The sequence below is a fragment of the Argopecten irradians genome, chromosome 16, assembly GCF_041381155.1.
Source record: "Argopecten irradians isolate NY chromosome 16, Ai_NY, whole genome shotgun sequence".
Taxonomy (NCBI): domain Eukaryota; kingdom Metazoa; phylum Mollusca; class Bivalvia; order Pectinida; family Pectinidae; genus Argopecten; species Argopecten irradians.
This window is the reverse complement of record NC_091149.1, coordinates 31953244-32022507: the sequence shown is the minus strand read 5'-3', so window position 1 is coordinate 32022507 and position 69264 is coordinate 31953244. Positions and strand designations below refer to the sequence as shown.

General features: G+C 34.2%; 1 protein-coding gene and 2 long non-coding RNA genes across 4 annotated transcripts; 2 read left to right on the top strand and 1 right to left on the bottom strand.

Annotated features, from left to right (window-relative positions):
- Window positions 1–30694: 30694 nt before the first annotated feature.
- Window positions 30695–32078, top strand: LOC138310331 (uncharacterized). The gene is made up of 2 exons (XR_011206406.1): window positions 30695–30837; window positions 31834–32078. It is a non-coding gene; the product is annotated as an uncharacterized lncRNA (long non-coding RNA).
- A 2048-nt stretch (window positions 32079–34126) lies between these two features.
- LOC138310324 (WD repeat-containing protein 70-like) lies at window positions 34127–58184 on the top strand. Of its 2 annotated transcripts, none has more exons than XM_069251493.1 (16): window positions 34127–34304; window positions 42874–42954; window positions 43132–43490; window positions 44058–44117; window positions 44660–44793; window positions 45444–45597; window positions 49720–49796; window positions 50819–50999; window positions 53760–53859; window positions 53994–54078; window positions 54393–54531; window positions 54872–54972; window positions 56185–56264; window positions 56597–56713; window positions 57126–57294; window positions 57841–58184. In XM_069251493.1, exons 2-16 carry the CDS (start codon window positions 42906–42908, stop codon window positions 57872–57874), a joined length of 1839 nt encoding a protein of 612 aa, XP_069107594.1. In that variant the 5' UTR covers window positions 34127–34304; window positions 42874–42905; the 3' UTR covers window positions 57875–58184. The 2 variants fall into 2 exon arrangements, with proteins under 2 accessions (XP_069107594.1, XP_069107593.1); XM_069251492.1 differs by lacking the exon at window positions 34127–34304 and adding an exon at window positions 39422–39649.
- Window positions 37106–38635, bottom strand: LOC138310330 (uncharacterized). Its single transcript, XR_011206405.1, has 2 exons — window positions 38174–38635; window positions 37106–37511 (listed from the first exon to the last, which is right to left on the bottom strand). It is a non-coding gene; the product is annotated as an uncharacterized lncRNA (long non-coding RNA).
- Window positions 58185–69264: the final 11080 nt, after the last annotated feature.

Genomic DNA, 69264 nt, shown 5'->3' with positions numbered 1-69264 from the left:
TAATGTATTGTGATTGTTATTTTCCAGGCTTTGTATTAAAGTAATTTTAGAATAACAAATTATTCAAAACTATTCAGTTTTGATTTTGAGCAGTAACCAATTCTTAAATCGAACATTTGACCCTTAGTTTTTGACATTTCATTTCTTCTTTTGATAAATTTTCTAATTATCTTGCCTTTTGGCCCTTTCCTCCTGTAATAGATCTGTACCACACATAGTTTCATCGAAAATAAATACTTGTATATTATATTGCATTGCACTTTGTTCCTTATAAATGAGGTTCTGTAATCAAACTTTTGCAGCATAAGCTATGAAACTTTGTATAAAATGCCATCAAGGGATATCATTGTGTCAGGATTATTTCTTTTTCTTAATGGAGTCATAATGTTTCCTTGTTGTCATTTAATGCTAGATTGTATATTCGCTGTAGGTTCCATGGCCTCTGTACCTCAAGATCAATTATCAAATAATCATAACTACAATTTTTTTCTTTATTTTGTTATTTAGACAATTATATTCAAACATTAGAGAAAAGGTCACATGACACTGACTGTAAATATTCTAGCATTTTCTTAAAATCTTTTCATAATTTTTAGATTCATCTTTTGATATGAGGAGGAATGGTTGTCTGCAATCTTAACAATTTATCCAAAATTAATTAAATGAATACTTGGAAGATAAATAACCCAACTAGATAATGACATGAGACTTGCAAGAAAATACACACCCTAAAATGTTACTAATGACATATTTGCCTTCTTTGAACTAAAATTTTTGTAACATCAATGCTTTTTCAGTTCAGTACTTACAGTACTTTGATTTTTGAGAGGCTGCTAATCTACAAAACTGAGGGTATAACAATTTTTTTCTATATGTTTTTTTGTTGTTGTTGTTTTTTTTACTGATTGATAGGAGTTTAAATAACTGATAACGAGTAATAATTTGTTGTGGGGAAACATTTTTGCTGCGTCAAGCCAAGTATGAAAAATTTGCTGAAAAATCACCATTTTTTAGCTGAAAATCTTATGCTTTTCATTTCTTGCGTACAAATCACTATATATTGGATTATTTGGTCCTGATATATATTTGCCGTTCTATTGTGGTCATTTTGATACCACATTTGTCTACTTTAGTTGAAAAATATCAGTGTTACGACTATTCTTATTTTTTTAGTGAAATTAGAGATGGTGGCCATCTTAATGACGTCATAACCGAAACTTATTTTTGTTTAAGCTGATTGATAAGTGGTCAAAAAGCTTATTGGAAATAATGGTTTGCTGTTGGGAAACATTTTTGCTGCGCCAAGCCAAATATTTGCTGAAAAATCACCATTTTTGACCGTAAAATCAGATGTTTTCATTTCCTGCGTAGAAATCACTACATATATTGGATTTTTTGGTCCTGATATGTATTTCTTGTTCTACCCTTTTGATACCTCATTTGTCTACTTCGGTTGAAAAATGTTAATGTTATGACTATTTTTCAATTTTTAGTGAAATTCGAGATTGCGGCCATCTTGATGACGTCATAACCGGAAGTTCATCCCAACTTATGCAATGCTAACATTTTGGTGCATGTGGGACCCTCCTAGCCCATGGCCTATGTCTAAAAAGTGTCGTAAGTCAAATATTTTAGGATTTGGACGTTAAATGGGAAATTTTAGCTTAATTTACCGAATATGATTATAAGACTACATATAATTGATCTTTTACTGGTTTCTTAGACGTATCATTAACGTATTATCACAAAGGAGACAAATACGTTTTTATAACTTATTTGTTATTCAGTTTTTCATATGCAATACACATTACATAATCATTTCCTGATTTTCATTTTCACTATTACTATCTTCAACCTCCTCTTAATTATCAACCATACATACAAAATATTATCTTCATCATTGAAATTTCATACATCCTAAATCATTATCACAATCACCATTTGAATTCATTCACTCAGCACTCATTATATATCTTCATCCATGTAATAACTCGGCACTAATAATCTTCACATCCAATCACCATACGTCATAAGTAATATAACTCAAATCTTCATTTAATCTTTACTAAATGAAAAATAATTTTGGAAATGGAAGAAAGTATTTAAGGCAGATGAAACTAATGATTGAATGTCGAGAAACAATTAAGTTATGGTTGTCAGATATTGAGTAAGTAATATAAACAAACACTGATAAATATGTCAGAAATTATAAGGTATTGTTAGGAAGATGTTAGTACGTGTACGGTACTTTTAATCACGTGACTTCCACATAGTGTTATTTGCAGAAGAATAGTAACCTATGGTAGTAAGAAATATTGAGAATTGATGAACGAAATTTTGGCTAAAATTGTGTGAAGTATAAGATACATAGGTGGGATATACTAAAATCACTATAAACTACACTGTAAATCTGAGTTTAAATAGCTGGACGAGGACAGAATTCTTATTGAATTTCTTTGGTTTTTTTTTCAATTCCTTACACATTCGAGTTGTAAACCAGAAAAGATGAATAATTGCATTAAAACCCAAAGAATTCATTCAAACAATATGAACTCTATGAACCACCGACTTATACAGACAATGAGAATAAAAAAACAAAGTAAAGTTCAACAAGATCAATAACACAGCTAAAGCGACGCTCCGCGTGCAGGTCCTATATCATTATTTTCAACTTTTCTTTCATCCTTGTAGGTATTGAAATCTATGTTTAGCTCACACTACTCAACCATACATCCTATATAATGATTATCCGGGCCAAAGAATACATGCATTTTGTAAAAGATCCTATCATGTGAGAGTTGAGTTCAACAAATACCAATATACTATACAAAAGTAATTACAAGTATATCAACGCAAAATATAATATCTCTACATAGTTAAATGTTGTCCCTCTCTAGTACGTTTTCATTCATTAAATCGGCCTCGGTTCAGGTGATAGAAAATTGATTAGCTCCGTTTCATGAATAAAAGATCCAACGAAACTAGATTATGGGATTATTGCAAAAGATGATTTCTCTGCTGTCGTTCAACGTGGTACTTTCTGTAGGAGTAGTCTCAACAAACAGTCAGCTCAAATCATGAGATAGAAACATTTTGTAACAGAATTTCATGGGATGAACAAGATGATTCCTGACTTGTCTAAAACAACATTGGTGATTCTATTATCTCTCCTGTTGACAGACTCCGCAAATTACTACATGGGTGATAGCAGGTTTGGTATTCCAAGTTATCGCGTCTGTATAGAAGAATACTCGAGCAGCAGTTCTTCCTCCCAGGAGACCCCTGGATCTGCTGTGTTTACCAGGGATACCCTGGATACTACAGTAGACAGAGCCGAGTACACTCTCTATAGTGTCATGTTCAGCATAGATAAAACGCTGAGGTATTGTGTGACGAAAACTATGCAGATGACGCCATTCCCTGTGTTGAAGAGACTAAGTCTGTATGATTCTGTGACGGAAACACAACAGAATATGTTGGAGCAGCTAGCATTTCTTCATTTAGAGGCCTCGTCACTAACCGAAGCATGTATATCATTCGTACTTAATGTAATATAAAGTTGATGATTCGTTTGCGATAAAACATCGCCAAGGATAGTAAGAGAAACACATCATAATATTATAAAAGCATATCATCTCTTCAGTAGAAAAGAAATGTATTTCAGGGTTTAGACAGACATGACGAGTGCCTGAGAAATTCAGTGTTTTGATAGACATAACGAGTGCCTGTGCAATGTAAATTTCACTCGATCATATAGCTACCTGTTACCTACTCGGTTCGATGGGTAAAGTGTGACATTTGTTTAAATGAGACAGTGGATTTATTATGGAATTTTATATGGGAATTTAATGTCTTTTTGAAGTAACATTAATTAAAATGTAAGTAACTACTCAATGAACCTTTTAATACTCACCATGCCTCTAGATCCATCAATAACATATGGGCTTAAAGTGTTTCCGATATATTTGTTTTTATTTAAGGTGTATATTTCCTAATGAATACAAAAAGCAAGCATATGCAATTACGGCTAAATTAAATATTGATACATCCGTTTTCATTTTAAGTTTCATTTTGTTCATGATATCTTTTAAAAGACAAACACATATGCCCCATTGTTCGGTCTGATTTAAAAAGAGCATCATTTTCCATATCGAAAGCATTGGCAAAAGTTTAATACCAGGACTTTTTCTGTAAAGGGTTAAATCTGGCAAAAATGGTTGAATATGGTCACTTTGGAGCACAAAATTAAGGGTTAGGGGTACCATGTGTTGTCTTCAATAAGTCTTATTACATTTTTAAAGAAGACCACTGAAAGATAAATTTTGCAAACATCCACACATATCAAAACACCTCATTAGGAAATTATGGCTTTAATCTATCGTAATCAAAACGGCAAAATTCTTATAAAACCAAATATTTTGTCAAAAAGGTATCTTTGAGCAAAAATAATTTAAAAACGAGCATACGGACATATGCCCTTCAATGGCATGAACTCCTATTTACAAAACTCTATGTGAGAAAAAAAAGTGAAACACATAAAATGTTGACTTCTCAGGGTTGTGCATCCTTAGGGTTGCGTTAATTATCGCCTTATTTTAAGTACATGTTTGTAAAAATGGCACCAAATAAACAGCATATATAGTCAAATTATAATAATCGAATAACAATTTATATGTTACGTATGTTTGTTTTAAAGGTAGGTTTCGCCCAATGAAATATAAAGACTACGAAATTGAAATTTATCCCATATACTTAGATATAATCTTCAGATCATTTATTCAATGCTTATACAGCGAACAATATGGGTGGTCACTTGCCTAGCTTGACCAGGAAAAAACTTCTCTAAAAATAGAGCGAAGTCAAGCTTTACATAGAACATGGACGTATTTTTTCGAAAACGAGGCCGCAGCAACAAACGGTAAGCGTGCAACAAAATGTCAAGATGTTCAGATAGAAGTGACAGTCTTGCCACGGGCATGTTTTAGTTAAAAATACAACAACAACAAATCGAAGTGCGAGGGAACTGTTTATACATATCATATAATCTAAAACACTTCATGTTACTTACATACGCTCGCTAACTTTGTACACCAAATATACCATGTAGTTAGTCTGCGGCTATCTGTGCGTTGGCATATGCATATGTGTTGAAATTAACTCACCACGTGCAATGCCGTTACACGAAGTCCCAACAGATCCCGGCAAGTTCCGCTTGAGATGTGGCTTCTGTTTCTTCTATTGCTACATGCCATCTCTGAATTTAAATCCCTATAGATCTATCCTAGGGTGCTACCGAATCCCATTATAATTTCCTCCACTTTGTTGCCGATTCAGAATATTTTTTTTTCATCTCGCACACTTTTGTTCAGCCATTTATGTTTACTGTACTTTTAGTGCGTGACAATGGCGCATGCGCCAAACTTCGACAACAACGCAATCCATCGCAGCTTCATTTGCATATTATTTTGTCTGACGGACACGTAATATTCCGAAGGATTTCCTTCAATTTTGTATTCAAGACACATTTGTTCAATTCTCAAACACATAAAGAAATTAAATTGAGATATTTTAATATGTTTTTTCATCTTTTCTTCCGCTTATCGCATTTCACAAAATATTATTTATTTGGTTGGGCGAAACCTACCTTTAAGATTTTGTTTTGGTTTGTAGAAAATTCACCAACTTCAATCTCAACTACAAAGAGTGAGTCATTTTCTATCTATACATGTAGTTTATACTCTGAAGACAATTGAAAGCAACGTTTACACTTTTAATGAACGTGGTACAGCTGTCGTTTTTTAAATAATGAGTCTATCATGTATTACGCTAAATCCTTAAACAAATGGCAACATATTTCGTAACCTAAAGCTAACCAGGGCTATTCAGTACGATACTTTGTTAGTGAGAGTATCGAATACCCTTGGCTAGCGATTCCTTAACAGTTTTCGGTTTTAATGTTGATTACAATTAAACATTTCGTATAGTAACTGATACTAAATATTTTCGTTCTTGAAGAAACAAATTGAAATTGCCATATATTAATCTGAAAACACGTTTGATATCTACATATCTGTATTTAAAAAGGCTTTAGAGCCCTTGAATGTGAAAAGTCCTGTAAACCGTCAGTGATGAATACCTATGAGAAGTTATAATTCTCTTGTATCAAACCTTTTTTCTCATATAGCTTTTTGGAAATTGCAGTTCATGTCAAAAAAGTAAATGGAAGAAAGAACATAACTTAGTGCACTCGTTTTTGAGCTCTACATGTAATAGACACGTAATTGACAAAATATAGGATTTTATCGATTTTTTCCGTTTTGGCCCTATACATGATATATTGAAGCTAAATGTGTCTTATAGTCCTTTGATATAAATGTGTTTTTGCAGAATTTATTGTACAATCTTCTTTTAAGATTTAGCACTTATAACGCCATTGTACCCAAATTGATACCCTAATAGAGAAAATAGCTGAAACATTTGTTTTGGTGAAATTTACCTCATTTTTCAGCGATAACACCAAAGATGCATCATTTATTGATAATTACGCTTCGTTATATGTCATTATTTCTAATATTTTCTACTAAACATAACTTTGAAATTGATAACTAGGTCTTAAAAATGTGAATCCCTAGAAATGTGGCCGTGCGACAAATACTATTTGTACTATAATCGTGTTTTTCAAAGCTTAATGCATCCTCAAAGAAAAGTTTATTAAATAATGAAACTTAATATACTACACTCAACAAAAATAGAAAAAATATATTTGCCAGCCTCACATTGTTATTTATTAAGTCGAGTGAAAATTGCTCTTTGTATAGATAACGTTATTTCCCCTTCTTGATTTTTTTTTACTAAAACTCTTACTAGTATCTTGTAACTTGATTGATCCATAATTATGTTTGTAGCATTTTAACATTGATTTTTTTTTCAACCATTAAAATAATTGATATTGTTCTTATGACATATATACATGTAAGATATTGAAACAATAAAGGCTTAGGTGAATGCCAATGAAAACTGAATTTAAAAATCATTGAAAAATGACATAAGTCATAACATGGTCTTACGGGGCTACCGAGTTACCGCAGGTACTGTTCAATGTTTAAAGTGAAATGTTATCATATTCAGTATAACTCAGTATAATAAATGCAGCTGCATCCCCTATATATAATAAAATCACAAAAATCCATATATATTGATTATTTCTTACATTTATACACTTTTTCTTGCTGGGTATCAATTTGGGTACACATCACGTGACAAAACTAGAAGTTTCAACATATATTATTAATCGTTCTTACGGTAAAAATAAGCACGTTAACAAAAAAAAAACATCAAAATAAATGTTGTATGCACTTCTTCATAATAATAAAGCAAAAATGTGAAACACACCAAGCAACAAATGTCATACAAGAGAAATCTGCGCGTATTGGTATCAATTTCGGTACAATGACGTTTGTTAATATGGCTAATATTTTTGAGCTGCAAAATCCATCATTTTCAACCATTTTTGCTAGGTTTGATCATTTAAAGAAAAAATTCCGGTATCAATTTTTTGTAGATATCTTGCTTATTAATAGGAAAAAGGTTGCTCTTTCTAAATCGGACAGAAAAATAAAGGGTCAGTGTGCCAACTGTTATACCCCATTTTAATATTTGTTATTTTTCAATATTTAGAGTAAAAACTAAAGTGCTCATATGACCAATAAATGTAAAAATAAAACTAAAGTGCTCATATGACCAAATAAATGTAAAAAAAAATATAAACCAAAATGTGTATTATTTCACACAATAATGCTTAATATTTCCATTACCATGAACCTAGTAAATATTTACAGCAAAAAATATCCCGATTTATGGCCAAAATTAGCTCGATACAGCTAAAATGCTGGCCCAGTGATGATTTATGTAAAAAAACAAAATAAGAAAAAAAATGGTAAAACGTTACACGAGAATTTCCAAAATATCCCGATTTATGGCCAAAAATTGCAGAAAATTATGCACATCTTTTAATCCTGGATTTATTTCAGAATTTCTGTCATAATGGCAAAATCAGCTAATTTATTGCATACGTCAATCCTTCTGATTTTCAATAGTTATGCTTGACCCATTTTCATTGTGTTAATTAAAAAATGAAACATAAATCAAACCTTCACATCGGATACACCAAATTTAGACTATATTTGATCTTTTTTAAGCATGGTTCAAAATGCGCTTCACATTTGATAAAAATGTCACTCGCTCCAGGCCACTATTCAGTTTATTAATACCTAACATCCATGTTCAAATTGTTTTCTTCAGAATATGTTGAATTATACTGTAAAGCAACATATTTTTGCATATTTGACAGTCGATTTAAAACCACGAAAATAATTGTCAGCAAAGGTCATAAAAATTGTATCAGGAAATTAAATCGCCGCGCAAAAATAATTTGGTTTACAGTGTTATTTAATGGCTTAAATACCGAAAGTGATTAAAGAGTTTATATCCAATTATAAGGGTATTTGTGGATAATAGTTTACTTTTAACAAAGGCTTTGACATTCACGGATATGTAAATTATTTGCAATTAAATCAAATTAAGGTACATTTACCTTATTATTTTGGAATACCATATAAACCATCATATCATCAAGGCCAAAAATGTGCAACGCAATACACTATTAATCTAGATGTATTCCAAAATACAATTATATATTTACGTACATAACAATAATATATAACACGACGCGTGTTTTAAAACATATTTGTACGATAGTTGAGCCAAGTATAGACGATATTTTGAATTACGTACGATAAATTGAATTACCGGAAGTCATTAGATGAAATTGTAATTATTCCTTGTGATTCTTTTCGAGGTTTGACTATATTATACTACATCATCATGCATCTTGTTATGTTGACTTTGTGTGTATTATGTTTATTGAAAGCAATAGCCATACCATACATTTGATCAATGTTTAATTCTAAAACCACTACTCCACATCAATGATTGTATCAGACGGGAAGCCTATTTGTTACCAGCCCAGGTGTGGAGCACAAAGTCACATGCTAACCAATGGGAATAGATCATCGATGGACCAAGGCATTGGGTCGATGTTAACAGCCAATTCCATGAAAAATAATACTTTAAACGTCTGTTACTCAGTAATAAAAGTTTTATTTGTATGGCATACTGCCAAATTAAAATCTATTTCTATATAAGAGGACAACGTCGATACCATCTCCATCCATTTAGTGGTATCCTGAGGCCTCCGACGTCAAGATGAACAAGTTGATAATCTTGCTGAACCTCTGCTGCGCAATCGTTGCTGCCAATGGTGAGTTACAAATACAAATGCCCATTGGTGTTAAGCTATAATATTCTTGCCTAAGAAATGTTCGGGTTGTTACTTATTTCAAATTACTAGTTATAATTCAGATGTTAAGACGTACATATTATCTATTTATATTTTGTTATGTGGTGAAAACTTTCAATTGCATTTATATGCATTTATATACCATATTTCATAAGTAAAAATGTGACATGCCCTTATGACGGATAACAAATATTAAAAAACACAACAATAAAACAGTTTTAAAATGATTTTTCTTATCCGAATTTAAGCACTATTTCTATTCTTCAGCGTCATGACCAGACATATAATGTTAAGTTTTGCTATGTTATATTTATATGTTAATAGAGTGCTGCCATTAACCACTGTATAGTGATAGGCGTATCATCTCAAAAATGCCCGATTCTAGGTGAAAATTGATATGTTGAAATGATTTTAAAGTGGCAATTAAAACATATAAACTCTTAATTTGTCACCAACTTAATAATCGTTATCTCTTTTTTCTATTTTGCGATCGTAGCAAAAATATCGGTACATGGTAATTACGTCTTTGCATCATGACATACGCGGTATGCTATTAATCCACGACGTTATGCTTGTGAACATGCTTCACAACCAATACCTACCCGTACTTGTAATATGCAAATCCGGAATTAACGAGCATACGGTTGCTGCAATCTGACGCCAAGCTTTGTACTTATATTCACATTTACTTGGACCGGGATGTCACAGAAGACTTGTCATGTGTTAGTTATAACTATCATACTTCAACAATTTTGTCAAACCCAGTATATTTAAATGTTCTTCTTGATAACATGATATTGTTCCGAACTGCAGTTGAAAAGAAACCTAGATAATAATTTATCCCCCATCCATTTTTTATATGACGATTTTTTTTTAAATAAATGTTTTGCAAACAAGTCGGTAGATCTTTTCAGTCTGTAACATTACGAAAACCTCTATTCATTTTTGACGTTGACTTCCATTTTAATATCTGTTGTGTTTCATGCAATGCATTTATTGATTAGTTCATGATTGATCATTACAGGCGAGTGGGAATCCATAACTCTTCCGACTACCACAGCAAGTGTGTTTGAATTCAAAGGTTCTGATTTCAGTCGAGATAAGGCTTTGGTGAGTATTTAATGTCATTATTTCCTTTTTTCATTATAATAGATTCCTGCAGGAAAATAAAGCCATATCCTTGCTTTTATTCGTTAAAATGATACATTCCATAAAATGTATCGCTTCATTACTAAGTCTAGTTGTGGTTTGATGTTCTTTGTATTTTAATGATATCCATAAGAACAAGTGGATAATATGTCCCTTAGAAATTGTACTCAACCTAGTGCTGCCCTAAAATAGACTCTACGGTTACTGATGTGTGTGTGTTTTTGTTTGACATCATTTGGTGCACACAGGTAGAACAATATGTAAACAGTGGTATGTAAGATAGGTGTCTGATTATTTACTATCCTTTAAAATGCAGTTTAAATTTGCATATGTCTGTACCGACAAATTATTTATATCTAAAATAACATTTACGATTTTCTTTGGTCCTACAAATATTTAATTGAATAATGATAATTATCCCGCCTGCTGCGAAAGAGTGCATGATAAGTTTTGGATTTAAGTGCCATCATTCTAGTTAAAATACTTCTTTTTCAAAATATATGGTATTTCTATCTTTATATATATATAATATGCATGGTAATAATAATAATAATTTTTTTACCCAAGTACATTTGTTATCATAATCAAATATGATATCACTACATTTTTGGCTTAAAAGTTTGCTTTTATATATTTATGCTTCTAAAACTTATCTTTCTTCTAACCCCAGGGAAAATGCAAAAGCGAAAACAGTAAATTGACTACGAACAAATCTGCTATATATAAACAGACTGCCGATGTATTCTTTAATTTACGTAAGTAATATACATGTAGCCATATGATCTCATTGTTCGTGCATGAGTTAAATTATTATAATAACTTTGTGGAATACGTAAAGAATATAATGTCCATGTACGGATAATATAATATATAATTCAATCCAATGAAGAAGTTCGGTTATAATGGCATTGGTATAGCTAAGAAATATATCAAGATATTTCAACTCATTGACAAGAAATTGTGTGTTATTGTTTTAGGTCGATGTGATGATTTTGTCCTTGTTACCGAAAAAAAGGGTACTAAAGGTATCTGCGTGGTTCTGCTGCGCACTAAAGGAGTTGACACATGTGGAGGCTACTCATACGTAGAGAAACAATTACCTTGCAATGCAATAAAGTACAGTTATGAAACCAGAACAATCGCGATCATCTGTGAGAAAAACGAGTAATGCGCTTGATAATTACTGTAAAACATCGTTTTCTTTTTAAAGTTACCACAAAATTGGTCAACTTACAAAATGTTGCATGCTGAAGTTTATTAAACAAATAAATATAATGCATCTATATTTTTGCGTTTGTTATCATTTACTACATCGTTAAAGCTTACAATGCAAGTTAAAAAGTTTTTTAAAGATTTTCACTATTAAAAATTGGAGTAGACGATTTAGTATTTTTCTTCAGTTACAAAAGTCACTTACTTTACACCATTACCACCATTGAAAACATTGAGCTTCGAATTATACTTCCAGTTCAAAATATAAAAAATAATTAATTGCATCCCGAAAAAATTTCGTGGCACTATATCCTATATGGAATGAAGTACTGATTGCGCAGGCACCAAAGACAAAATAAATTATTTCATATTGTTTTTTGTTTTAATTACATATATGTATACACGATTAAACACCAATTATTGTTCAAATGATGAATATGATTTATGCTCTGTCGGCGGTGGAGCATCTTTAATAAATATTTGAGATTTTCAAAAATAAGCACATTTGTATTTCAAGAACCGTTTATGAGACAACCCCCTGTCGAGGTCAGCCATCCGGTGCTTTCACCAACCCCGGTAAAAAAGCGCATGAATTGACACGCGTGCGCTCAGTCTATACACGTGCATACACACCTAGCAGTTGTCCACTGTACATGTGTATCACCTACTAATACGGAAACAAAAAAGCACTTACCTATGAAGGTATATGGGGCTTGTTTTGGTGACAAAATACGTCAACTACTCTAAGCTGTCATTTACATGTTTGTCAAAATAAAATTTTCACACAAGTGAATAGAAATCCAAATGATAAACCGTCCACATATATATATATATCCCCACGTATATTATCGTCGCCGATGTACTCAACTGACCATATGCACTTGACTATCTGTCCCGTACAAGCGACAACAATCAATTACACTCACGTATCGGTTTATGAGTAAAACCTAGTGTTTATTGAAATGTTTTATTAGCACGTTTTGGATATATTTTGGGATTTAGCTGACAACGCATTCATGTATTATTTCAATGAAACCTTGTTAGGTGAGTGCAGTGTTTATTTTCAGTTTGACATTGCTATTTGCAATATCGGGACATGTGTATCAAAGACAGGCTACATTGTATGTTTGGAACGGCTGTGTATAGAGGGTTGGCCAGTGAAGGTAACTAAGCAGAGCAAAAAGAAAAATGGCTGCCACTTCTTTTAAAGTTACTAAATCATTAGATTTACATAGATTTCTTAGGGTTTTTGACTTCCTACAAACGTTCTTATACCTGGAATTAGAAAGTTTTCAAAATTACAACATTTAATTTGAACTATTGGCAATGTTTATCAACGTTAAAATATCGCCAAACACAACAAGAAATTGTATCTGTCGGCATTGAATGTTTACAACGGAAAGAACCGAGTGCATCTTTGAGTTCGGAATCGAGGTCGCTGAAAATCTCATCCGGCTAATGGATATAGATGTAATAACACCACTAAGAGGCAACTTATATTTTATCGGTTACATTGGCCTGATTAAGCGTAATAGCCGATACATTTACAGCGTATCTCAGTGGCGTAGACAGAAACGTAATGGGGGGGGGGGGGGGGCACCCCCTCCTCGCCCCCGCACCCACAAGAGGAGATTGATTCTTTAATTCAACACACAACCATATATACTTTACAAACTTTTTTTCATATCGTTGAGTAGAATCCTTGTACACATTTATAGACAGTGGCGTCGATAAACGGAAACTAATGAATACGCAAATTGCCATGCTAGCGCCAAAGGTGCGATATTTTGGTGTTTGGGGGCTGGGGGGGGGGGGGGGGCGACAATCTCCTACGAGAAAAAAATATTACGATTTAGAATGGCTAAGATGAGTTTAACGATGCATTTTGATGAATTTGCGAGCGCCGAAGACACGAGAATTTGGTGTTTGAGGGGTCCGGAGGTCTCCCACAGGAAATACATTACGATTTAGAATTTTACGATGCATTTTGATGAATGTGGGAGCGCCTGAAGGCGCGAGATTTGGGTGTTTGAGGAGGTCCGAGGGTCTCCCCCGGGTAAAAATATTAGATTTAGAATGGCTGTGATGAGTTTTACGATACATTTTAATGATTTTAAAGCGTTCTTAACATAATACTTTTTTTTATTTAAAGTTACCTGCATTAAGAATTGGTAATTGTGAATGCCGTCATATCTATGCAACTCGATCTGAACATACTGGCTTCACACCATCGGTACATTGTTGTTTAACACAAAATAATAATGAATTAATTGTCTTGCTAAGTCATATAAACAGATGAATCTTTTAAGAGACATTTTTTAAAATAGTACGTAGAAATCCCCTGATTGACATTTTTAGTCTAGTTCACGAAAATGTGCAGGAGAACCCTTTTTTCTTTCAAATGTGCAATTTTAGAACATTTTTCAGTCGGCGAAAATGGAGGGGGGGGGGCAACAAGAAATGTTTGCCCTCGTCCTGGGAAACGGGGAGGCAATTGCCCCCCCCCCCCCCCGACCCCCTCCAACCCCGACCCCCACCTCCCACACCCGCTTCCTACGCCCCTGTATCTACATTGCCAAGTAAAACAGCATAGTTCTATGAAGCTTTAGAGTATTTGATGGAAATATGACAAGAAGTGAGAGGTATTTTCACCCGTTAATTATGTATATATTATACATGAATACAGGTGTACATGTACATTATTAAGCAAACATATACAATGTACATAGGTCTACAATGTATATGTAAGGTATATTTTTGCTTTGAATACATAAAAGTACACATAAAATTTAGATATATACATGTAGTTAGGCTGATTTTTTTAAGTAAATCAGATGGAAAAAAGTTATATAACTAGTGACATGTAGGGGAATGTCCATTAGACGGATAGGGACTATAACTAGGTATATATAGGAATGTCCATTAGACGGATAGACACTATAACTAAGGACATATAGGGAATTTCCATTAGACGGATATATATTATAGCTAGGGCTGTATAAGGAAAGTCCGTTAGACGGATACAGACTATAACTAGAGATATATAGGGAATGCCCATTAGACGGATAGACATTATAACTAAGGATATACAATGTATACGGAATGTCAAATATTGATATAATGATAAAAGAAATACACGTACTTACTTAGTCCGCTAAACATGTCTATATTATTAGTTTTTCTCCATTTTTTCCTAATTATAAAGTCTATATATTAGGCCAATTTTTTTTTAAAAAGCCTAATAATATTGGCAGGTTTAGCGGAATAGTACATAATATTATGACAAATGAAAATAAAATAATGGTAGAAGCAAGTATAAAACCATATAATATAATGAAAACCCTTCTTTATGGCTATAAAAACCTGTACAGTATAGGATTATTTACACTTAGAAACTCTTCACAAAACTTTTGCATACGTTTCAACGTTTATTAGATTAACACAGTAATCAGGAACATGTAGTCGATAAATTTGTGTTTTCAGTCGATAGTAGATATGTCCATTAGACAGATGAGATTTCCTTCGATCGGATGTTTGGAATGTTCACGCGTCGCGCATGCACATAGGGGTTGTTTACACTCGCCGAAAGATAATAATATGAAATAGTGACTAGGTCGGTCCTATTTATTTTCAGTTTTTCTCCATTTTGAACAAAATTGTTATACAAACTTTTAAATATTGTTATTAACACAAAGTACACAACTTTTACAATTAATTTTAGTTCTATAATTCTTTTTATCTTTTATTACATGATTTTTTTTAGCGATTTAGTCCCTTTAAAAATGATTATGTTTTATTAATTTCAAATGCCTGCATTTAACAGAGGTTCAGTGTCATACCGTAACGTAAATTAACGTGTCTGCGCGTGTAGACTACCGTACCCCTAAATTAACCCGCGATTTAGTGCATCGGGGTTTGATCGTTTGAACATGCATAAAATCGTGGTTATAAAATCGTGGTTATATGCTAGTCGAAGTTTGATAAAAGTGTTGCGTAACTTAGAGTAACGTAGAAAAACGTACATTTGTGTATCTTAGCGTTAATTGATTACAGAAACAAACATGTCTATATTTGTTTCAGCTCACAGAGATAATATTGTATGATAAGTTACCTTGAGGTACGCTATATATGTATATATTTGTTTCAGCTCACAGAGATAATATTGTATGATAAGTTACCTTGAGGTACGCTATATATGTATATATTTGTTTCAGCTCACAGAGATAATATTGTATGATAAGTTACCTTGAGGTACGCTATATATGTATATATTTGTTTCAGCTCACAGAGATAATATTGTATGATAAGTTACCTTGAGGTACGCTATATATGTATATATTTGTTTCAGCTCACAGAGATAATATTGTATGATAAGTTACCTTGAGGTACGCTATATATGTATATATTTGTTTCAGCTCACAGAGATAATATTGTATGATAAGTTACCTTGAGGTACGCTATATATGTATATATTTGTTTCAGCTCACAGAGATAATATTGTATGATAAGTTACCTTGAGGTACGCTATATATGTATATATTTGTTTCAGCTCACAGAGATAATATTGTATGATAAGTTACCTTGAGGTACGCTATATATGTATATATTTGTTTCAGCTCACAGAGATAATATTGTATGATAAGTTACCTTGAGGTACGCTATATATGTATATATTTGTTTCAGCTCACAGAGATAATATTGTATGATAAGTTACCTTGAGGTACGCTATATATGTATATATTTGTTTCAGCTCACAGAGATAATATTGTATGATAAGTTACCTTGAGGTACGCTATATATGTATATATTTGTTTCAGCTCACAGAGATAATATTGTATGATAAGTTACCTTGAGGTACGCTATATATGTATATATTTGTTTCAGCTCACAGAGATAATATTGTATGATAAGTTACCTTGAGGTACGCTATATATGTATATATTTGTTTCAGCTCACAGAGATAATATTGTATGATAAGTTACCTTGAGGTACGCTATATATGTATATATTTGTTTCAGCTCACAGAGATAATATTGTATGATAAGTTACCTTGAGGTACGCTATATATGTATATATTTGTTTCAGCTCACAGAGATAATATTGTATGATAAGTTACCTTGAGGTACGCTATATATGTATATATTTGTTTCAGCTCACAGAGATAATATTGTATGATAAGTTACCTTGAGGTACGCTATATTATGTATATATTTGTTTCAGCTCACAGAGATAATATTGTATGATAAGTTACCTTGAGGTACGCTATATTGTTTCAGCTCGACTTGCTTTTTGCGTCTATACGTTATGCCCACGCTGCACTTCTTTCCTCTGATTTGTTTTCAATATGGTATCGTAGGCAAAGTATGACTGAGCCTAACCTACATCGGCCACTGTGATTTGCGGTGACTGACGAATAATACACCGGGACTCATTGCGATCAGTGTCCAATCAAACGCTAGCTGGAATAATTTTATTACCCCCAATTAATGAAAAGTTCCACAATAGACAATCGGAACTCTTCGGATGATATCATGACGTTGGATGTAATAGGTGTAAGCAAATGTAAGAAAATTAAACATTTTCTTCGCCTAAGTGCGCATAAGAAAATAAATAGTTATTGAAATGTTGGACTACTATGGCAATATCATGAGAAATTGATTCTTCGAGACGGAGCATCGATGAACTTACGCTTGTCGAATGTTGTTATTTGGTGAAGTCCCTTAATTTCAAAATGGATGTTCCTTTGCCACATCCGAGATCTCTGTACGACAGTTACATCCGAGGAGTTCCGATTGCCACTATAGGTTGGGAGCCTGAGCAGTCACAACAATCATCAGACTGTTATATAATATATGAGTGTATGAGTGAGTTTTGTCACTAAAAGAGGGGTTCACATAATACAATGAGAGCAAGGATAAACTATCCCTTTTATTTTTATTTATACCCACATATAAAACTGTTTTTTTTTCTCTCGTATTTCATTTTTTTCTCTTGTTTACTGAGGTTATTAAGTTTTCTGCTCTCTGGTTAAGTAGGGGACACCACCTTTAATGACATCATTATGTATAAAACGTCATACAGCCATTGTTAAGTCATCATAACGATGTCTTCCCCAGACGGGCGTGCAATAAAAATGGACCTTGCACAATTTTATTATCCTAGACAGGCCAAAATGACGAAACTATTAAAGAAAAGAGGTAGGAGGTATATCTGAAGTGTTTTTGAATAATATTACACTTAATTGTAACATTGGACAAGTTAGTATTCGTCAAAAATAATGCATACGGTATTACTTTATAATAAGATTAAATGTAGACCTAAGCTTTAAAATATCTGATAAAACTACCTATGCAAAATGACTACGCAAAGCTATGTCACGATGATTTTAAGAAATCGTTTAAATCAACACTTCAACAGCATTTATAGCTGCATTGAGCAGGGACAAGGCACGAATTTCTAATTAACATTATATAGAGTACATTTATGTATTATAGTTTCAATTATTTCTCTTTAAAGTAAAATATGTGTCACAGATATGTAGAGCCCGTTTATGCCCTGCAGGTATGGCGTTAGAATCTTATCTTTTCTTTCTTCCTAAATTACTTTATTCTTCGTAACGTCTCCCATGACACCACCTCACCTTTGGTCTTTGGTTGAGCGCTTGCCGTTATGAGGAACGCTCTGGGTTCTGTCCCTTGGCCGATCGAGACACACCAAAGTCTATAAAAGTTGTAGTTTCTGCTATACAAGAAGACACAACACGAATATAGCGCTGTCTCCCAAAACACGCACTTCGCACACATACACGCAACACAACGCATATATGGGAAGCTGTCCTTACATGACCCTGGCTGTTAATAGGGCGTTAATTAATCAAGCAAACAAATTTAAAAAAAAAACTCGGATTAAAAAAAAAATATGTCCGTTTTTCTCGATCGTAGATTTCGAACCCATGATACGCACTTATATATACATGTATATTATTTATGCACACTCCACATACATATAACAAAGAATTAAATGAATTGAAAATGGCCACAGTAAGGTGATACATTTATTATCAAAAAGATAAAACTCATATAAAAGTAATATAACACATATGATGCAAACAAACTGATATATAATTCAATGTTATAATATCATGTAAAAGGATAATGAAAAATGACATAATCCAGAACATCTCAATATTGATATTAAGGTGGGGGTTCGATAGAACACGGCCACAAAGTTAAAAATATCTCCAAGAGGAATTTTAACTTCCTCACAACACAAAAAGTTCACGTTTAAAACACAATCAAGTAAAGAAGGGGTAACAATTTAAGTTTTCCATCAGTAGAGTATCAACAGTCAATATGTTTGCTCAAAGAGGACTAAAAAGTAAAATTAATATCAGCTGAAATAAAATTGTTCCCACTTATATAAGTTGGCCAATAAATACACAGGTGCTTCACTATAACTTCAACACTATGATCACATGTATACCGGTGTTTAGCTTCAACACTATGATCACATGTATACCGGTGTTTAGCTTCAACACTATGATCACATGTATACCGGTGTTTAGCTTCAACACTATGATCACATATACCGGTGTTTAGCTTCAACACTATGATCACATGTATACCGGTGTTTAGCTTCAACACTATGATCACATGTATACCGGTGTTTAGCTTCAACACTATGATCACATACACATTGATCACATGTATACCGGTGTTTAGCTTCAACACTATGATCACATGTATACCGGTGTTTAGCTTCAACACTATGATCACATGTATACCGGTGTTTAGCTTCAACACTATGATCACATGTATACCGGTGTTTAGCTTCAACACTATGATCACATGTATACCGGTGTTTAGCTTCAACACTATGATCACATGTATACCGGTGTTTAGCTTCAACACTATGATCACATGTATACCGGTGTTTACTTCAACTTCAACACTATGGTATGATCACATGTATACCGGTGTTTAGCTTCAACACTATGATCACATGTATACCGGTGTTTAGCTTCAACACTATGATCACATGTATACCGGTGTTTAGCTTCAACACTATGATCACATGTATACCGGTGTTTAGCTTCAACACTATGATCACATGTATACCGGTGTTTACTTCAACACTATGATCTGTATACGGTGTTTAGCTTCAACACTATGATCACATGTATACCGGTGTTTAGCTTCAACACTATGATCACATGTATACCGGTGTTTAGCTTCAACACTATGATCACATGTATACCGGTGTTTAGCTTCAACACTATGATCACATGTATACCGGTGTTTAGCTTCAACACTATGATCACATGTATACCGGTGTTTAGCTTCAACACTATGATCACATGTATACCGGTGTTTAGCTTCAACACTATGATCACATGTATACCGGTGTTTAGCTTCAACACTATGATCACATGTATACCGGTGTTTAGCTTCAACACTATGATCACATGTATACCGGTGTTTAGCTTCAACACTATGATCACATGTATACCGGTGTTTAGCTTCAACACTATGATCACATGTATACCGGTGTTTAGCTTCAACACTATGATCACATGTATACCGGTGTTTAGCTTCAACACTATGATCACATGTATACCGGTGTTTAACTTCAACACTATGATCACATGTATACCGGTGTTTAGCTTCAACACTATGATCACATGTATACCGGTGTTTAGCTTCAACACTATGATCACATGTATACCGGTGTTTAGCTTCAACACTATGATCACATGTATACCGGTGTTTAGCTTCAACAACTTGATCACATATATACTAGTGTTTAGAAATGTGTGCTAGGTCCATGTGGGCCTATATACGAAACGCTTGGAGGCCCAATATATATACAATGATCAAACATTGTACCAATTAACTAGAATGACGATGAAAGACGTGTAGTTTGACATTATTCCGCGCAAATAAAACTATGATATCGAACGGTAAAAATAATCTTGTAAACATACCTGTCACTTGAGCTGACTGAAAATGATGTAATATGTCTTATTGAAACACACCTTGACCCGTAAGATCCGGACTCTGACCTTGTTTTAGACAGTTTTAGTAGTTTTCATCGAAGTGATAGGCAGGTAGGATTTGGTGGTGGCATTATTATATGTACATGTACAAGAGATACTGTAATCTGTAAGCGAAGAAGAAATTTGGAGTCTAACAATATTGAAATTAATTAGTTAGAAGTTTTTTTTTTAATTTATTATTTATTCATTTTTTTAATAATATACACAAGACAACATTGACAAGAGATACATGAAAGACAAATATAATACATGTTACATATGAAAAATTATTCAAAATCACATATTTAATTGTACTTACAATTATCCTATAAAACATTACATAGTACACACATATTGACTACACACATTAACTATCTATCAAGAGTTATTTCCCTTCCTACAAATGAAGTGACAAAGTTAATAAGAGAGACAACTCTTGATGAAGCAGAAAAAGTACACCAAGGACAAGACAGAAAAAGAGGATAAACCTAAGTCAGAGACATTTCAAGAACATTTATTAAAATGATACTATCTATATATTTAACCAATTTTGTAGTTCTACAAGTATCAGTGGTTTACGCTTTAGATTACTATTGGATATTATAATATTGTGAGCTTTTAATTCAAATTTAATGTGATTTTTAGACTGTTTATGTTAATTTCTTTTTCAAGACATTTACAGATGTATGAGCAGTATCAAGTTTTCAGCATGAAAATTAGAATGAGAACCATCTTGTTTGCGAAAATAAAATCTTGTTTTTCAAATCTAAGACTTAAATTATTAGTAATTATCGATATTCTTAATTGTTCAATCAAATTTGATACATTTTCACAGTCCCAATATATAGGATTGATTGTTTCTGGATATGTTTTACAAAAAGTACATAGATTGTTGATTGATTTACCAATCCTTAATAGAAATGTTTTAGTAGTTAGTATTCTGTGATTTATTCTGAATTGTAACCATTGAAGCTTGGAGCTAGAAGTAGCATTAAAAGGGTGTTTATAAATACTTCACCACTCATCTCGATCAATTTCAAAATATTTTGTGCAATAGGTATGACTTCGTTTTAAATAAAAACAGTTTATATATTTTGAACACTTTTTTACAATTTATAATTAATTTGAGATTTATTGGTATGTTGGGAAGAGCTATATTTTTTTAAAGTTAAAATATTGTTTCCTATGACAGTTAGAAGTTTTAGTAGATAGCCATAAGTGCTTACTAGGGTATATACATTATGTATATACACCAGAATGTAATGTAGAATACTGGCGAACATTAGATGACATGTTTAATATTGTTTTTGATAATACTACTGATGTAGTTATAACTGGTGATATAAATGTTGATATGTCAAACCTTCAGCCACACTCTCATCTAGGCTGATTACTTACAAAACATAATCTAAACAGTTTTATTAAAGAACCCACTCGCATTACTCCTACCTCTTCTTCTATTGACATTGTTCTATCTAACAACAATCAACTTATAAGGGATACAAATGTTCTTGCTCCAATTTGCAGTGACCATTGTCTTATTAACTTCTGTATATCATATTCAGTATATAGACAAACTACATATAAGAAAACGATATATGAATATGATGGTGCTGATATTGATAGGATTAATGATAATATTAGTAATATTGACTGGATATCTATCTCACATAAAATTGATGTAAATGAATTTAATAATATTCTAGTTGAAACAATTAACACACAAATAAATAACCATGTACCACAAAAAATAGTTACAGTGCGACCAAATGATAAGCCTTGGTTTACAAACACGATTAGAATAAAAATTAGACAGCGGGGAACCGCATCCACAAAAAAGCTATTAATTCAAATTCCCCTACTCAATGGGAAAATGAAACTATAAACCTAATTAGAGAAACAAACCAAAATTATTTCATGAAACTTGAATCATTGTTAAATAATAATAATTTGACTCCAGATAAATGGTGGAAAGTTGCTAAATCTTTGTTAAAAATTGATAATAAGCAAACGTCTATCCCCCCTCTAAAACATAATGAGTTTTTTCTCCAACATCCTTTTGAAAAAGCGGAACACCTAAATGCATACTTCTCTTCAATCTCCACTTCTTCTAATGATCTTGATTCTCCTCTGCCACCTCCCGAGTTTCCTTTTAAAATTGACAATATTATATTTATTGAACAGGATATTAAAGATCAGCTTTCTAATCTTAATGAAAAGAAACCTGCCGGACCTGATGGGATTGTCCCAAAATTCATAAAACTATTGACACCCTCTAGTTTTATTTAATGACATTCATGACATTTAATGACAGATTTCTGGTACAGGATAATATATCCTCTACACCAGACATAAATTCTGTACATACATTATGAATACAGTTATTGATTGTAATATCACCTCAGGTTGTCAATTAAAAACATTCATAAAATAGATCGATAGTTTTCCAATGTCTATCCAGTTCATTTTTAAAACAATTTAAGTTCTTAGCACAAACAACACTCCCTGGTAAGTTGTTCCACACCGCTGCAGTACGTAGTGAAAAACTGTTTTTTCCCTCTTTTTAGTGTTACATTGTTGAGGGTATACTTTTAAAGAATTTCTTCTATTTCCGGACCGCGACGGAACATCTTTCCACATCTTCAAAAATCCAGTAGCTTCACGATCGTTCATTATTCCTCTTACCCTTCTCTGCAATAAAACTATGGAAACCGGTTGTATTCCATGTATTGCCATGGAAAGCTGCTAACAGTAATGCCATATACAAAGGGAAAGGTGATGAAAATGATATTTCCAACTATCAACCCATCTCTGTAACCTCTTCCTTCAGTAAAATAATAGAAAAAAGTGATTTTTAAGTATCTCTATAATTACTTACGTGATTGTGAAGTTATCACTTAATTACAGTCTGACTTCATTCCCGGTGATTCAATTAAATTAGAATCGTATGGTTTTAAAGGGGTATTATTAGGGTTGTTTAGAAATTATCTTACCGATAGGAAGCAACGTGCTTTAACTGAAGGCATTTTTTCTACCTTTAAAACTGTTAATGCTGGAGTCCCCCAGGGATCTGTCTTAGGCCCTTTTTGTTTCTATTATATATTAACGATATAACTAATATTGTTACTATACCAGTGAGCATTTAAAAGGATAAATATTTAAAAAAAAAAAAAAAACATTGAAAAAGAGTGCCACGTAAAACTCTTTCAAACATTTATAAAAGTTTTAGAATATGCTGATGTTTTATGGGATAACTGTACTGAATAATGTAAAATTCTGCTAGAGTCTGGTCACTTAGAAGCCGCTAGGATTATAACGGGATTGCGCAGAGGTACCTCCCATGATATACTTTATAAAGAACTAGCTTGGGAATCTCTCTCTGATCGGCGTCAAAAACACAAACTTATTCTTATGTTTAAGATATTCCGTTGCTTTGCTCCACAACATTTGATTGAAATTGTACAACAATATTTATATCAGCCTGAAAATGAGAGATATCCACTAAGGATGACAAGATATTTTAATATTCCTATGTGCAGAACTGCAAGTTACTATACTAGTTTTTTCCCAAGTACCTTTAAGGAATTTAATTCTTTCGCTTTAAACTTTGACTTATCGAATGTTAATACTGTTGCACAATTTAAAACACGCCTTTTTGACATTTATAAAATGGAACCTGATATAACAAATACCTTTATATACAAAGGTTCTCGAATTATGAATATTACTCTGTGCCAGCTCAGAAATTCCTCTAGCAATCTAAATTCTGACATATTTCGCGATCATTTGAAAGATTCTCCAACTTGTTCTTGTGGCCTTGGTGATGGAACAGCCGAACACTATCTTTTATGCCCATTTAAGGATTGAATCTTGCTTTGGTCGATTTCATGGGGTGATGAATTGAGTTGCTCTTGAAACAAATTGAATGCCCTGCGAAGCAGTTCATGTCGAATTTGTTTCAAGAGCAACTCAATTCATCACCCCATGAAATCGACCAAAGCAAGATTCAATACTTATATTTCAATTCAATCGTATTAGATTTTGGTTGATTTTTGTTTAAAAAACTGCGAGTTTCTGGGCTTGTGCAAGTCTACAACGAGAGACGTAAGAAAATAGTGCGTCATTAGAATACAACTAATCAAAAATAAATAGCGCAAATATTACAATTTGTCATACATTTATTTAGAAACAATTTTATTATCAATGTAATCCAGATGAAACATAAAACATTTACAATAGATTTAGAAGTGATTGCAAAAATCGTCCGCCGAAGATGCGGAAGGATAATGTCTAGACTGTGTGTTACGGTTGTCTCCCGCTTCGATTCAAAATGGCGAGTCACCGTAACGTGATGGGAACGGAAAGGTTCTAGTGGTTTATGTAGCATTTAGCCTTGATACAAGGTAAACAACTGATTAAAGGTAAATCAACACTCATTGACTTTTACAAAGTATTTCTTCTTCATGATTTGTTTGTAACTGAAACGTTCTTACGTAGGCCTAGTTTCGACACACGTCACACAGGGACATGGCACATTTTATTTGCTTCGGTAGGCAATGTTGCTGACTCGAACGATACACAAGAGTCACGGAGTCAGTAAAACGAGATTTCCTAAAAATGATTTTCAAATTGTAGAAATCTGTCCGTAATATTTGCAATTATTTTTAAACCACCGCTGTTTAGATCTGGCCTAGGCCTAATCTAGAAGCTTCTTGGGCAAAAGTGGGTCTAGATAAAATATTTTCTTGCGCGAAAACCGATGTTAAAGATACCCAAGTTCATACCCAAATTCATAAGCAAATGAAACCGGATTATTTAAGTAGTTTCATTGAGTCCAACTTCAGTGAAAATTGAAATATAATGTAATGTTAAATGTTAAAATGTTTTGTCGATAATTGTACTATACCGGATTTGTTTGGAGATGGCTAATATAGGCTTTGCCCGTTGCCAAATCCATTTGCATATTATTTGCAAAAAAAATTGTTGAAATTTAATACATGTCATCTTGAACAGTCGCCATTGCAAAACCGACAATTACCGAAGCGTTTCGTATTTTCGTATTTTCTACAGGTGATAACATGACTGTTTCTTTTTTCTCGTGCGAATTCGATCGAGTCATGTGATATTTTCCGGAAATCGAAACTTTCCATGAACGTCTTCGTACCGTTTCGGTTTGTATTTATTGTGGTCCACATTAATCATTTTTATTTATACATATTTTTTTTAAACTTCATAGAAACTCTGCATCATTTTATTGAATTTCTTCACTTTATTATTACCTTCTTGTCAGGTTGACGTTAAAAAAGCCCCTTAATAAGCTAGAGAGTTCTGCCTTGAATTTTGTACTTAGGTAAGGGATATACCCCACATTTAGTCTAGTGATATTTTGTATGCGCTGTTTCTCTTGGTGGGACCATTTTTGTATCATAAAATCTCGAAAATAAAACTTGAAAAAAAGAAATAATCGAAAAATGTCGGTCTAGAATGTATCTTGAAAATCAATGAAAAATCTCAAAATATGCATTACTTCAAGAAAGTTCATGCATTGATGTAAAAAATAGAAAATAACAGGGATAAACAAAGGATATAGCAAGTGCGACACATAATGAATTGTAGGGTGATATTGAAGGTCTCGTAAACTTTTGTATTGAAATATGAAATTTAGCAGAATTGAAAACTTTAATCTATACATGACCAAATAATCTATTAAGTGAGTAATGAAGGTTCCCTTGCAATTCTCAATCACACGCGTAAACAAACTGATAGCTATCTGCACATCACAAAAAAAAACCCACAAAAATATCTTCAAAGTGAATCAGTTTGTGTATTCAGTACAAGTTACTAAATTCCGTACATCCTCAATAAGAACACTGAATGTATAAGTTTAGTAAATCCTGTTTAGCTGTGAATGGTGTGTCATTGCGGATGGGAATCAATCAAAATTGATACGGCTTTGTCACTTCAAAATGACTATTTTCTAACATGCATTTAACTAAAATGTATCCATGCGTTTTTTTTAAGTCAATAGTCTAGAGGGGAAAGCCCAAATTCCAATACGGAACAAGGAACTAAGAGTATAGCAACAATCAATTAAGTTGAAGTACGCGGTTGATTCGTTATTCGAATCTACAACACCAAATAATTAAGGTCACATATAGCCATAACGCAGCAGGGGACATGACCCTATTTTTGGACTATTAAGAACTTTAAGGTATGTGTCCACACACGAAATAATCATATACAGACATCAAACAAGTATACTTAGGGAAACGATTAATCTTTCAACAATTACACATTGTTATATCTTAAGAACTATTGAGTAAATTTTTTTTTTTGTATCACAAATGTGTGTCACATTCGTCCAGAATAATATTCGTTCTGAAATAAATGTTGAAAATAAGCTATTATTTTTCGTGCATCTACCGATCATACAACCAAATTATTTTCTATAGACGACAATTTAACGTTTAGCCATTTTTTGCATTTGTTATATTTATTTAGTAAAAGACATAGGTGGTCGTCAGCGGCAAGGTACATGTACCTTAAAAACTGTCATGGTGTTGTTATTTCATTTAATTATCATTTTTTATTATAACATCTTAACTGGCAATGCACAAAGGTAAAGAAAAGTGTAAGCATCAGAAGTAAAAACGCCACCCTATGGTCAGTACATGGTTTATGTAATTTGTCCCACACTGGTTTCCAACTCATGACCCAGAGATGGACGGTTAGTGATACTATGCCGGGTCTTCTTAATGGCTCTATCATTGCGCCAACCGCCAATCACTTCCCCTACCCCAACCAGAATAAGTTTAAAGGGTTGATACATGTATACTATAATCTTTTGTCTCTTATAATGTTGTCACTGTCAGGAATCATGTGACTACTAAACTGAGATTTCCGTGAAATTAAATATGTTTAAATCACCTATACTTTTTTGTTGATACATATATGTATAATATTGCCGAGCACAATCGTTGACCGTTTACGACGCTATCTGTACATGTAGTTTCCTTTTGCCGGGATCGTAGGATTAGATACCATTATGATCAAAAATTTGAGTCGAGCATTTTCCGTTAAAATATCCATGTGGTGAGTTCAATTGAGTCTTAATCGATCTGTATTTATTATTGTACTCTATTTTATTTCCAAGAAATACTACGTATTGGTGCCAAAAAAAATACCGTATACTATCTTTTTCATTAAAACGTACGTAAATAAAGCCTTATGAAATACAAACGTCGTATGTAGTTGCTTCTAAACAAGAACGGCTAAATGCAGCTTTTTGTACTAGATTAACATTTTATATACCGTTACATATGTCATATTTTGGAAGTAAAATAGATGAAACATGTTTTTAAGTGCTCAACATAGATATAGGAAACTCCATTCAAACACAAGAGAAACATAGTAGGAATTGTAATTAAATTGAAATCGAAGAATAGTTAGAAACAGACACAATATGCAAATGTATATACATACATTTTATATACATGGTCTTATACGTCATATTAAAAGGATTCCAAACATCTCTAATTTTTGTATTTCTATATTGAAAATTTCTTTAAATGCCATTTTTTATCCAAGCCCTTGTCCGTATTCGTTCGGCGTCACGCTAGTGTAAAGTTAAGTTTCACCAGTATCTTGCGACGCGACTTTGAGTACATTAAAATTCATTCTGTCACAACATAATCGTTTTTGTTTAACAAAATTAATTCTCATTGGACAAAATCATTTCTGTTTACAAAATGACGTTTTCTATGATCTTTGTCATACAATGTAACAAAATCATTTTATATAAAGTTTTTTTGTCACATAAAAACGAATATGAATATTTTGTAAACAAAAGAGAAATTTTGTTTGTATTTGTTTCAAAACTAATTTTTAGTCATACAGAAGTCATGTTTAGTGATAGCAGTTTCATTGTACTACAAATATGGTAAGGGTACTATTCTCGCTAAACTCTATTTTTAGGCTTTTTTAAAAAAATTGGCCTTAATGACTTTATAATAAGGAAAAAATGAGAAAAACTAATAATAATAGATATGTTTGCGTGGACAACGAAAAGTACTTGGATTTCTTTTTCAATTCCCGAGTATATCCCTCTCGTGTTATAGTCTGTTATCCGATAAAGCTATAAAATATATCCTTCTAATGTGGGGGAAATTCCCTATATATCCTTAGTTAGACGTAGTTATAGTCCCATCCTTCAAATGTTCCCCCCTACGTCACAAGTTATATTACGCGTCCTAACCATCTTATTTTGCAAAAATATACCTTACATATACATAGTTCATGTCATTGCAGAAGGTACCACTGATTTCTCATACACTATGGACTTGAAAATTGGCTCATGGGCCAAACTGATGTTTTGTAACAAGATTTTGGGTATGTGGTAAGGGGACTCCATGTAAAGTGATTGTTTGTTCGTTATTATAACGGGGATATCACTAGTATCATTACCTGGGTGGAAATCCCGTGTTTTGATCGCGATCAAATCTAGTTCTCTTTTGCATTTCTATCTATATCTATTTTTGTTGTTGTTGTTTGTTTGTTTTTTACTGATTGTCAAGAAGTCAAAGAAATGATTACGAATAATAGTTTGTTGTTAGGAGACATTCTTACTTCGTCAAGCCAAATATGAAATATTTGCTCAAAATTTACCATTTTTTAGTTTGAATTCTTATTGTTTCATTTTCTGCGTAACAAAAAATACTATATATTGGATGATTTGATTCTGATATGTATTTGTTGTCCTATTGTGGTCATTTTGATATTTTATTTGTCTATTTCGGTTTAAAAATGTCAATGTTATGACTATTTTTCTCTTTTCAGTGAAATTCGAGATGGTGGACATTTTAATGACGTCATAACCGGAACTTATACAATATTAACAATGTTTTTTTTTGTTGTTTTAACTGATTAATAAAAGGTCAAATAATTAAATAGAAAGAATAGTTTTATGTTTGAAAACATTTTTGCTGCGTAAAGCCCAATATGAAAAAAATGCTAAAGAATTACCATTTTTGAGCTTAAATTTTTTTTTCATTTCCTGCGCAGAAATCACTACATATAATGGATTATTTGGTCCTGGTAAGTATTTGCCGTTCTATTATGGCCATTTTGATACCTCCTTTGTCTACTTCGGATGAAAAATGTCAATGGTATGACTATTTTTCAATTTTTAATGAAATTCGAGATGGCGGCCATCTTGATGACGTCATAACCGGAAGTTCATCCCAACTTATGCATTGTTAATTTTGATTTGTGATCAGAGGGACATAAGGGTTCAGAAAAATAATAGTTCGGAGGTTGGGGTGCATGTGGGACACTCCTAGCCCATGGCCTATTACGTATCCTGTTTGACTGTGAAGACCACACACAACATACGCTTGTAAGACACAGTAAGATGTTGGCATTAACACAGTATAAAATGAAGACAAAATTAGTAGAGAAATCAGCTGAAACCTCAATATTACATAGTGGCGAGTGTAAAATTATTAAAATCACAATCCGTGTTGTACTAAAAAAATATATATACTAAAAGGAATGAAACGAAAAATATGAAAACTTTGAATTGAATTTAGATAAAAGCTACAAACAAAAAACGACATTCAGTATTTTGTAAAGAGGAGTAATAAAGCGATCGTTGACGGTAATCTCAATCTTATCCTGAAAAAGCTTTGTTTGGTGACAACATTTATACTTATATTACTTAGTTTAAACGTATTTCATTGCAAACAAATTAAAGCGAATAGTCGGGCAAAGAAGGGCTAAAATCGGTAAAATGGTGTCAATATATCCAGTATAATTTCTTATGAAATAGAAAAATAAAATCTCCCATCAAAATCGCTCTGTATGCGAAGAAATTAATATTTATTATGGGAATCCTTATGCGTCCTCCCGATCGGCTATCAGTGCAGTTCAACCTTAACGCATGCGCAACATCCACCACTCTCCGTTGTAAACAAAACATGGCTACCGTAGTTTTGAACCAAAAGGTTTCCGCCAAAACAACCAACTGACTCACCTAAAATGCGAAAGGAAAGGCAATGGAGCAGCGACAATCCCAACAAATGACTCGGTAAACATTTTCGACGCATGGAGAGTGTTAATACAACTTGTTATAGTGAAGAGAACAGTTCAAACGAGCACGCGGCTTCCGAGACCGCTACTGTACGTACCTAGGCCTGTAGGCCTACTACCCGGTACTCCCTGCTCAGCTGATAGTGAGTGAGTCTTCGTATTTTGATCATTATGTAAATAGTCCCTAGCAGTATTTTTTCATGAATGAGTGGTCACATATGGTCACATGTTTCATACCTGTTCCCCAATCGCGTAAAAACGTAACCCTGGGGTAAATAGCAGTTCTTTCGTGGGGCCTCTTTAGGGGTAATGAATGCCCTATATATTTATAAAATCAGAGATTTACATACTATTTAAATCTCTGATAAAATGTACCGTTGTAATGCATGTACAGTTAGAATGTGCATTATAAAGCTAAGATTTGTTTCAATTAATCTATAATAGTATGCTACCGGTCAATTCATACCGTTCTGATGTATATATTTATAGATTTTTAATTTCAAATTATTGTTCTGTACATGTTCTGGTAGTGTTATACACATACATTGTTTGTAGGATTTACATTGTAGGTTAATTGGTAAAATTGTATTGTAGGTTTTAGCTTGTTCTTTAGATATATTTGGAGGACACATACAGTATTATTTCTGGTCATAATGATACATTGTGCTTGTATATTTATTACAACTGTACCTGGTTCATGTGTATATCACAAACTTTACAGAGTTGAAATGTACTGCAGCCATGTATCATTTATAATTATTCTGAATTTTTGTTGAAAGTATAGATAATGAATTTTGTATCTTTTTGAAACAATATTTGATTCTATCAAATGCATCAGTGACACATTCACAACTTATAAAATGTTTTCTCTAAAATAAAAAAAAAAACCCTGCAGAATGAACCTACATTTATTCATTTATATATACTTGAAATGCATCATTTCAATTTTTGTCATATTCAACAGATATAAAATATTGTTGGCTCTTTTTTTCAGGCACCATGCATGCATAGTGACATGAATACAGAAAGTTCATCCCTTGGACCTGTATACAAGTGTATGTATACATATACATACAATTAGCATCATATGAAGACTGAAGAATGTTGATTTGAGTGCTCTTGAAAGTAAACTTTACCAATATGGACCTAGAAGATCATGAACAGAACATTTAAACAGTATTAATTTATTAAATGTTCCTTTCAACTGTAATCATTAAATAAAATTATGATGCAATACTTTTTCATTGTTTAAGTTTGTAGAAATATTTGTTTATATATTAGTCCTCTACATGTAGATCCAGTGATTATAATTCTTGCATCCATATGCCTGCCCATTTGTTTGTCAGGGCTCGTGAGATAGCTTTTCAATTACTTTTAAAATATAAGGATTTTTTTACATATAGCAATATAGATACCATTGTCTTAGGATTTCTAAATTCTACTTTACAAGAGAGTAGACTCAACATATAAATAAAAACCATAAAACTAGCAAGTTATCTGAAATGTTACAAATCTTTTTGTCTGAACCAAATTTCACATTTATTGTCTATGTGTAACTTGTACATAGACCATTTATGTATTAATACTGTAGTAACAGTGATTACAAACACATAGACTAAAATGTAGTATGTAGTACTATGTACATCTGTCTTTGATTTGAGTTCTAAAAAAAAAAGTGGTACCTATTGGGGAAGTTGTGACTTAGGCGGGGGGGGGGGGGGGGGGGGGGGGGGGGGGGGGGGGGGGGGGGGGGGGGGGGGGGGGGTGAACTACAGGGCTACAACGCATCCCAAAAGAAAGATAATACAGTACCCTCATGGTCTTCAACGTTAGCTCCAAACCATCAAATGCTCCTGAGACCTACCAAAATAACCAACAAAAAACCATTTAACCCCCACATATGCATTGCCAGATCCAAATCAAGTGCACGCCTACCACTTCCAGTTAATCTGTCGCACTTATCTTCACTATTATCAACCCCCCACCCAAGTTAACAAACGTTTCCCAACCTCATGATTCTTCTGTAAATTTAAGGGCCCTCCCCCCCGCCCGGGGGCCCCCCAACAGCAACACATACCTGATTGTCATTTATTTCAGAGGTTCCTATTCAAGGTATTATTCCTAAATAAACCAAAACGGGTTTTTTATACACACTGTGTACTCTCAAAGGAGGGGAACCAAAATACAATTTATCAGACAAAGTACTGACAAAGTGGTACACATTTCTCTTAATTAATTACTTTTCTTCAACTCAATCATCTTTTTCTCCAGAGCACAAAAAGAACAGGAAACAACAGAAAAGGAAAGTAACATACATGTAGGCCTATATGTTTTCTGGAAATATATATGATGTGTTAATTCTCACAGCATAGGCCTACATGAATGTGAAGAATTAAATATTATCAATGTTTGAGAGAATTTCCTAGTTGTAATTCTATAGCAGCTACATGGAATGTACGTTTACATATATACATTGTACAATACATATACATCATAAAAGTTTCTTTCCTTCCAGCTGGACATTCATGTCATCTCTCTCCAGAACTCAAATATTGTTTACAAAAAAAAAAAAAAAAAAAAAACAGAGACATAGATAATTTAATTAAATCTCTGCAAAAAACTACACGAATAATTGAACACATATATTGTACAAGCTATTGTAAAATATCTATGTATGAGCTAATTTATTTTCACATCTTTGACAGCTACATGCATGGACGTTGTATGGAACGTTTTCGTGTGGTTTTAAATGGGAAATTATGTTACGATTATTTGTATTTAACCTTCAAGATTCGGTTGATGTAAAATACGACGAATGCGATGCTGCAATAATTGCCCCTTGCCGGGGCCCCATCTCTGCATCGGCCGAATATTTGTGTCGATTTCCATGTATAAAGATGCTTTTATCGAAAAATGATTACAAAGCATTGTCATTAATGTAAGAATACTTCATTTGCATCAAATGTATCATCTCTTAAAACAACAATCTACATACCGCATTAGTGGTTAATCACACGAAACGAAACCGACACGACTGAGAAACACATGTCCATGTTGACATTTCCACGCAGCCTCGTTTTCAAAGAGTTTGGCGAATTTATATTTAGAACTGTGCTAAATTTACACGGGGCTTCCCCAAAATTTCAATGGTCAAAACTGGACACCGTAAGCAGAACTTGACCATCATTATGGTATACAATGACTTTTGGAAGGCCAAAGAACGCATTTAGACTGGTTTCCTTTGCCCGACTATTCACTTTAAACTTTATTTAGAATAGACCATTTGCATTTCTCATTGATGTAAGCGGCATATTTTGTAATGACGTAAGGAACACCTGACAAAAACGGCACTTCCTGTCTATTACCTGACACATTTGTTACCGATGTCAACACGACGAAACGCGTTGTTTTTGGTGTAAATATCGGCGTGACAACTCATGATAAGATAATAAGTGCTTGAATAAGGTATTTTTATACTATTTTCTTATTTCTGAAACAGTCACAGATGAAATATAAGGGTAACTCGTCGCTTCAAAACACGTACACTTGTAGGCCCCCTACATTACGGGAGGCAATGTACATGTATACATATGCACATTAAAATTATACATAATGTACATGTCCGGTATATTTAATACCTATTTAACCAGAAACATTAAGTACATGTTTTGACAACACAGGCAATTTAAATATGATGAACATTTCTTTGCAAATAGAAACAGATTGCTAATTCACTAGGTCTACTTTAATCCCTATTGAGATTCCTCCTCTAGACTGTTTTATATTCGGACGTTTGATAGATGTCTCTCGTCGGAGACATCTATCAAACGTCCGAATATAAAACAGTCTAGAGGAGGAATCTCAATGGGGATTAGGTCTACTTTAGTCAGTATAAGTAAAGTGTACTAAGTTTGCTCTTGTGAGTTACACATGAGTTTCACATTAAGGGAGTACTCTGTAGAATGAGAGGGAGTATTACATCAGAAGATATTTAAAGAAATCTACTTGTCTTCCTTTCATTTTATGAAACATTAAATATTTATACATGTACCATGTATATAGAATGTATTTACAAATGTACATGTAAATATACATGAATCTTTTTTGGTTTATTTGGGACAATTATGATGACACTTCAAATGTTTTTAAGAAGAGAAATCAGTCTTCTGGTTGTCTATTTGATGATCCATTCAAATGTTTCTTGTGAGCAGCAATGAAAAAGAAAACCACAATTATACAAATTGGAGAGGATAAAACTTTTTCTTGACAGCCATAGGCCAATGTCTAATATCTATGAGTCAATAACATTTATTGAATTTGAAATACTGATGGATTTATTTGAGACTAAATATTCAATTTTATTAACAAACCAAATAATATACTGTATATTTAGTTTTCTCCATGTAAATCTGTAAACAAACATAAGACAAAATACATGTAAGGATCAATCCCTTCCTTTTTGGATTTTGATAAGAAAGCAATAGAGTATGATCAAAGCTTTAATATGCTAACATTGAAACAAACAGTCATTCTAGTTACATTCAGGCTTTTCATTTATTTAATATTTTGCGCAATTTCATACTCTCTTTTCAAAGATTTTAAGATTTAACAGAGATTAAGAATAAGATGTCAGAACTTGACTTTTGATATCATTGCAGCTGTTTGATAAAATAGTTACCACTAAATCTTAAGATTGCAAAGCAGTCAACCTACATGTATAACAAAATTTATTTGTGAATAACATATATATTAAATGAGGTAAAAAAGATAGAATTTAACTCTAATATTTAAACAGCGCAGTAAAACAAGAATAACTCCAGACTTTTTTGTATATACACATGTTACATGTATATACTTTACATTAAATCAGATCTTCACCTGTATTAGGTTTGAATGTCTTGTTACCTGTTCACATCTGAAGAAACACAAAATGCATCATCACTATTCTTTTTATTGTAATAAAATGTTGTATGTTTTTGGATGGTCCAGGTCCAGATCAGTGAACCTTAACTGAGGTGGTAGATGTATTAAGTTCAGCCTCTTACTAGCCATGTATATTTCCCCTTCTACTACAGAACAATGACATATTCATAACATAAAAGACTGCATCCTTGATACTCCAGAGGTTATTTTCACCGTCATTATATCCACTAGAAACTGTTGAACACTCAAAGCTGAATGGAAAATTATGACAAGAAATTTAAATGATATTTCATTAATCTCAAAATATATTTTTGCATCTAGAGAATATTGAAGAAACTCTAAGACTTGTGTTTGCAGGTCAGACTGTGAGTGCTTTTTGTCCTGCAGTGCTGCACTGTGCAAAATTGAAAACTTTGAGCAAATAAAAATTATTAGAATTTCTTATGTGTGTTAAATCTATTTATTAATAATTTATTTCTCAAGAAGAGAATAAAGGTTATGGCAGTAATTTTACCATTATAAAAACTGAATAAAAACCCCACTATCAATGGTTGCATGTTCAATGTTGCTCTCAAAAACATGTGTGCCACTTCATAGAAATCTGTTATTAGTTATCTTAAATTATCTTAATATGAAATATATTTTTGTAACACCATATTTTAATCTAAGTTTACAAAACTAAATGATCCTGCAGAGGTGTATCCTCAATACTCCAGGGGTTACTATCTACTGACATTATATCCACCCTTGGGCTATGGCATAGCAAAAATGAAGGCAACAGAAGACACAGGTAATTTGATCCTTTGATGATCTTGTACATCAAAATAATCTAATAATGGTACACTGTGGTTGACTGTGGCTTTGAAGTTGGACATCACTCACTCTCTGAAATCTAAAAGGATTTCTCTGCAGACCTGTGATTGGCCAGTTTTATTCTCATGAACTGCCTCCTGTTTATAATGGGATAGTTCAGGGGTGATTAGGATGTCTGTGTCTTAAACCCTGGAGTATCGAGGGTGGCAGGGTGTAACTTTCAATAATACCTTTAAAAGATGCATATACATTTGTATAGACTGTCCATATTATTCTATTGAAAGAAACCCTGAACATTGCATTTCTGTTTAAAGACTGTTCAGTTATTACTGTATACACATCTGATGCAAGGGAACTACATAAAGACAATTATCACTATCACTATCAGTGTCAATGGACACTGTTTCCATTTCTTGGGTAGGAAAGGGACAAGGAGCTGGAATCCGGGACATTTCGACTGACTCAAATGAAGGGAATACAGGCTACATGTAGCTCATAAAGTTTGGAATACAAATAAAACAACAAAGTGCTGTCATAACTTGTATTTTTCACTTTAAACACATTTTAATAAAAAATACTGGATTACATTTGTAGTGTATCTACAATGCATTTGTATAAAATTTCTCTCTGTCCATAAGTTATGATGTCCATTCTTTTAATCCAGTCCTTTCCTCACATGCATGTATGTCCTTCTTTCCCCGCACTATTCAAGACTGGAACTCTCTTCCGCAAGATCTTGTAATCTCAAAGTCGCTTGACTCCTTCAAAACTCGTCTTTCATCTCTAAATTAATTATTTTCTTCTCTTCCCCTGTTCATAGCCACACCTTCAACAATATCGACATGATCTTCAATATGATGAAGTAGGTTGGTTGATTATTTGGTAGATGTAGATTTAAGAACTGCTATCACGTCAAAGTTTTTCATAATTAGCTTCCTGTAATTAAAAATAAACATGTGATTAATTGTTACACTTTGACTAAAGTAATATGTCATTAATTGTCAGAAGAGCATTTGTCATTGATCTTCAATTCTGTAGTATACATGTAAATATAATATTAATGTTATTGATGAAAACTGGACTTGACAATCTACACAAAAAATATTAAACTTTAAAAGCTTTAACTTGTCTTATACTCTTGCAGGTGCTTTTATGTTTCATCTGTAACAATATAAAAATATTTCTGTCACAATTACATGCATATTTTTTTTTTATTTTAAATAATTACTATTGAATACATGTATAATATTGGATACTTCTCATTACTCTAAGAAAAGTTTGGAATTTAGACTGGTCAAAGTAATTGTTTGGAGGTGGCAGTATCTTATATTTACCTGGAATTTTTATGATAATTGTTTGAACCTAAATGATAATCAGATGATTTCTAAGAAATAGTTAATGATTTAATAAAATTCTATGCCTAATACAAATTTGACAGTATAGGCTTGCCTACATGCATAATTTACTTCATTTATCATATTTCAAGTCATTTGTGAAACAGCAAACTTTTCCCTATATCTGGTTATAAACGTCTATGCTTGACGTCTCCGCCATGTTAGCACTAAATACATATACATGTATACAGTACAGTAACTTACATGTACATTATATTACGTTTCTTCGTCACTGGTTCTGTATAGCATTCTTCGGATGTGGTCTTACTCAATTCCTTTCAAGTGCTAAAAGCTGAACATGTTGCTGACAAAAGGTTAATGTAGTTATTCGATGAACCAATAGACAACATGCATGCTGCAGACGCATCAGCTGTACATTGACCTGTTGAACGTGCGATTGTTTACATTGCCAACACTAGTTTTTTCGCCCGTATAAGAATATCCATGCATAATCTGCATCAATCTTCATATATTTTACACTGAGGAAAATATGTAATATCACGCTTTACATAAAATCCAAATTCTTCAAGCGATTGTCGCTTCGTAAGTTGTCCAAACGACAGTGCTTCGCCATTTTGACAACAGCTGTCAGGCACGCGATTTTGTCAGGTGTTCCTTACGTCATTACAAATTTGCCGCTTATATCATTGAGAAATGCAAATCATCTATTGTGGTACGGTTAGATTTGGAATCCAATTTTACATCACTGTGTCAAATATCAACGCACAATTTTCTTTATTTTTCTCATAATTGCAAATATTCGTTTTTCAAGAGGTGATTTCTTGTACGCCGCAATCAACCGTGAAATTTCATTAATTTTGATGCATACTAGCTATTTAAAGGCTTTTCATATATATTTTATATTAAATAATTATGGATTAACCTATTACTTTGTTACAGATACAGAAACAGTGGCAATATTGTAAAATATTCATAAATAAACGTCAAATAACTTAAGATTGTAATAAGTTAGTTATTGAATAGACAATTCAAAATAAGTAGGACGATATAACATAAAAATAAAATAAAAATGGACTCATAGTAGAACCACGTCCTCGTCGTTGAGTCTGGAAACATATATACATAGGTTAGGTATACATTGTATATGGCTAAGAGTTCTACAATCAATTAGAGTTAGCTCCCGTGGTACGGGTTCGGGGATCTTGAGACTGCTTGTACGCCATCGCCGTGATACATGACATGTAAAAGCAAGATTTTTCATATGTATCAACTGAAATCTTTAAAATTTCTTTGCTATATCAATCATATATGCATAATTGATTACAAGATTACAACAAATATTTTGAAAAGCCTTTAAATAGCTAGTATGCATCAAAATTAATGAAATTTCACGGTTGATTGCGGCGTACAAGAAATCACCTCTTGAAAAACAAATATTTGCAATTATGAGAAAAATAAAGAATATTGTGCGTTGATATTTGACACAGTGATGTAAAATTGGATTCCAAATCTAACCGTACCACAATTATTATCGTAGCTTGTTTTATTGTCGAGTAATATGTAATAAACATAATTCCTGGTACGGGGATCGGGTACGGTATCGGGGACGGCGTACACGAAATCACCTCCACCCTATTTTTATACTTCCCATCTGCAAACGCTCGTATGATTCGGATTTCAACATGGCGGACGACGAGGCAAAAACGAAATCTCTCCCTGGTAATTTTTGTTTTTGAAGCAACATGTATTTTTCATATTTAATATATGTAATTGTTTTTGTGATAAATATCTAACATTCAGTCGAATAGGTCCAATGAAATAATGTTTATACGTTGCAGTACTAAGCCTACTGTCAAGGCAAAACGTTAAAGATGCTCCACCGCCGACAGAGCATAAATGCAATGGTATTCATCATTTGAGCAATAATTGGTGTTTAATCGTGTATATATATGCCTAATTAACACAAAAAATAACATAAGATTTTTTTTGCCTTTGGTGCATGCGCAATCATTACTTCATTCCATATAGAATACAGTGCCACGGAATTTTCGTATTTTTAACTTGAAGTAAAATTAGACTTAGAAGCTCAAACTTTTCAATAGTGGTAATGATGTAAAGTTAGTAACTTTTATAACTGAAGAAAAATACTAAATCGTCTGCTCCTGTTTTTGATAGTGAAAAAATACCATTTGTCAGTGGTGGAGCATCTTAAATGTTTGGCTTTCAAAGTTTGTACTCGGTTAAAAAAAGTTTGGCTGTCAAAGTCTGAACTCGGGTTAAAGGATTTGTGCAGCCAAAATTTTTTTTTGATAATACGTCAGGATATTGCTTTGGATGAATGAAAAATTAAGTCCCACCCAACAAATCGCCTAGCTTTTAGTGCTATCGGTTGGTTTTGGTCGTGATTTACGGGTAGTGTCGACTACGGTTCAGAGATAATGAGCTAGGTGGTCACGTGGTCTTGTGATGTCAGAGTAGTCCGCGGCTACACAAGGTAAGCCTAGTACTATACATGTATACAGCATATATACGTATACGTTAGATCTACAATTTGAGTTTTTCGAGTAAATGGTTATTCTAGCTTTATGATGTAGATATTTTCAGTTTCAAAACATTCCATTTACACCACTTCAAAAATTCAAACAAGCATATATCTAACTTTAGATTAGATAATCAGTCCAATTTGATAGCGATATCAAAATGATGTTCGAATCAGTCTGGACTGAGATTTAGATAGCATACGATGTAAATTTCAGTGTAAAAAAAAAAACCAGTATAATGTAACACTATCTTTTTACGAGTAAAATCCCAAAATTTAGCATGAATATATCTAGAATCTGTGTTTTTATTTCATTCAAACTTCTGCTATAACGATGCAAACACGGCACAGTTTTTGAGTAAAAATAAAATGTGGACGGTAATCAGATATGTGATATTGGAGTTACAGTACCGAACTTATACCGAAAAAAATATGTATATCTCTATTGTTGCCTTTGAAACTTTATCCGTAACGTTTACTAAAAAGCAGAAATACATCAATGGTATTTCTGACATATGTTCCTATATTACAGTTTAAGTGTAGATTTAAATTCATTATTTCAAAATTGTACTAAATCCTTAAAATAGTATATTCATTGTCGACCGTTTTGTATATCATACCGAGATTTAATAGTATGATATATGAACATTTATCGTATAATCCAAAAAGTAACCACATAAAGTGTCTAAATGAAAATTGAAATTACCTGTATACAGGCATTAAAAATAGATATAATATCTTGTACCTTTTTAAAAATATACTAAGTGATATTTAAATAAGTATATTTAGTGTGATAATGTTGTAACCCTTCTTGTATGACTATACATGTACATTTAGATTCGAAACGGTGAAAATACATGCTTAGAATTTTTACTAATACCTTAGAAATTACGGAAGATTGCTATATGCCACGATTCCGTAATTACAGTACTAGACTGGAATTATTTTTAAGGTTAAACCTTTAGTTGAAATAGTTCTTAGAACCATTTTTGTTTCTAAATAAGTCACCTTCCATTTTTGTTTTACCTGTGTACGACATATATATATATATGTGTGTATGTAATATATATTCCTAGGTATGATAAGGTATATTTTATTTCCATTTGCTTTTACATCTTCATTTTAAAAATGGAGTTGACAATAAAAAACCTAGAGCATAGATGTACGGGGGTTCCATAATTCAAATCACAATCCAATTAACGGCCAGGTAATTACAGGTGAGTTCGATGAATGGCGTTGTGTACAGGTAAACAACATCCTGGTCAAGGTATTACATAACCATCAAACCAAAGGCATGGCTAATTATATATCTATAATATCGGTGTATCTACTCGTATATCGATTAAAAATTGAAAGCGACCGCACAGTCTGAAAAAATAGTTTGTTTTGCTTAATATCTCAATATTAAGATATTTTATAATATCAAAAGTAAATTCTTTCTACCACATGTTGAAACGTTTTGCGGCATTGTAATAAATGTATCTCGATTTATTCGGTTAGCAACACACAACACAATGTTTGTAATGATCAATCATCGGTGTGTACGTATGTTAAGCATCATATACTTGATGCTTTAATCAAGGATTTCTTAAATTGTTACGTAAAATTTCATTTTACAGTCACAAACTTTGCAATTCCAATGTATCAAAGATACAGACTACAGGAAAATATTATCTAATTAAAGCGTATTCGTTGCTGAACTCCTCGACAAAAAATCTGAAACTTTTATTTCTGTGTGGATTTTCTTTCATAATTACACGAAGATACCTGATATTAGAGCATAAATTAAGAGTTTTTGAAACATCGAATTTCACTCTTTTAGTTATTTATATTCGAGACAAAGTTATTGTACGATTAACTTCACTCAAAAGTAATCATAAAAAAAATCTTTGATCGGCTTTTCCTGTGACCGTCAATGATAGCACATCAGTTATAGTACAGCTATAAGCCACGGACTATTGTGACGTCACACGGTTTAGGGCTAGAAAATATGCATAATCGGGTGGTCAGAAAATTTGACCTCGATATCGGTGGTTTACAGGTTATTCGGGTCGTGCGCGGCATGGAGATGTTTCTACATGGTCTAATAATTATAAAGTCATTTCCAGCATAAACTGAAATTATCATTTTTGACTGCACAAATCCTTTAACATTTTATCGCCTCTTGACTCGATGCAGATATACAGTCATTTCATTGGACATTCGATTATTGTGTTAGATATTTATCACAAAAACTAGAAATTATAAAACAGCTGTGAAATAATCTGATAGAAACCGATTAATGAATAATTATGTTGGTTTAACTTTTTAATTGTCAACTTACAGTCCGCAATACCAATCTAAACGCAATGGCTTTGTAGCTATGGAAAACAATCACAATTATTTAACCTGATTTTTGTTACAGGGAAGGAGAAAAAGGCTCGGTCATTTGACTTCATGGCAATGTTTCAGGAGGCCCGCCAAACTGCCATTGAAAGAACAAAAGGTTGGTAGACAGACTAAAACATGTGCAAAATAACATCAATCATCAATGGAGTTTGACATTATGTCAATATAAATGTAACATGAACATGGACATGGTTTTAAAGGTATCAATTTTCCAAATAATTCTATTAGTTATTCTAAGTGAATATACCATTTTAAGTTATTAATTATTTTTCAGACAACACAGACTCCACTCCTCCAGATATAGAATCATTAGCTGTAAGTGAAAAAGTAAAATCAAGGAAAGAATCGAGCTCTTCATCTGACAGCGATAGTAGTGGTGATTCAGACTCAGACTCTTATAGTTCAGATGAAAAATCAAAATCAAAGACCAAAAAGGACACAATAAAGAAAAAGACAAATGGTTCAGATTCGTCGGAGGAAGATATTGGACCTCCACTTCCTCCTGATATGCTTGCTGCAAACAAAACAAAAAGGAGTGAAGAGGAGGATGACATAGGCCTACCTCTTCCTCTGGCAATAAGGGGAGCTGGAGGGAAGGACTCTGATGAGGAGGATAGTGAGGAAGAGGAGGAGGTAAGAAACGATTATATGGTCATGTATAATGTGCTCATTATGCCGATGTAATTGATGGTTTCCTCTAGATCTGTCCGTCAGAGGGTAAAAGTCAGGTTTCAATGCCTAAACAACTGGAGATTCAAATGAAATAACTGACAGGGCATCCATTTGACCCCTGACTTTTAGCAGATTCAAAAGTCAAATCACCATTTCTTAGAAATCTGAAGAGTCAAAACCTATAACAAATAGATATACACTGTACATGTACATGCTTCTATACCAAGCGTCAAATATGATCTTGGAATTGAAAGCAGGGTCTACTGGATGCCTTGTAACACTAGGTTAATTTCAAATACATGGTACATATAATCTAAAAAAATGTGAAAAGCCAAAAAAAGATACTGCATTACCTCCCCTTACTTTGTATTGGGGTTATACTGTCAGAAAAATATTCATACAATACATTTAGTTTTTATCAATCAGGATATTGTTCATGAATTGAAGAAAAAAATCTTTTCACCTTTCTATTTGTGCTTTAATACAAATATATACATGTACCAATTAAGATCTGCTTATTTTTTTCAGAGTTTGGACAGAAAAATTCCTTCTAGTCATGAAATTGTGTTGAACCATGGGGTGAAACCAGTAAGTATACTGGATGCACAAATGCTGTGAAAACAGCTATTCATTAAAAAATATTTACAATGCAGCATTTCATATCTAAACAATAAAGCAACTGAAAATGATTATGGAAAATCAGTTATGTTGCATTGCACAGCGACCTGCACAAAATTTTAACCCATATCGCTCATGAATATGAATGATGTATGGTTGAAATTTCAGTTCCTGACAATGCATTGATTAGATGTCCTAATATTTCTTGGTTAGTTATGTACAGTATTATAACACAGTAATCATATTCTCTTACTTAATCATGTCTTAATAGATGTACAAAATGCAATGTACTACATGACTATAAATATCAAAATCTGTCAAAAGGGTGACAATCAAAGAACTGACAATCAACAACAAATTTTAAGTCAATAAGAAATCAGAGTATTGATATAAAAAATAATTTGTAATACTACATGTACGAAAATGATTAAGTTAAGTTGTAAAGTTACCATCTTGTATATATATCATGTTTTAATGTACGCCACTTTGATAATTCTTTGTTGTACCAATAGGTATCGGCTCTAGCCTTGGATCCCTCAGGGGCCAGGCTGGTTACTGGAGGTGTAGACTATGAAATGAAGTTTTGGGATTTTGCTGGAATGGATGTATCCTTACAATCTTTTAGATCTATAAGACCTTGTGAATGGTAAGTCATCAAGCTTTACAATGCAAACAACACCATTTTATTGTGACACTGAGAATTAGCCAATAAATGACCTAGTGGTCCAATTAATTAAGTTTGTCGAGTATCGTTGGTTTGGGGTGTTTGACCAATTCATCGAATAAGAAATCTGTAATCGAGTTCTGTCAAAATTGTCCGATATCATGATAAGCAAAAGTGCATAATTAGCCTATCAGTAAAACACGTAGGAAATGTCATAGAAAACTTGTGGTAATCAATTGCTCATGTTTGTATTTGCTCATATCATTTCAAATATCAAGCATTTACCAAGGTAAACGGATTGAAGAATACATGCGTAGTAATGTAAATGTTCAGATGAGTATGATTTTATTTGCAAAAACATAAGCAACCTGAAAACATGGCAACATGTGTAGAAGAAAGTTTTTATGTTTTTCCTGGAAGATGTACATGATCTTCAATGGGACCCCAAAAAAATATGATCGATTTTTTACACAAAACTGAGGATAGATTATAAAATTACAACCGATTCCCAACACTAACATGACCCTGGCTGTTAATAGGATGTTAAACTAATATAACCCAAACCCCTTAGGCCATTATTTTGTTATCTCAATGTTCATGTCGAGTTTCACATGTTACTGTTTTGTCTTCAGTCATCCCATCAAACAGCTGCAGTACAGTTCCACAGGTGATACTATCTTAGTGGTATCAGGGAACAACAGAGCCAAGGTGCTTGACCGGGACGGCTTCGAGAAGATGGAGTGTTCCAAGGGAGATCCATATCTCTTAGATATGGCAAACACAAAGGTATGGTTTATAATGAGGTTTTCTATTTCACACACTTTAGGTAATGTATAATCTGGTAGTCTGGATGGAGTTAAATAACTCCTTAATAATATTTTCTTTTGTAATAGTGAAAAGATCTGGTTAGTATATATGCAAGCCAATTTAACATTATTGAAGAAGCAAGGTCGATTCCATATTAAGCAAATTAATGGAAGTATTAATGTTTTTAATATGTTATTAAGATAGGGGATGGGAGCCAAGTATATTTTGTAACATAAGCTATCAGTGTAGTGAATGTACCACCCACCTTCTATCCCCTGGCTCCCTAGGGGATGCCGGGGAAGGGAGATTGTATCAGGTGCCTTTGCACTTAGAGGTGATGGTTATTACCACATTGACACCCCTGCCCCCAGGTGATGGAGGGGGGTATGGCACTTGAGTGACAGTGGTAAAGAGCCTATCAATGTTGTGGTCATTCACTACACTGACCAATCAAATCCTGTTGTAGTAAATGGAGTTTAGGACTCAGGGTCCATCTTAGACAACAGGATCACTCTATAGCAGCGAGGCGTGGCGATAAGGCGTTTATTCATAATGGCGTGCTAGCTGTAGAGTAAAAAAATTTTGGGTTAGATTCTCTAAAAATTAAACCAATAACTCCATAATGAGTGAAGTAGACTCAGATGACAGTTCATCCCAGGTTGACATTGATGATTCAAAAAGAGTACGCATTTGGGCGGCTCATAAAAAGATATCAGTCTCAACTGTGAAAATTTTACTGGAATTGGGATATACAAGTTTGGAGGCCCTTGCTAATTTACATGAGATATCTCATACAAAAAGATATCTTATAGGGTAATATCCGCAAATCTCGGACAGCTGGTATGTTCGGACATTAAATGAATAAAACGTTAGTTGCATTAGGTGAATGTCTTGCATGAATCATTTTGTTTTCTCATGCCTTCGTTCCGACTGTGAGCTCGTCGTTTATAAATACACTTCCGGTATGAAGTCATGTATAACGATTAGAAACGGAAAATGTTCCGGATATTTTTCACCCTTTACGGCAAGGTTGTTGTCCTGTGAACATTTGAATCACATAGGTCATCTGAATCAATCATTGATACGTAAGTATTCTATGTCATATTGTGCAAAAAACTTTGGTTTTATAAATATTTAAATGGTATTAAATAATAAAATATGAAAAAAAAAAGATATTTGAATAATTATTTATTAATAAATTGATATTTTAAAGTGTCCGACATTGCAGGACATCATTTTCACGAGTCTGTTAATTTTGGACAGTACTAGTACATTAAATTTGATGAATTGGAAAAATTCTTTGAAATATTGAAATAAGATAAAAGTTAAATTGTTTCCTTTTTCAGAATGCCAAAAAGGACTTCACCAAATAAAAAGAGAAAATATATTCAACATAACTACAAGAATATGGAGGCAGCTGTCAGAGCTGTTAAATCTGGGGAGCTTTCAGTAAGATCAGCAGCAGAGAGATACGGACTCCCTAAATCTACCATCTATGATCGTGTTTCAGGAAGGTTTGATCTGAAAACAAAACCAGGGCAAAAGTCTGAAAAACTCAGAAACGTTAGGGCACGGATGTTGAATTCAACTGTAGTTGAAGGCTATTTCAAAGATCTTGGATCTGTTATTACAGATCTTAATCTGAAAAATGCACCTTCCAAAATTGGAACTGCGACGAGACCTGTAAACATATTGAGCACGACCCAGTGAACGTCGTTGCCCGTCGCGGAGTCCGCTCAGTAGTTGGCCGTACAAGCAATGACAGATCTAACATTACCATCATGGCCTGTGTCAATGCTGCTGGTACAAAAATGCCGCCCATGCTAATTGTTAAGGGGAAAACAAAGAATTCCCTTTTTTGGCTACAATACTGCGGCATCTCCCAAAGACTCCATGTGGACATACCACGAAAGAGCGTGGATGAATGAGGAACTGGGAGAGGAGTGGTTCAAGAACGTTTTTTTAAGACACTGTGGTCCTGAACGGCCACAGCTGCTCATCTTAGATGGACACTGCTCCCATGAGACGTTAGGCTTGTTGGAATTAGCCAAAAAGGAGGTAATTAGTATAATTGCCCTCCCGCCTCATACCACCCACTACCTCTAACCACTTGATAGGAGTGTTTTTGGGTCATTTAAAAAAGCCTTCAACAAAGCATGCTCGGAATATTTGTCCTTATCACCATGCAACCTCACCAATAAATGGACATTTCCGGAGTTATTCTCCAAAGTCTGGGAAGTCGGACTCACAACAGAAAACATCATTAGTGGGTTCAGAGAATGTGGAATCCATCCGTTCAATCCTAGCGCTGTTCCGAAATCTGCAATCCTGCCCAGTACAGTTTTTGAACGCCCAATACCTTCTTCAACTGTGACCTGTGGGGAACCAGCAACCACGAATGGGCCAGCTAACTCAACAGATTCTTCAGTACATACTACTCCGTCTCGGGCATCACAAGAAGAATTAACGGCGTCAGATTTGGATACCGAAGATTTGTTCAACTCTCCATTCAGCGAATCTTCAACTTTTGTTGGAGATATAGAAACTTTCGCTGCAGTAGCAAGCATTGCTCCTATGGCCAGTGACACCCAACACAACTTGCCATCATCCGTGACATCTGTCCGCAACATTGAAACTCTCGCTGCAGTAGCGAGCATTGCTCCAGCCGCTAGTACTAGTACTAATAACAGTCTAGACGATCCCCAACATTTGTTCAACCTTATCTGCTCTGGTGAGCTCGAAATTGTTGCTCAAGCAAATGACGAGGGTATTGCTACACTGCCATCATCGCTGTTGAGTCGGGATATTGATGAGTTATTTTCGCCACTTAAGAAAAATGACGTCAAGGCATGCGCAGTACAAGAAAAGAAGCCAAGTCGCGCAATAACATCTCACAGACTCCTGACAAGTGAAGAAATCATATTTGAAAAAAGAATTGTTGCCGAAAGAAAACAGGAAATAGAAACACTAAAAAAAGAAAGAAAAATGAAACGTGACATAAAGAAAAAAGGGAAACAGTAAACAGATCAGAATCAGTGAAATATAAATACTTTGCAAAACCGCTTAAAGATCTTCTTTACTTATCAGGGATATAATCATTGTAGCAAACACTCTTTTGAACTAATTTTAAATTACATTAATACCGGCTAGTATTAGCAAACTTATAGCTACAGAAGTGTACATGCATTAGCTTAGCAAATTTAAAGACCGACTGCTTATATTAAGTAACTCTCTTCGCATCTTATATTTATTGTATTTGTAAGTTCATACCCGATGGGTTAAAATCTCAAATTAAATTTTGTTCATAAGTGTTTGTTAAGTCTCCACTGACCACTCTTTTAAACACTATAATCAAATTATCGTTGTTAAGATTTTTTGATTTTTTTTTGTGTAAAAACGAAAGGTCTGTGTGAATCAACCGGCCTCTGTCGGACTTTAACGGCTCTCTGCACCTTCAGATTTATTATGTCAGAAATAGTTTGACTTCAAGTGTTCCGGAACCACTACCTGTTTTGTTATTAGTTTATTTGTACCGTTTCCGGATACAAGCATTAGTTAAGCCGTAACTGCTACCAGTCGTAGCCAGCAGACGCTAGCAAGTCGAAGAGACTGAAACTGTCCGAGATTAGTGGACATTACCCTAACTCATATAGAATATGAGATATCTCAAGTTTTTTTTCTAAAAAAGAACTGTTCAGCCTTTTGTTGAAATATCATTTGTAATTTAAGATATCTTACATAATAATTTTAATTATATAGCATATAGCAATTTTTATATAAGGTATCTTATATATTATATCATAATCAAGATATTATATATATATTTGCTTTTCGGATCAACATTGCTCTTTGAAAAATGTTGTGTTGGCTTAAAATAGGCTAGAATAATTTTCTAGAAAATGGCATAATGGATTATTAATTTCTGTGCTCCTCAATCATCATCTGTAAAATCAATAAAAATATATCAAAGTAGAATTCATTGGAAACTTCTCTGATATTTTGGCTCTTACAAGAATCAATGTAAGTGAGATTTTAGGACAAATAACAATGACATGGATCTACATAACATGACATTTTGATACTGTTATTTTTCTGTTTAAGGGGCATGCAGCAATGTTAAACTCAGGGTGCTGGCACCCAAAAACCAGAGAAGAATTTATGACATGTTCAAATGACTGGTAAGTAGGAGCTATTGTAGAAAAATAAATCTCTCTGATATTAAGCATTACTAGATATGTTGAAGGACATATTCCTTGGTAATAAAAGTATATTGTGGATCATTCTATAAGTTTTGCTATCTACATTGTCTATACAAGTGTGAATCAATCAATCTTGATAACATGAGGTGGGGTTTTACTAGTAAATAATTCATAGATTGGGTACTATAAAGTGAATAAGTGGTATATGGCTTTTAGGTGAATTAGACATTTCACATTCATTAGTACATATACCTGGTTACCAACAGTGATAAGAATTGTGTAAACTTTACATCAAATAGCAAATGTATGAGTACCAAAAGATGGGCTGGAAAAAATTAGGATAGGGTCATTTTAAATTCTGCTTTGAAAATCAGTATGTGTGTGAAGAATGATTTTGATCATATACTGTTTTATCACTGGCTATATGTTAAAGACATACTATATGTAACTATCAACAAAAAGTCAAGTTAGATTCGACCCCGATATTGTTAGTATCTGTAGATGTAGTTGAAATTAAGTCATATCTAAGAATATATTTAATGATTTCTTGATAACTTTGGTACAGTTGTTGTTGAAAGTCAATACATGTAAACATGCCTTCATTTTAAAGTGATCACCATACAAGTTACGATTATTGCCGAACGGAAGTCGGAAAGTTCATGACTCGTTCTCTGAAGACTTTGAAAAGACGTTATGTAGTTACGATAGTCACATGACGCCCTTGGCAAGACAGTTACAATGTGGGCTAACTTCGGTCTGTTTGACTAAATGGGACCCATCTAGCGATGTTCCAATATTTATTTGATTTTTATCCAAATTTTCTGAATCATTATCATTCATCTTGACCTCGATTTATTCCTGTCTCTGCATGATTTACAATAGGATTTTTTCTTCAATATTATTCTCAATCAAGAAAAAAATAAGACAGATACAGATATTTGGACTTAAATTTTATTTGACCTGTATATCTGATACGCATGTATTACATGATGGTCTTGCAGCACTGTTCGGTTATGGGATGTAACTATGGAAGGAAAGAAACACAAGCAATGTTTAAAACCCAGGACTCAACAGGGACGCAAAGTCATCCCCACAACGTGTGCTTACAGTAAAGATGGCCGCTGGGTAGCTACAGCATGTCAAGATGGATCTATACAGATGTGGGATCATAATAAATCATTTGTAAGTCTATCATTGCAAATGGTTATACCAATTTCAGAATTAGTGTTTGATTTATTGATGCTGTGTGTAGGGGCTTCAATATAAGATGACATGAACTTGATAGGAACAGTGATTTGGGATAAAAATAGTGATTCTAGACAAGGATTCAATCATTTTGTTGTTTGAAACATCAATCTTTCAAATCACCTTTGGAAACCCAGTGTAATTTAAGTACAAATGTAGGTATTTCAGATCGTTTCTTCAAAAACTTCCAGTTGTAGGAAAACGTTTCCATGGTAAACAGAAACTGTCACATGACAAAAGTTTATGTTTTTGTTTGTAGGTAACCGTACTGTGTCCATGGTAAACAGAAACTGTCACATGACTAAAGTTTATGTTTTTAGGTCATCTGACCGAAGGTCAGGATGACCTATTGTCATCGTGTTTTGTCCGTCGCCGTGCGCTGTGCGTCGTGCGTAAGACTATTTATACAAAAGCCTACTCCTCCTTCATCCTTGGATGGATTTCATCCATATTTGGTTTGAAACATCATTGGGGAAGGACAATCATATTTTATTTAAATGAGCCTGGTCCGACCCCTAGGGGCTGAGAGGTGGGGCCCCAAAAGGGCAAATTTTCTTAATTCAAGCTTTAAAATCCTACTCCTCCTTCATCCTTGAGTTGATTTCATCTATATTTGGTGTGAAACTTCATTAGGGAAGGACAATCATATACTTTATATAAATGAGCCTGGTCCGACTCCTAGGGGCTGAGGGGTGGGGCCCCAAAAGGGCAAATTTTCTTATTTTAGCTTTAAAATCCTACTCCTCCTTCATCCTCGGATGGATTTCATTCATATTTAGTGTGAAACATCATTGGGGAAGGACAATTATTTTTTTTATAAATGAGATAGGTCCGACCCCTAGGGTTGGGGGTTTGGAGCGACAAAAGGGCAAATTTTCTTCATTTTATCTTTAAAATCCTACTCCTCCTTCATCCTTGGAGGGGTTCATCCATATTTTGTATGAAACATCATTTGGGAAAGACAATCATTTTTAATAAAAAAGAGCTTGGTCCGACCCCTAGGGGTTAAGGGATAGGGCCCCAAAAGGGCAAATTTTCTTAATTTTAGCTTTAAAATCCTACTCTTCCTTCATCCTTGGATGGATTTCTTCCATATTTGGTGTGAAACATCATTGGGGAAGGACAATCATATTTTATTTAAATGAGCCTGGTCAGACCCTTAGGGGCTGAGGGGTGGGGCCCCAAATGGGGAAATTTTCTTAAATTAATTAGCTTTAAAATTCTACTCCTCCTTCATCCTTGGATGAATTTCATCCCTATTGGGTGTGAAACATCATTGGGAAAGGTCAATCATATTTAATAGAAATGAGTCTGGTCCGACCCCTTGGGGCTGAGGTGTTGGGCCCCAAAAGGGCTAATTTTCTTAATTTTAGCTGGCCCACATCCTGTTTTCAGGTTTCGGTCTCTGATCTGGATGAAAATTGGTCTATAGGGGTTTTAATTGATGCAGAACAACATGCAAACATTTTCATAAAGGTTTTGGTAGTCCAAGATGGCCGCTAGCCCACTTCCTGTTTTAAGGCTTCAGTCTCCGATCTCAATGAAAATTGGTCTATGGGGGTTTTAATTGATGCCGAACAACATGCAAACATTTTCGTAAAGATTTTGGTATTCTAAGATGGCCGCTGGCCCACTTCTTGTTTTCGTTTCAGTCTCCGATCTCAATGGAAATTGGTCTATAGGGGTTTTGATTGATTCTGAAGAGGGAACTTTAGGTGAGGACAATCATATTTTATAAAGGACCGAGCTAAGACCCATGGGGATAGTACGGTGGAGGTCCAAAATGGGAGCTTTGCTGAAATTTGGCTTTAAAATCTGACTCCACCTTATATTAATCCTTGAATGGGTTACAACCATATATGGATGAAGGGCTACCAAGTTTGTTCAACAAATGACATTAACCTATTTCAGAAACTTACATATTCAATTAACCAATACTTTATACTGTGACTTTGTTATTTTGTGCCATGAGTCAGATGACCGTTAAGGCCCATGGGCCTCTTGTTATGATAGGTTACCAGTTTGATCTCTAAAGCAACAACCAAGCTTGATTAATACATTTATGAAACTGTGTTTGACAGTTTTAAGGCTCTTGAAATTTATGAAAAAAGTATTATTGGCTCTTTTCAAGTTTTCATGGAAATACTAATGCAAGTAAATAAGTTTTCTGGAACACAACAAATTCATCAATATGAGCTCAAAAATGTTTTATTTTATTCATTTCATTATCAGATTTCATTAACAAGCAACCAATGGTTAATTAGTACTGCAATACAAATGCATGTCAACATGTTGACCTTTGTAAAGGGCATTTGTCCAGAAATGATTTTCGAGAATTACTATCGCCTACATGTACATGACTCCACCTATTGCTTGGCTTTGTCTTGCTGACTAAGATCTGCAGTTTTCTGTTGGAAAGCCAGAAATGAATATTTCAGTGCTTGAAGCTCCATTGTTAGGTCACCTTACCAGAAGAGTCAGGATGACCTATTGTCATCTTGTTGTTTGTAGGTAAACGTTTCCATGGTAAACAGAATCTGTCACATGACTAAAGCTTATGTTTTTGTTTGTAGGTAAACGTTTCCATGGTAAACAGAATCTGTCACATGACTAAAGCTTATGTTTTTGTTTGTAGGTAAACGTTTCCATGGTAAACAGAAACTGTCACATGACTAAAGCTTATGTTTTTGTTTGTAGGTAAACGTTTCCATGGTAAACAGAAACTGTCACAGCAATGGGAGTGATACGTCATGTCTCTGCTTCAGCTACTGTGGACGGATACTGGCATCTAGGGGAGGTAACTCCAACAGATTTAGTAGATTTTCAGACCAATTCACACATTTTTGTAATTTTCACAATTGACCTATTATTTGACAGTTAGACCCTCAGCATGTCTATATCGTCTACAACTGTACCTCTTCTTTATTGTAGGAGATGATTCTCTCAAGACATGGGATATGCGTAGCTTCAAGAAACCACTCAATGTTGTAAATGGGCTTGACAATTTCTTTTCATTGTAAGAATCAAAATTGAACTTTTATGAATAGATTTTTTTATTTTCTGATTGAAACCTTTGGTATTTTGTTAGTCGCCTTGGAATTATCACTTTTGATTCCTGTTTACTTCATTGGAAAGCACCCAACTTTAGATCTAAATAACTTCCATCTTTTAATACTCACTGAAGTATGTTTAGGAAGCATTGTAATGTTATCTAGCTTCTTTGTATTAACAGCTTCACATGACAACATTTACTTCAGGAGAGTTAAATTAAATAAGTGAATGTCATTGTCTATCATTCCAATACTTATGTTGCATTTCTTTTACTTTCAGTACAGATTGTGTTTTCAGTCCGGATGATCAAATGATTATCACAGGGCTCTCTGTCAAAAAGAATGCTGGCAAAGGGAAATTACTGTTTTATGAACGAAACACTCTTACAAAGTTATCAGAACTTGAAATATCAGACACGGTTAGTGGTGACATTATTAACTCATTATTTTCTGTGAATGAAACTACACCAGTGTTATGATTGTTTCTCCTTCGATAGTATTAAAGGGTATGATAAATGCTGCTGATATTTGTTACCAGTAAATCAATTTATTGTTATTTCCATTTTCTGCAGGACCAATTCTTAGTTTCTTACTCCTGATGTTCAGTTTCTATGCAATATATTGGGAGTGTGGAAGTTTGAGGATGTCCATTCTCAGCTGAAAAAATGGTTTAATTAGATTTGGCAGCGATAGACATTCTTTATTTTTGTCCATCAGATATATGTATGTTACCTCTTGTTTTAAAATTTGTTTCTACAGAGTGTGGTACGGTGTTTGTGGCATCCAAAGCTTAACCAAATGGTCGCTAGCTGTGCTGATGGCCAGGTCAAGCTTTTCTATGATCCCAAAAAAAGTCAGAGGTAAGTCTTCACTTTTGTGCAAATTCTACAGCAATTATTTGCTATTTTCTTGTATTCTATCCAAGTGCTGTTATTAATGCCGTCGGACTTGATGAATAAAATGTTGTACATGCTTAACTAACACAACACAATATAGCAGGTGATTATAAAAATGAAACAATTTTTAATCCCAAACTAATCTATCAGTTCCCAAAGAAAGTTGTTTCTTGAACTGTGGACCAGCTTTCTTGTAGACTTTGTTTCTCTTATATGAAAAATTCTATTTGACCCATATTCATCTGATCTAAAGTAAACATAATAGAGAAGTGACCTTCTACTAAAGGCACAACTGATGTTTATTGGTCAGTAATGTAGCCATCAGCTGCTACAAGATTTGGTGGACTGTCATTAAAGTGAACAGTCAGGCAAGGATGGCTAAAGTCGGTAAAAATGGTGTGAATGTATCCAGTATAATTTCTTATGAAATAGAAAAATAAAATCTCTCGTCAAAATCTGTCTGCGTACAAAGAAATTAATTTAAAGTATGGGAATTCTAAAATGTCCTTCCGGAACACTATGTCCGTGGTTACATTTCCACACAGCCTCGCTTTCAATGCTTTCAACTTTTCTTTACTTTAATGGTCAGAACTGGGAAACTAAGCAGAACTTGACCGTCGTATTAATATGTGAGAACTTTTGGAAGGCCAATGAATGCATTTAGACTGGGGTTTTTTGCCCGACTATTCACTTTAAAAAAAAAATATTGTAACTGCACATCACTGTAAACCAACTTTTTTTGCCACTACTAAAATTCATGATTTCTTTTTCAAAACAAATTCACAAAGAAAAAAATTCATGGATTAAAAAAAATGAATGGTAATTGCTATCAGTATCATTTTTAGATGTTAGTTCAGGCAGATAAACATTCTTGAATTTACTTGGATCACAAAAATCACAAAAGTTAGTCGCACTGGAAAGAAAGTTTAACACTAGCCTCCTCTCACACTATCCCCCACCTGTCAAATTGTGTCCCTCCAGTTACACAGTCCCATACCCATCATGTAAACTTCTAACTACAGAAAGAAAAACATTGCATCATACTCAATACAGCAAACATGGCAATATCAATGATGAATGATACATTTAATTGGTACTATAAATTAATAGAGTTAGTGGACTGTAATAAATCTAATTGGATATCAGAAATATATTGTTTATTTTTGTGAATTTCAGAGGTGCAATGTTGAGTGTTGTTAAAGCAGAAAGAAAGAGTCGACAGATTAAGGTGATGACGACCCAACAAATTATAACTCGTAAGTAATAATAATTAGTATGCACTTAATTACTACATAATAAGTATCAAATTGTATTATGTTATGATTTATTCCATCTCTTCTTTGGATAATACAGAGTTATCTCTCTTCTGTGAAGGTGATATGATGTCATTATTTTAATAACATTTTGTGAACAAAACATTTTCACTGAGAAATGTGATGTTATTGGTACATTCACAAACGTATTTCATCATAATCAATACCTACTCACAAGAACAAATCATTCTTTAGTAAGTGAAGAATGAATATGCAGAATAAAATACAGTCAAACCACAGTATGTAGAATATTTATATGATTGATTTTGTTACAGCGTATGCGCTGCCTATGTTCCGTGAGGGTCGGCCCACCAGTACACGTAAGGCAGAAGAAAGAGTGAGAAAAGACCCAGTCAAGTCTAGGAGGCCCGACCTACCCATCACTGGGCCAGGTAAAAAAATCATATTACCGCCCCTGAATTATCACAATGGACTGCACTAGTCTTTGTCAAAGAATTGCCTAAATGTATCTTCAGGGGTGAATGATTTAATATCTCATCCAGCTTAGTCTAAAATGTATTTAAATTTTTTACAAGTCAAACCATCATCCTTCATAATTTTACCACTAAAAAAAAAATTAAAAATCTAGGTCACAAGTAATATGGAATTTATTATCTGAACAAATCCATCAATTTGAAGTTGTATATATACTTTCAGTCTCATTAAAACTTGTATAGATTCAGAGGTGAAATAAATACTTAAGAATTTTCTGTAAAATATAAATGCCCCTGCCACATGCGATTTCTGGACATGATGGGAAGGGAACAAGGTTATGTACATAGCAACAAAATTTTATCTACCTAGGTGAAGGCGGCCGAGTTGCACAAAGGGGGGCAACTCTATCACAGTATGTGGTCCAGAATCTTGTCCTTAAAAAACCCGACAAATATGAGAACGATCCAAGGGAGGCTATTCTGCGACATGCTAAAGAAGCAGAGGAAAATCCATTTTGGGTGGATCCAGCTTACAAAAAGTAAAAATTTAATATATTTTCAAAATTTTGTATTTAAAATGAAAATGTTCTATTATGATTTCAAATTATGTGTGAGATTTAAGTGTAGCAAACTATGTCTATAACAATATTTTTCTGAAAAAATGGTTTGAGTATGATAAATGTGTCGATCCCTTCAAATGAATCTAACATTTCTCTCTCTTGCATTCATAAAAAAAATGTAAAAAAAAAAAATTAACAACAATCAAAATGCAAGCCAGATTGGACATCAAGTGAAAAATATTATTTTCAGAAATCTCTTCTTAGAAAAAAAGCAGCTGAACTTATGCCATGGTGCAGTGTCTGTCCATCCATTGTCTAATTTTCCATTTGTAGTTTTGTATATTGTTCTATCGTAAGAAATTTTGGACAAAAAATCAACAGGATCGAGACTATATTCACCCTAATATTACAGAAAACATAATTTTACGAATTTTTCTATTTTCGGTCAGCAAATTTGCATGTATGGTATATTTCAAGCTCAAATATCTCAAAAAGTAGTTCGAGAACACCCATTTATCTTTACAGATTTGAAATCTACATGAAAAATGCAAGAAAATAAGACCTGTTAGAAAAAAATGACATGGGTTTTCCCAAAAGTATGGAGCTACCTTAAATCACTACTATAGTCAGAGTTCTTCATGGAATGTAACCAAAATTGACCAGAAACATCTTTGGGAGAAGGGCCGGAAACAGAGTTTGTATAAATTTTGGCTCTGACCCCCGGGGCAGATGGGGCAGAGCCCAATAGGGGAAATAGAGGTAAATTCTTTAAATCGCTACTAGTCATAGAGTTCTGCAGGGAATGTAATCAAATTGGGCCAGAAACATCCTTTGGGGAAGGGGAACATAGTTTGTATACATTTTGGCTCTGATCCCCTGGAGGCTACAATCTCATATCACATGTGTCATGTTATTCTTACATTTGCTTGTGTATAAAAAAAATATTGAAATTTCTCTTTGGAACTATTTTTCCTAAATAACCTTTTTATGAAATCAAAACTTGTTATTTGTGTTTTAGTTCTTACTTGCTTATGTCTGATCGTGATCTCTTAGATGCAATCATTAGTTATCGTATATTTGAATCTTAAAAATTAATGCATGACTTGTAGTTTGGCTCAAATGATCTTAGTTATCGATGGGGCGTAAAATTAAAAAAAAAACAACAAAACAACAAACAAAAAAGAAATCTGTTGAAAAGCTTTTTTATTATTGACTTCCACGCTGTGAAGTTTATCACTAAGGAAGGGTACACCAATTGAAATACAGATATCTATTCTCACGAGTACAATACAGATGTCTATTCTCATGAGTAAAATGTTTGTTTGTTTGATACATTCACGTCCTATGAACAGGTATGGTTATGTAAGGACGGCCTCCCATGTATGCTGTGTGTTGGGTGTATGTTGTGCGAGGTTCGTGTTAACGAGTAAAATACAGATCTCTATTCTCACTACGTCTAGAGAGTGGGGATTAGAAGTATTGAAAATAGATTGGGATTATTGTATTATTGAATCTCATGTGAGGGCGGGCTCTCCTGTATTGGCTGTGTTAAATAAAAATCGCATAATGTGGAAATAAAAGCATGCTTCCATTTGATTCTCCCAGTCATTATATATGCCGAATTTCGATAAGTCCTTACTATGCACTTTATCATCGTCTGTATTACGGACTAATAAGTTTCACAAAACAATCATCTGGCATTTTACACACGCAGAGCACCGGAGGCCAATAGTACATGGAACCAAACCAAAGACAAATATGCAAAAAATATGTTAACCTCGCTGAAAGGCACACAGTGGCACACAAAGTTTATAGTTCATCACACAATATATTTTGTTCATCAAGCAGGGAACGGAACCAATGGGCCCAGTAATTTTGACTTCGTGATGTGTGCAGTTTGTAGTCTGACTTTTGGACATTTTGTTTATTCGTTGACCAATTGGAGTATGCTGCAATGAAATAGTAATATTAAGACTATTTATGTAATCTTACGACTCGTAACATGAAGCAAAGGAATAATAATAATGGAGACAATTGTTGTTGATAATGTCATTTATTAACGACTTCCCCAATAATACTTACAAGACTTTCCCCTATTCCAAGGTGACAAGGCGGATATATCGCTGTCTTTCAAAGCACACGAAAATCATATGAAATACAGACATACTGTAAAATAATTTACCTTAACAATCGATCAATAACAAAATCTAGTATGGTAACATATTTAAATCAAATTACTAAAATCCTTTTTGGAAGGCGTTATAGAGTTGACGGTAGTCTACTCTGTGACATTTTAATTACGTGTGAGGTTATTAGTGTCGGGTTGTCACTATTTAATGCCCAGGAACTACGTTTAAAGCTGGCCTGTATAAAATCCGACATCCGGTCTTTGAAATTCGGATTGACATTCAATTTGATACACAAGGATAATTTTGGTAGAACTTTAATGGGAATTGAAGTACACGGCAAATCAAATGCCACTTTGTGACAATTTTGTTTAAAAAGCAGATGCCTTTCGAAGATAACTTCAGACAGACGCCAGAAGTAAATGACAAATAGTTTTAATGAAATATAATAATTTTCTATTCTAATTTGTTGCTAGAGTGGCTCCTGTGAGGTAGGCTCTAGCTTCCGTCCTCTAGCCGAGGCACACCAAAGTCTTATAAAAAGTGGTGTATATGTTCCTTTGCGTTCAGCATACAGATTAGGACGACTGTTTCGCCCGTTGTCAGAATTATAAATCTGATTAAAATACAGATCCTTCTAACCACTCCGTTCAGTCAAATGTAGTAATAATGAGGATTTGTGTTCCAGACTGTAACATATCCCTATTAATGTCAGAAGCATTAAAATGGTGTCTAGTGTGTTGTCGGGGCATAATCTGTGTCCCAAAACACGCACCTCGCACAACATACACGCAACACACCGCATACATGAGAGGCCGTCATTACATGACCCTAGCACTTAATAAGACGTTAATTAATCAAACAAACAAGCATTACACGCTTTACACACGCAACACATTGCTTGCATATCCCTGACTGGCTGTGATATACAGTGTGTAGCGTGTGTGAAGTGCGAGGTGCGTGTTTTCGGAGACTGCGGCGAGGTGCGTGTTTTCGGAGACTGCGGTATGTTAGTGTTGTCTTCTTGTATAGTGGAACTTTTGGCCTTTTTATAGTGCTATATCACTGAAGCATGCCGCCGAAGACACCAAGCAACACACCCCACCCGGTCACATTATACTGACAACGGGCGAACCAGTCGTCCCACTCCCTGTATGCTGAAAGCTAAGCAGGAGTAGAAACTACCACTTTTATAGACTTTGGTGTGTCTCGGCCAGGGGACAGAACCCAGAGCCTTCCTCACAGGGGCCAACGCTCAACTCAAGGCCAAAAGTGAGGTGGTGTCAAGGGAGACATTTTTTATTTGATTAACGTCCTATTTACAGCCAGGGTCATGTTAGGACAGCCTCCCACAATGCAGTAGCATGTGTGAAGTGCGAGGTGCGTGGTTTGGAAAACTGTAGTATGTTCGTGTTGTGTCTTCTTGTAGAGTAGAAGTATTGCCCTTTTATAGTGCTATGTCACTGACGCATGCCGCCTAGGACAAAGCAACACACCCCAACCCGGTCCCACAATCCTGACAAATGGCGAACCAGTCGTCCCTTTATCTTTCCTAATGCCTCCCCTGGCACCGCCTCACTTTTGGCCTGGAGTTGAGCTTTCGCCCCTGTGAGGAAGGGTCTGGGTTCTGTCCCCTGGCCGAGACACACCAAAGTCTATAAAAGTGGTAGTTTCTGCTCCTGCTTAGCGCTCAGCACAAAGGAAATCGGACGACTGGTTTGCCCGTTGTCAGTACAATGTGACCGGGTGGGGTATGTTGCTTGGTGTCTTCGGCGGCATGCTTCAGTGATAAAGCACTATACAACGGCAACAGTTCAACTATACAAGAAGACACAACACGAACATACCGCAGTCTCCCAGTACACTCACCTCGCACAACATACACGCAACACACCGCATACATGGGAGGCCGTCCTTACATGACCATAGCTGTTAATAGGACGTTAATGAATCAAACAAACTAACAAACAAACAGGGTACACAGAAACAACAGCCTCCTCTATAAGCCGGTGTAATTCTGTGTCAGAATGTCTCGATCAGTAAAACCTGTCAATGAATGGCCAATCAGTCTAAGATGTTGACAGAACTCCTCGGGTAAATCTAAGCACGAGTTTTCTTTAATCTTCCTAGATTAGTTTTTGATGAAAGAGAAATATATTGGAATGACATAATTATAATGGACAAATACTGTTATTGTTTATTGACAGCAGCTTATTGTTTAATCTTGATGCTAGCAGTCATAGCAAACTATATAACCTGTAAATATATATATATAATAATAAGTGGTATATTGAAACACAATCAATGCAATCCACTTTAACCATGTCAATAGGTCCGTGTACGTCAGCGGCACATTATGTTTTATACACGTCTAATGTAAGTCAATTCATGGTTATTTACTTCATAGAAATCGACACATTTTTTAAAGAATCAACCTTCTTTATATAATCGTGGCGTTATGCTCTCTGTTATACTCAAGTCCCTGGACATTAGCTAATGTCCAGATATTACAAATTGCCATATTGCCCATTTGCCTACTTCTAAACTGTACATCGTTTCATACAAACAAGTATTTAATATGATGGAACCCGTTACTGATGTAACTGAAATTATTTCAGCGAGTCTTGTCTCTCTCGTAACCCCATATGTGTCAATTTGATCTCAATTTTGACCACCAATCAGAGGCTTCCATTTGTTACAGTACCATTACATATAATGAATCTTATTAATATATCTGAATTACATTAACGTTCTATCACAGGCCTTCCACTTCTGAGATGCAATAACGACGCTGCCCATTACTGTTCGTAGGTAGTTTAGTTTTTTCTCTGGCTTTCGTTTACCACATTAAACCACAACCTTTGTTTGTTTGTTTGATTTATTAACGTCCTATTAACAGCTATGGTAAAAACCAATTATTTAACCAACCTTTTATGTAGAAGGAAAGGAAAGGAAAACCATGATGATCCAAGTAGGCAAATTACTTTTGTTTGTTTGGAACGCTCAACTCAAGGCCAAAATGAGCTGCCAAGGAGCATTAGTCGTTAGAAGAATAGAAAGTAAATCTAAATTTAGGGCTGACGAAAATGGCTTTGCTTTGATTTTCAAGATCAAAAACTGTCTGTATGCACTTCTGTCAAAAACGAAAACCACACAATGATCCTGACCTCACACTCAATGGAATTAAAATTCCAGTAGTTGAACAAACTAAATTTCTTGGACTAATATTTGATTCGAAACTGTCCTTTGTTCCACATATCAAACATCTGAAGGATAAGTGCTCGAAGGCGCTGAACATTCTACGAGTTCTTTCCCATTCTGATTGGGGGTGCAGACCGTGAAAATGCTTCTACGTATCTATCGGGCACTTATTAGATCAAAACTTGACTACGGCTCTATTGTCAATGGATCGGCTCGCAGCTCCTATCTACAGATGCTTGACCCTATACAGAATCAGGGACTGCGTCTCGCACTTGGAGCTTTTCGAACAACACCTATGAAGAGTCTCCATGTGGAAGCTAATGAGCCATCTCTAGACAATCGACGAAAAGAAATTATCCTTACAGTATGCTGCTCAACTGAAATCCAACCCCAAAAATCCTGCATTTAACCTTGTATTCAATCCACAACATCAAGAAATATTTACACAAAATCAAAAGCTCATACCAACATTTGGCATCAGAATTTCAAAATTTTTGCTGGAACTTAATATAACTTTCGACACCATTGACGAGTACACCGTATCGGATGTACCACCATGGCTCATTCAAACACCTGATATCAATTTATCTCTACATGAGAGGGCAAAATCCAGTGCATTACCCGAAAAACACAAATCCTCCTTTCGGGAGTGCATTAGGGCTTTCCCTGACCATGTTCAGATCTACACTGACGGATCAAAAGATGGTGATAATGTTGCGGCAGCATGCTGTACATCTAATCACTGCTCCTCTATCCGACTCCCGGATACTGCCTCCATTTTCTCTGCGGAAGCATGTGCTATCGGTCTGGCGCTTGACCATATCGAAGAACACCGCATTGAAAAGGCAATCATCTGTTCAGACTCTCTTTCGGTTCTTCAGGCTTTGAAATCAAGAAGCCCTAGAAATACTCTAATCCAAAATCTTTTAATCCGAACATTTCGATTATCTTCTAAAACTCAAATTACTTATCTCTGGATTCCCAGTCATGTGGGTATAAAGGGGAATGAACAGGCTGATAAAGCAGCTAAGACTGCTCTTCGCCTAGCACAAACAGATTTGAAACTACCATACACCGATATCAAACCTTCAATTCAGTCAGCCATCAAACACCATTGGCAACAAAGGTGGTCTACCGAAACAAACAATAAACTGTTTAAAAATCAACCTACACTTAATCCTAAACTGACCAGTCGGAAAGACCGCAGAGAGGAAGTTGTTCTCTCTCGGCTCCGAACTGGACACACATATTTTACACATTCCTATCTATTGAGAGGGGAGGATCCTCCCACATGCCATGCATGTGATTCTCCTCTCACAGTGGAGCATATTTTATTGCATTGTATTGATTTTAAACACATACGAGATAAATACTACGATGTCTCCGACATGTACACTTTGTTTCATGCCGTGAGACATAATCGTATTTTTAATTATCTCAAAGAGATCGGTATTTTAAGCAAAATATGAACGTTTTCTCATCATACATCGTATCAACTCAACATTTCATCGTTTTATCAACTTTTTGCATGAGTTTTCTCATGTGTTTTAGCCAAATTTATTTTATCCCATGCAAACTTTTTTTTATCAAATAAACGTTTACAATGTGTTTTAGTCCTTACTTGCTTTTTCTTACCCTGAACTTTTATCCTGATATTAATGCATGACTTGTAGTTTGGCCCTAAATGACCTTAGTTGTCGATGGGCCGTAAAACTCAAACAAACAAACTCTAATCTGTTAACACATGCAGAGACATCAGTTTTGCTAAGGCGTATCCCATGGGTGGACCTAAGGACGATGATACCCCTGGAATGTCAAGCCTGTCATAATAGGTGATAAGACGGATGGTGTACACCACACACGACACATCCATACACAGTCTCTTTCCTTTGTTTATAGATAGTCGAATTGTAGCGACATCTGCGCTTTGGTCCGAATAGACGAGAGTTTATGTGGCTGAGAACATTTTCTTGTAGAACGACGCCTGGATTGTCCATTTTTAAGCTTCATTTAACCATCGATTAAATCACGGCACGGACTAATAAAGTGGCGATAACTTTTTTTCTCCTTATCTGACGTATCGAAACAATTTGTGAAACAATAAAGACATTTAAAATATCACAATTGATCCAAAACAATGTATCGCTGCCACTTCTTTGCGGCCCGTCCAACATCGTCCGCAATTCACAGCTTGTCATGTGGTCAAGTCCACGTTTGTCTATGTATTTATTATAAGTGCATGAGGGGTTGGGGAAGGGCCAATACGACGTGGAACTCTAGATATATTTCTGGGTAACTGCGAGAGGATGATTGAAAGCCAGGTCTAATACTCTTCCAGAGAGATCCGGTCAAATTGGGTTGGTCTTTTTGCAATATTTCCTCTTTATTAATTTTTCCAGGTTTCTCGTTTTAATTTTTTTGGAAACCCTGAACAGTTTGGCCGGCATGTACAACAGGCATACAAACCATGATTATGCAAACCTTTCATAAATTTTACTCCTGTAAAAAAGTTGTTAAAGTAGGCATGGTGCTTTAAATTACGAATATCATCTCACAGATTGGTTACATCATTATAGCTGAAACCATTCTCGATTCTCCCATCTTTTTTACCGAGGTAAATCTGAATGCGAGAAAGATAAGCCATCTATGAATCGCAATACAACCATATTTTAATCTCTCGGTTGATTGGCTTTGAGGGCATGTACTGACGGAAAGATAGTCAACCTGTTTATTTAACGGTTAATTTAATTTTAACCACTGCTTTATTTAGATATTTTGCATGAATACATATATACATATATATATATATATATCAGAGACGTTTTTGGACACATGGTCGATGGTTTCTCGCACTTTGTATAATCTTTCATTATCTCTGTGCACCCGTACAGGTTTTTTCTGTCTGGAAAACTGACAATTTTTGAAACCTGTAAAATGACATCACTTGATTACTACATATCCGTTGCATGCATGTTTTGTATCGCCATAGGTATATTAAAGTCGACAAATACTTTCATTTCTGCAGTATTAGTGTCCGACCACGTGCGTAATTAATTGTATGGCTGGCGATAGAATATGTAAAAATATTCAATGGGAGATGCAGTGTTAATATCTAAATTATCTGGAATGATTGGCCCCGTCTTCCGGACAAAATCGTTTACAATGACCGCTGAAAATTCGGGAAACCATTCGTCATTATCATTACCGAATAATTTACGCTCTTTAAATGCAACGACAGTTCAGGGCTTTCAATCTTGGGAATTCGATTAGCTAATATGAAAAAAATTTCAATGGATAAAAAATGGTTTATGCATATTTTCGCTGGCCCTACAGGAAGGGCGTTAGATTTGTACATGTTGCGACTAAATTTAGGATGTTATTTTTTCTTCTTTATCAAAAATCTTTATTCTTGATGTCTCCCTTAACACCGCCCCTTTTTGGCCTTCTGTTAAGCGCTCGCCACCGAGGAAGGCTCTTGGTTCTCTAGACGAGACAAGTGATAGTTTCTGCTGTTGCTTAGCGCTCAACATAAAAGGAGTGGGACGACTGGTTTGTTTGATTAATTAATCAACGTAATATTAACAGCTATGGTCATGTAAGGACGGCCTCCCATCGCCTCACAGGGGCGAACGCTCAACTCAAGGCCAGAAGTGAGGCGGTACCAAGGGAGGCATTAGGAAAGATAAAGTCAGTTAGGAAGAAGAGAAAAGATAAGATCCTAAATTTGGTCGCCTTTTACGATTATGCAATAGGGGCAGCAGGTACAATTCTAACGCCCTACCTGCAGGGCCAAGGCTGTTACAAGTTTGACATTCACTACTATATAGTAAGTGTTATAACTAGGTCTCCTTTTACCTATAGATACTGTATGATATTAAAAAAAACCAGAAAAACTGTTGTTATTTTGGAAATGAAAAGTCAAAAAATTTCAAATGATGTAGCCATGAGTGTAATATTTTATTTATCACATAACTTTTTAAGTATTAATCAAAACATAGTCAAAACTTCAGTGATTCTGACAGGAAAAAAAGGCATCCATGGTGCTTAGTTTAAAGCGCACCTTGACCTCAATAAATGACCACCAGATCAGAGTCCAGGGGCAACAAGAAGATATCAACAACTTCATTTACGAGGAAAAATTGTGCAATATAGTTTTTTATCGGTGATCACGTGGCGTGTATTTGACCAATGAGAAGTGACAAAAATCCAGAAAAATAATAAATATATGTATATATAACATTGCTAAATAGGTCAGTGTGATATTATACATGTATGCTAATTTTCACAACGCAGGTCAATCTGATGATTCATGTCGGCATCCTAATTATTACGCAGTAGTTGCCCATGTCAAACTGAACTGCTAATATAAGCAGTTATTAGGCAGTTTTGTAGCAGTCCCACAAATTTTCGACAGTTATTAGGCAGTTCTCAGCAGTCCAGTTTTAAGCAGTCACTGAAAACTGCTAATATTTCACCATACAAGATTTAAAACTGCTTGTTGAACTGCTAACTATATTTGTAAGCAGTCAGTGACTGCTTCTCATAGACTGAAACTGCTTGTCATTGACTTGGCCCTAAATGACCTTAGTTGTCGATGGGCCGTAAAACTAAAACTCAAACAAACTTGTCATTGACTGCTTATAGACCTTAGCAGTCTAACAGAGCAGTTCACATACCAAATGGACAATGGCAAGAAATTGCATGGCAATAGAAAACTTATATAGTGAAGTTGTCTTGCAACTTATTATTAAATGCAAAGGAACATGAATTAAGATATATCATTAAATTGTAAATTTTAAATGTGTGATTAATTCCTACTGCAAAACTTTTTTTTTTAATTTTACACACCATAAACCATTTAAATGCAATTCAAAACTAAATAAAGGTCAGTTTGATCAACATAACTATTCTATACATGTATTCATAAAATATCAAAGTCCTATTATAATTTCTCATATTATTGATAAATATGTGCCAATAATACTATTGTGTACATATAAACATAGATGCATATACAGTCCCTTATCTCTAACACCCTGGGGAGGCAGCTACATATATATACAGCCATGGGTCATTATACACAGAGATGGTGACCCCACATGTAGTATTGCTGTGTGTACACATGTGGTGACCTTTGAACCTTTAGTCTCTCTCCATATTCCAGCGGTCAGTTAGAACAGTTTGGTGTGAGGAAGCATGTGCACAAATAATCTTCTACATAATTTGGACCATTTGGTGAATATTTTGGACATCTAAATAAGAGAGGTGTAGTTTTCAACATGCAGATTTACATAGTTAAGTGTAAGTATAAAGGGAATTGTGTATAGCCAGGAATAGAAATGGTAAAACGTTTCAGTTTTGGATGTATGCATTCTGGTGTTGTACTGGATTGTAACCCTATAATTTTGCTGTAAACCCCCAAAGTACAAGGTAAGATGCATGAGTTTGCAATCTATGTGCATGGGAACCATGCATTTAAATTTGGAAACTTAGAAGTTAACTATTTCTATTTTTCTTATTGATAAAATTCAAATTCATTTTCCATTTTACTCTTATACACCCCCAGTATAATATAGATGATCCATTTTCTTTTTAAAACAATTTGTATGACACAAAATAAACATTATGATTTATGTGTATATATCTTGGATTGGTTTATATTATTCAATCTTTTATTTTCTATATTTTTCTGAAAAATGAATACCGGTAAATGCATGCATATAATGCGAGGCAAGTTATTTTTTTAAAAACTGCAAACTTTATCTTAGAGTTAGTGTAATTATATATAACTTGTCTATGTATATTTTTCCACATTATAGTATTTTCATTTTTTCCCCATATAATTGGAAATGTGTTAACAGTTTCTTGAACTTATATTTGTAAGTATTAAGCAATTGTGATTCATAAATATAAGCAGTCGCATGTTCCATATTTGGATTGATTTTAGCAGTTTTGTGAGCTATTTATAGATATTAGGCAGTTTTGATTCGTACATTAAGCAGTCGTTTGCGCCATATTTGGACATTTTAGGCAGTTCATTTTGAAATAGACTGCCTAAGAACTGCCTAAAGTAAGCAGTCGCATGCGCCATATATGGACAATTTAGGCAGTTCATTTTAAAACGGACTGCCTAAAAACTACCTAATAACTGCCTAAAAACTGCTAAGGAACTGCTAACCGACTACTAATGGACTGTGAAGGTTAAGGGACTGCTAATTTTTCCAATGGATTGCTAAGGGTTAACAGTCCCAGCCAGTTGCATTATGAAGGCTAAAGAACTGCTAAAAGAACTGCTTATACAGTAAACTGTGAGGGCTTAAAAGCTGCTAAAGAACTGCCTTCAACTTTGACATGGGTGACTATCACTATACACAACACAGCAAAATTGTGAAATGAATTTTCATCATTAACATAATGACCTCACCAACCCAGTCTGTACAGTAACTTAAAGCCACACGTACCTATCAACAAATTTTCAAGTTAAATTCGACCCCGATATTGTTAGTATTTGTAGATGTAGTTGAAATTAAGATACATAAAAGAATATTTATAATGTTTTTTTTTTAATAACTTTGATACAGCAGTTATTGTAAGTTGATACATGTAAACATGCCTTCATTTT

What these genes read in the sequence shown, in the direction of transcription:
- LOC138310324 (XM_069251492.1), top strand. Translation starts at nt 39,613, where the DNA reads ATGGCGGACGACGAGGCAAAAACGAAATCTCTCCCTG. An exon ending in CTTGACAATTTCTTTTCATT is followed by an intron (nt 54,079 to 54,392) that starts GTAAGAATCAAA and finishes TTTTACTTTCAG; the next exon opens with TACAGATTGTGTTTTCAGTC. An exon ending in GATCCCAAAAAAAGTCAGAG is followed by an intron (nt 54,973 to 56,184) that starts GTAAGTCTTCAC and finishes TGTGAATTTCAG; the next exon opens with AGGTGCAATGTTGAGTGTTG.